This window comes from Apium graveolens, chromosome 3 (assembly GCF_009905375.1).
Source record: "Apium graveolens cultivar Ventura chromosome 3, ASM990537v1, whole genome shotgun sequence".
Taxonomy (NCBI): domain Eukaryota; kingdom Viridiplantae; phylum Streptophyta; class Magnoliopsida; order Apiales; family Apiaceae; genus Apium; species Apium graveolens.
Window position 1 is genome coordinate 271,658,935 of NC_133649.1, and position 72,089 is coordinate 271,731,023.

The 72,089-nt window shown below is 36.6% G+C and overlaps 3 protein-coding genes and 1 long non-coding RNA gene across 4 annotated transcripts; 2 read left to right on the forward strand and 2 right to left on the reverse strand.

The window, feature by feature from the left end:
* Nucleotides 1-110: 110 nt before the first annotated feature.
* Nucleotides 111-785, reverse strand: LOC141715015 (uncharacterized). Its single transcript, XM_074518503.1, has one exon. It carries the CDS (start codon nt 783-785, stop codon nt 111-113), a length of 675 nt encoding a protein of 224 aa, XP_074374604.1.
* Nucleotides 786-19,868: 19,083 nt separating this feature from the next.
* On the forward strand, nt 19,869-24,180 carry LOC141713321 (protein WHAT'S THIS FACTOR 1 homolog, chloroplastic). The gene is made up of 2 exons (XM_074516681.1): nt 19,869-21,814; nt 24,091-24,180. Exon 1 carries the CDS (start codon nt 20,055-20,057, stop codon nt 21,279-21,281), a length of 1,227 nt encoding a protein of 408 aa, XP_074372782.1. The 5' UTR covers nt 19,869-20,054; the 3' UTR covers nt 21,282-21,814; nt 24,091-24,180.
* Nucleotides 24,181-27,892: 3,712 nt separating this feature from the next.
* Nucleotides 27,893-28,908, forward strand: LOC141711062 (uncharacterized). The gene is made up of 3 exons (XR_012571206.1): nt 27,893-27,989; nt 28,093-28,367; nt 28,482-28,908. It is a non-coding gene; the product is annotated as an uncharacterized LOC141711062 (long non-coding RNA).
* Nucleotides 28,909-42,816: 13,908 nt separating this feature from the next.
* On the reverse strand, nt 42,817-44,299 carry LOC141713322 (putative BOI-related E3 ubiquitin-protein ligase 3). Its single transcript, XM_074516682.1, has 3 exons — nt 44,043-44,299; nt 43,616-43,955; nt 42,817-43,505 (listed from the first exon to the last, which is right to left on the reverse strand). Exons 1-3 carry the CDS (start codon nt 44,102-44,104, stop codon nt 42,912-42,914), a joined length of 996 nt encoding a protein of 331 aa, XP_074372783.1. The 5' UTR covers nt 44,105-44,299; the 3' UTR covers nt 42,817-42,911.
* Between the last annotated feature and the right edge of the window lie 27,790 nt (nt 44,300-72,089).

Genomic DNA, 72,089 nt, shown 5'->3' on the forward strand with positions numbered 1-72,089 from the left:
TTGCAGCAACCCTGAAGCGGATTTTTTGAACAGGACATCGTCAAGTACAACAAATCTCGATGCTTTATTTTGAATACTCTAGCCTCATTGTTGTCAACATGGATAATGCCTTATGTCAAATAATTTGTATATTTTTGCATCCAATCTTTTTTTGCAGATGTTGGGTCACTTTCTACTGCCAAGATTTCTTGTTCTGTCTCCCCTCTGTCTCTTATGGTCTTCAAGATGTGAATGATTGGAATGTTCGTCAGATTCTCATGTCGAAATACAGCTCCTAGGCATGCCAAGGCATCAGCTTGTGTGTTAAGTTCTTTTGGGATTTGTTGTATGTTGAACGTGGTGAACTTGTGTTGCAACTCTTTTACTATTCTATGGTAAGCAGTCATTTTCTCATCCTTTACTTCATAAATCCCCTTGACATGGTTGACAATGAGAAGGGATTCACAATTTATGCAAATATGGTTAATCTTCAAATCAATGGTTGTTGTCAATCCAACGATCAATGCCTCATATTCTGATTCATTGTTTGTGGCTTTAAATTCGCAGCATATGGAGTATGCCATGATGTCCCCTTGTGGTGACTTCAACACGAGTCCCAATCTAGTTCCATTAAAGTTTGAAGCACCATCTGTATACAGGGTCCATGGTTCCACGTCTGCCTTGGACACTAGCTGTTGTAATTCTTGGTCATCCCCACTCAATAGGCTAGGGATGAAGTCTGCCACAAAATCAGCCAATGCCTGTGACTTAATAGTTGTCCGTGTATCATACGTGATATCATACATGCTCAGACGAATGGACCACTTCGTAAGGCGTCATGTCAACTCCGGTTTACTCAAAACTGTTCTCAAAGGATAATTTGTTTTTACACAAATTTTGTGAGATTCGAAGTAGTGGCGTAATTTTGCAGAAGTCATAGCCAAAGCTAGAACAAGTTTCTCCAGGGAAGAGTATCTTATTTCTGCATTAAGTAGGCTCATGCTCACGTAGTATATTGGAGACTGTTGATTTGATTCTTCTCGTACCAACACACCACTAATTGCATGTTATGTGACTGACAGGTACACATAAAGCACTTCGCCGGGTACAGGTTTTGACAACAGACGTGCTATCGTTAGATATTCTTTGAGTTCGTGGAGAGCTGCTTAATGTTTTTCCGTCCAATCAAAATCTTTGTTCTTTCGCAGCACGTCATAGAACAGCTTGCATCTATCAGATGATCGAGAGATGAATCTGTTAAGTGCGGTTACCCGTCCCGTGAACTTTTGAACTTCTTTAGTGGAGGTTGGACTTGTCAGGTTGATCACAGAAGATATCTGGTCAGGACTTGCTTCTATGTCTCTTCTTGTCACCATATGGCCCAAGAATTTGCCTGAAGAGACCGCAAAGTTGCACTTAGAGGGATTAAGCTTCATATTGTAGGATCGTCGTATGTCGGAGACTTCTTTTAAGTCCTTCACGTGATTAGATGCATGTACCGATTTGACGACCATATCATCAATGTACACTTCCATGTTGTGTCCAATTTGCTCTTTGAACATTTTATTCACCGGTCGTTGGAAGGTTGCACTTGCGTTCCTTAAACCAAATGGCATGGCCAGATAACAATATATTCCTCTATCTGTTACAAATGCGATGTTCTCCACGTCGGAAGGGTCCATTTGTATCTGATTGAATCCACTTGAAGCATCTAAGAAGGTCAATAATTCACGTCCTGTCGTCGAATCCACCATTGCATCAATGTGAGGCAAGGGATAAGGATCTCTTGGGCATGCCTTGTTCAAGCCTGTATAATCGACACATACTCTCCACTTCCCGTTTTTCTTTTGAACTATGACAACATTGGCTAGCCATTCTGGGTATTCTACCTCACGAATCATTCCTAACTTTAGCAATTTTCCTACTTCTTTATTGATGATTTTATTTCTTTCTGGGGTGAACTTCCTCCTCTTCTGCTGAACTGGCACATAATTGGATCAATATTCAATTTGTGTGTGATGACATCAGGACTTATCACCGTGATATCTTCTTGTTCCCAGGAAAAAGTGTTCAATCTTGAAGTCAGGAACTCTACTAGATTTGCTTCAACCTGTGGTGATACATTTTCTCCTACAAGCACCTTCTTGTTGTCTGTTGCGAGGTCTACTTCCATTAGCTTATCCGCTACCGTCAATGCGACTGTGGGAGTTTCCATTTACGTGTGTTGGACAGTAGGTTTCATACACGTTTGGTAACATTCCCGTGCCATGGCTTGATCACCACGTATTTGCTGAACTCCCCAAGGTGTTGGGAACTTGATGACTTGGTGTAGGGTTGATGGGACAACACGCATGTCATGTATCCATGCTCTTCCCAAAATGATGTTGTAGGTTGAACCACCATCAATGATTAAGAAATTTTGTAACAAGTTGATGCCTCCTACATATGTGGGTAGGTAAATTTCTCCTATGGTCTTCTTTGTTTCCTCACTGAAACCTACAAGTGTGGTGTGTTTCTTTTCCATGTCCCCTTCTGTTAGTCCCATCTAACGCAAGGTGTCAAACATCATGATATTGACTGCACTCCCATTATCCACCAGGATTCTTTTTATAAGACAATTTCCCACAGGTATTGAGATCACCAGACTGTCGTATTATGGACGCTTCACATGTTCCATATCCGACTCATTGAATTGTAGCATGTGTGAACTAGTTGGAGACACATCTGTTCTTGACACTCGAGTTCCAGTCTCTCTTGTCATTCTCTTTGCTTGTGAATAGGTGGCTCCGCACACCTCAGATCCTCCAGCAATATAATTGATCACCTTGTGGTGGGGTGGAGGTGGCGGAAGCTTAGATGGCGTCACATTGTTTCTAACATTGTTGGTTGCGTGAGTGCACATGTATTCCGTTAAGTAGCCTTTTTTTATCAAGACATCTATCTCATTTCTTAATGCTACGCAATCCTTTGCCCTGTGTCCATAGTCACCATGGAACTCACACCATAGTTTGGAGTCCGGGTTCGTTCTGGGTTTGCTTGTTTTTAGTGGCCATCGGACTGCATTTCCCAATTTTTCGAACTCTTTGACCAACACGGTAGGTGTCACACTGAATCCGTAGCTATCAAACGTTGGAGGGAGATTTGGATCTTTTCTCCAATACGCAACACGTCCTTGGAGAGAGTTCACGAGGTGTTCATCTCTTACTTCTCGCGTGTAGGGCCTATAGTCTGGCTTGTGTTCCCTTTGTCTGCGTGTAGTGACTTTCCTACTTGGTCGATAGTATCTGTGTTCATCTTCTCTCATGTCTTCTTCCAACCGAATCTGGGCCATCGCCTTGGCTTGGACGTCATCCATGAATTTGCAAGGGTACTTTGTCAACTCGTCATATAAGGGAGATTCTCTCTCCAAGCCTCTTCTAAATGCCTCAATTGTCGTTGGGCTGTCACAATTGGTAATTGTGACCTTTACTCGATTGAATCTCGTTAGGTAATCTCTCAGAGGTTCACGAAACTTTTGGTATACCTTGTACAAATCACTTGTTATCTTCTCAAAGCGTCTGCTATCACGAATTGCATGTTGAAAGCATCCACCAGGTCAGCAAAAGTCCCAATACTCCCGTTGGGCAATCCTGTAACACCCCCAGATCTGGGGTCGGGGATCCGGGTCGTCACGGTCTTTCTTTCCACAATATCACTTCACTTAATTAATAATAAATAACCTTATGCTGTGACCCCACACTAACACACACCACAACCCGTTATAGTCTCAGAGATGAAATTTAAATAAGTACAAGTCTTTGAATCCACAATTTAAAAGTTATTACAACCCAAAATGATTACTTGATAAATTTACAGTTAATTTCCATTATCTGCCACAAGTTATAATTATACATAATTGGTTCTCAAAAGTAGATGGTCTGATCTACAATAGATCTACCTCTGCAGCTATAGCAGCTACAACATCAACGGGAAGACGCGGGATGCTTCCCACGCGCTTGCGCTGGGTCTGCTGGAGTTTGGCCATCTTTCCTAACTGTTGTTGTGTGATGAAGAAATAAAGCAAGAGTGAGCCTTACAGCTCGCAAGATAATATATAGTGATAACAATAATATAAATATCTAAATGGATACTTACTAGAATCTTTTATCGTGTGTAAGATAATTACTAGTATATACTTACTAGTATATGAGCCTTCTCATAGTACTCATGAAAGTCTTGGTCAAAAGAAATGAACCAAGTTTGATATCTTAATGCGATGAAGTCGCAAAATATTCAGTATATATACATATATACTTTTCAAAATATTGGAAGTCCTCTTCCATGCATAATATACACAAAATCCCAGTGTATAACTGTATATATAAAAAAAATATCGTTGCAAGGTGATCTCATATATCTAACCTTGTCTCAACGTTTTTCTGAAAATCTTTATCATTTATAAGACAATTATTAACTAGATATAAGTTTAAAAGATGAAGTTACAAGATACCCCAATATACTTATATCTTTCCCAAATACTACTTGAACTACCACCGTTCAAGTTATAATCAGTTTCAAAAGTTCATCACATAGATGAGACTACAAGACAAGATTTGAATAGATTCCATCTTTAAAATATCATTAAAGGAAATGAAGTTATGACATACTTTATTTAGTCCCGATATATATATATCCACATATATATATCTCTTAAACATTTCCTGGAACCTCTGTTATGTAAAGTATGAACAGAGTTTAAAACATCCAATGAATTTTGGAAAGGAAAAGAATTTTGGCATAAACCAGATATCTTGCTGATCAGGCAAGGATACCAATAAGTAACCTTTTCTACTGTAGATGGATGAATTCCTCACCGGTCATCACCCTGGCCGCATTAGGACCTCGCGCTAGACCGTTACTCGGCCCCTCACGCATTGATGGACTGCCACCCAGCCACTTACACATTCATAGACCGTACCCCGGCCTGTCGCTTATGCCGACTCAATTAGATGGGCTTACTTCCCGAACATTGGGCAAGTAATCAATTCATTTACCAAAACTGCAACCTCGTTGCGAATATAAAATACACCACAGAGCCGGATTCCCCAGGTTTTGAGCGAGTATTTAAATCCCCTTAAAAAGGAAGATCTTAAATATAAAAATGAGTTTTGGGATCCGCTCTGACTTTAAAAATCATTTTGAAGACTCGAAAACACTTTAAAGAGTGTTTGGAGTAAAGCTGATTTAATGAAGTAAATCAGTCCCCAGAATATTTAGAAAATGACTAAATATTATTATTTAATAATATTCCCATAAAGAATAATCTTTATAAAAATAATTGAAGTAGAAGTATTAAAACTTATACTTGAAACGAGTATTAAATAACCAAAGATATACTTATATGAAAGTATTATCTTTATTTGAATAGTCGAAAATAAGTTTGATTATTAACACCTTATTCTTTAATAAAATAAAGAATATACCTCAGCAAATAATCGGAGTCATAGATCCTCAAATGAATATTCAAATAATATTCATTAAATAATATAAACTGAGTCATAAGCCTTCAAATGAATATTCAAATAATATTCAATAAATAATATAAAAGAGTCATAAGCCCTCGAATGAATATTCAAATAATATTCAATAAATAATATAAAAGAGTCATAAGCCCTCGAATGAATATCCAAATAATATTCAATAAATAATATAAAAGAGTCATAAGCCCTCGAATGAATATTCAAATAATATTCAAATAAATAAATAAAAGGAGTCATACGCCATCGAATAATATTCGAAATAATATTCAATAATAAAATAAAGTTAAAGTTATCGAATAAACCTTATTCGATTAATAGTTTTGAAAACTATGACCATATATATATATAAATATATATATATATCCATATCCATATATACAAAATCTACTCGGGATCCTCGACTCCCGGTTTTAGAAAATATTTTCACCTTTGGGTCCCTATACTAAGGGTATATGCAAGTTACCGCTATCCTCTAGCATAGGTTTTATCAACTGAACCAACAGATATATATTTCAAGAATATGAAACAGGCATGCATATATACCATATCACATGCTACAATATATCGCAAGAATTTGCTAAATAACCAACATGCATTTATCGCAAGATCATGCATATACAAATGTATACATCACAACAACAGTATAACGGATAGAATACTTGCCTGAGCGACTGGGGGTTACGAATGGCTCGGGACGAGTCTGGTAACCTATAAGCAACAAGTAAGTTGGAATTAAACCAAAATCACTTGTAAATCTATACTTTAACTAACTTAGACTCTAACGCTTGTTTTGCGCTCACTGATTTGCTTAAGTCACTCGGGTACCCGCGGCTCCACCATTTTTAATAATTTAACCTTTACGAGTTTTAAAGCGATTCCTTCGCGAGTGTCTTACCAACTGCCTAACACACTTACCATAAATGTTTCATACATTAATTAATCCTTATTGGTCTTTAACCTATGTTTCAAAGTAAGGCGAGGGGAAAAGTTTCGTTCGCGAAACGCCGTTACCTGAAACGGTCGTTTCTCCTAAACCGTGCATCGGAATCGAACGAACTACATATCAAAACGAAGCTCGTAACATGAGCTATCTAAACATGGCAGTGGTCATAATCTAGCAGGGGGTTCTCGGGTCCTAATGTTATGCACAAAAACAGTCTACAGAAAATCGGACGTTACGACGGCTATGTTTACGCGATTTCCCAAATTTTAAACCATTCAATACCAACCACAAATCAACCCCAAATCAATCATACAACCAATATCCCTCCAAACCACATCATAACAGCCCCAACAAATCCACATTAACCATTTATACTTATTCCTCACATGAACTAAAGGCTTTACTTAGGTTCTTTAACTAATTACCAAGATTTACAACTCCAACAATGCAACAAAACCAACTAATCTCTACAAACTCAACCAAACTTCAACCAATCAAGCATCATGCTTCACATATGCTATATCAAACACATTCAATCCTAATTACTCAAAACTAAAGCTAGGGTTTGTAGTTTATACCTTCCTTGGAGAGTGGAGAATCAAGAGAATGGCTTGGAATCACCTTTAAAGCCCTTATCCAAGCTTAATCTAAACAAAACTTCAAGAACACAAATTTTAGTTCTTGAAAACACTATTCACCATCTTCTTTCATGATTTATAGAAAAAGATTGGCTTGGAATTAGAAGCTTAAACTTATAGGAAGTATGTAACTATCCATGGGGAAGCTTAGATAATTACCTTGCTAAATAGCAAGTGGAGGAGCTTGGACTTCCCATTTCTTAAGAAAGAAGCCGAGAGCTTCATGAAGAAATGGAGGATTTGGTGTTTTGTGATTTGTTTTGCTTGGTTGCTAGGTTTTTGTTTTGTTTGATTTAGTCAATTACCTTGTTGCCCTTGAATTTGTGTGGTTAAAAAGTCACCACATCTCCTTCCTTTCTTGTCATGCCTATGTCATCCTCATGATGTAATCCTCCCCTCCTTGTCCTCTTCTCATTGGTTGGGTGACATCATCCTCTCTAATCCCTTTTGATTAACTTCCTAATTGTTTGCCTAATGACCGCTGATCTGTTATACGGTTCGCTTAACTTTCGTTTTCGTTTATCGTTTGAGGGATCATACCCGGGATCTTATTACTTAGGTTCCCTTAACCTTTCTTAATATATTGTATTCCTTCTATGATCCTCTCTTATAATCCTTTAATTTAAATCCTTTTTATCCTGTTACCTTATACTCAATTCTCTCTGTATCTTGTGGATTTCCGGGAAAAATCAAAGTGTTCGGAATTGGATTTTGACGATCTTTACATACACTTATATACCACATAGAGTACTAATAATATCCCATAAGATCAATAACAGAACCCCTACATAGCGTGGCATGAAAAGTTTTCTCGTTCAGCAAAAACACTATTCATAAGGGTTTCAAAATTTCTCAAAAATTGGGGTTATTACAGTCTCCCCTCCTTAAAAGGATTCCGTCCCGGAATCAGATAGAAAACAAATGGGGATACTTTCTTAGCATTACACTTTCTAACTCTCGAGTCAATTTTCCCACATTGTGGTTCTACCACCAAACTCTGCCTAGTTTGATAATCCTTCTCCTAAGCACTTGTCCCTTTTCACTCTATAACCCTTCATGGTTGCTCCATATAGGTTACGTCGGGTTGCATATCTATGCGCTCATATGCCCCTATTTATCTGGCATCTGAATTACACTTCCTTAACATTGATACGTGAAACACGTTACGACCTGTTACATGTTCGGGGTTAGGGCTAGCTCATATGCTAACTTCCCAAACGTCTTAATATATCCAAGGGTCCAACAAATTGTAGACTTAGCTTTCCTTTCTTTCCGAACCTCATCAATCCTTTCCAAGGGATACCTATAACATTACTAGGTCCCCTATTTCATACTCTTTATCCTTTCGTGTCAAATCAACATACTTATCATGACCATCTTGGGCTACTACCATCCGTCCTCTGATTGGATCTATCATATCCTTGGTCCTTTGGACTACTGCGGGTCCGAGCATCTTGCGCTCTACAACTTCATCCTAACATAAGGGAGATCGACATTGTCTTCCCTCAATGATCTCATAAGGCGACATCTCGATAATGACATATGATCTATTGTCGTAAGATAACTCAATCCGAATTAAGTGATCATTCCAAATTCTTTCAAGTCTATTGCACAGACTCTCATTATTGCTTTTTAACATTAGAGCTTCTGCTTCTCAATACCCATTCTTTTCCAGTTCGTAATCGCTACTACCTTCCGTTCCTAATATTATACTGGTTATACTTTTGCTTGTTAGCGTTCTATAACCTTTTAATAACCACGTCAACCTTAGTATCACGAATGTGTTCCCATTCCGCATACTACCACCACTTTATTACTCCTTTTTCAGTTGTTTCTATTTTCCAAAATTTGATCAATCAAATAGAAGTAAAGGAATTTGTTGAGAGATCACTATGATCATGAACACTTGTTATATCGCATAGTTAGTACAGAAGGTGGCCAGCCTTTAGTACTTGACAAGCAATTAAACAATAGCTGGTATCCTACTCGGCTTCTATCACACAGATAGATAGTCATTCGGCAATACCTCCCCTTCTGGAAGGGTTGTTCTTCTCAGCTTACATGAAATGAAAAGAAGAGAAAAGAACGAATTGAAGAGAATTGTATATTCATAAAAAAAAATTTATTGCCATAAAATATCTGGCTTGGAATCTACCTCTGAACTATAGAGGTTTGTCATAGAAGAACAAAACATATATGTATTTATATCAACATCAAGTATTATAGTATCGCATTTCACGTGCCTAAATATTTTCGCTATCCCGTCCATCATTCTATGGACCCATGCTCTTCCTCGAGCTTATACACAATCACCTTTGAAACTCCCTCGACATCGAAAATCGAATCTGGGATCTCATTCTATACATCATCGTTACTAGAATTCTATGCTCGCACCGCAACCTTCCTCGTATAATAATACGACTCTCTATTGATAAGAAAGAATAATTATTCACTAGGTAGATACTCTACTTAATTAGTCTATCAATGATAACTTATACACTATCATGACCCGATTAGTGGTACTCAATCTCAACACCCATTCCAATACAACTCTCACGGTTGTAATCAGCTCATTACTCGCAGAATCATTGCTACCTTACTATGGTCCACCACTGACCTACTGTAGTCATTCATTTTCCATGAAGTCTTAATAGCTAACCATACGGAGTCCATACATCTCGTATCAAATCCTTCTAAGGAGGTAACATAATCACCATTCCTGATTCATGAAGAACACTCCTGATCCTGACATACATATATGACATGAAGCAGATAAAAGTGCAGAAGAGTTTCAATCAAAGCAACGATAGCAGGTTAATACCATTCTTAATCATACGCCCTAAATAGAAGAATTAACTCAAGGGTTCATCTAGTCCTTTTTAAAATATGGTTCTGGCTTATCTCAAGATAGGACCTTCTAAGATAGATAGCCCGTTCATGGCGATTACACGAATTAAACCTTTACCAACTACTATTACGGTTGGGTATTGCACAGTCATCAGAAGGAATGTCAATCTCCCAAACCATAATTCAACCTTCAAATTTTTAACCATCATCACTGTATTCTTTTGGCACACGCGCCTATAATTATCCTCTTACCTTTAAAGTGTCGGCCACCTCTTTGGCCTTTCCTGATAGTAAAATTTCCTTACAGTCAATGTCATTTTAACCACCTCCAAATAAATTTTCCACCTTATTTCAATCACAGCTTATGTGAAGATGTTTTCCTTAAAATCTGATGAGTAAAAAAAATCACCATTTTTCCATAAGTTATTGCCTCAGTCTTTAGAGGTTAATCACTGTCATGACTGACTCTCAATCATAATTAGAACATCTTTTATCTTAAGTCCTAATTGCCCTGAACAATTTCGACCATTATTGGTTCGATCCATACCTTCTCGTGGTTTAACACGTGCCTCCCTTGGCATCATTATAATCATGTCATATTTCCTTTATCAACATTTTTATTCTTGAGAATTTCGAATATTTCCTTTCTCCTTGTAAAACCGCTAAGGTTATCTTTCAATCGTTCTTCCTGTATTCCCTATATACAGGGCATATCAAAATACCATTTACTAATACTAGAACCATTGTCTATATACTTCTGAAAAATTTCTCCACTGATCCTTAAAGGTTATTATTACCTTAATCCTTTCCAATTCATACTGTCAAAACTCATACTATCCCTATTAAGGGTGAAATGCCAACCTTTATGCATTCCCCTAGGATTTGTTTTAAGTTACCGATGTTCTATTCTTAATTCCACCTTTAAAAAGGTACATGCATCCTTCCATGGATAAATCAAGTCATATATCCTTGATAGATTATCTTATTCATCATTCCCACCTCGATAGTCTATACCTAACTTCATAATAGCATCCTTATTCAAATTGAGGTCAATCCATATGGCCTCTAAAAGATAACAATGGTCATCCGCTTTTCTTTCCTGATTTGGTAATGATAACATGGATGTTCTGGAAGATATTGGTCATGTTCAACGTGAACCTCTTTTTAATAATTCCTTATTTACTTTTGTTGTTTATCTCAACAGTCATCTCAATGTTGGGATATCTCTCATACCTGGCGTCTCCCTTTCTGGGTATCGGGCCACCGGTCTTACATTTCACATTATTGAAGGTCACTTCCTTCATCCAATTTTTTCCTGATTTCTTACTTTCTTGTCTCCTCAGTCTATCCGTGTCTCGATATTTATCCTTCGAACTATCTCAAGGTTTCCTCGAATCCTCCCAACTTAAAGGGGGTACAATATATGTATCTCTTATGCCTTCAACCATCAATTTTAACTCATGGTGGATCATCATCATCCTGACGATTACATACTTTTCTATTTCTATTGCTATGAGTCTTTAGGGTTTCCTCATACCCAACTCCCTTATCATTCCTCAAACTCTATTGCCTTTATATTCCTTTCCACTTCAGTTTCTTTTTATTTTCCTTTCTCTTATCATTATTTCACAAACCAATCACAATATAAGCATTGATTTCAAATATCCCGTCATTCTGGATTCGTGTCCTCAGAACGAATCTTGACAACTTTTACAACTTAGATTCATAATTTATCATACTTGTCTGCCTTTGTTCTGGCTCTAAAGCTTTTACACTATCTCCTTATCTTTGGGAATTACTTTCCCGAAAACAATTGACTGGACTTAAATCAGTTTATTCTAACCTCTGGCTCCGTGCCTTTCTTGGTCTTTCACCAACGGGTGGTCTCTCTCTTGGGAGGGTAAGTGACAAAACAGTCTTTTGTGGTTCGTCAATCATTTAGAATCTCAAATGATTCATCTATTTCCTTTAGCCAGGCTCTTGCCTCGACTGGGTCAGCTTGTTCCTTGGAACTCTGAGAGCTCAGCGACTTAAAGGTCATGAAAGAATTTCCCATCGCACTGTCTCCTCAGGGTGGTGGTTGGGGATAATAGTCTAAGTTCTTTTTAGACAGGTCCATGAATTGCCGTATAGGAGTACCGTCTCGGGTCTCCTTTCCTTACTCGACTTTCTGTTTCCTTGGTATGAAATGTTTCAACCTTCTCCCATAATCGGGGTTATCTTATACATTAAAAACCTTGTTTTCCACTCTATTATGTTATGGGTTCTTTCTTTCTTGATGGCAACCTCCCTGACTATCACATTCAGGGTTTGCCCTAAATCTTATTCCTCAAACTATGGCTCTCATCTAAGTTCTCATCCTTAAGCTCTTGAACTTTTGGAACCCAATTTCTGTAGGAATACCTCATTATTCCCTTATCATCTTCCTCTGGCACCGTATGCTCTTTTCCAATAATTCGGTCTCTATTGCAATCTCAAACAGCTTTTCGGTACCGGCTCCGGTTACCTTCACTACTATTTCCAAAATCTCTTATAAACTCTCCCAAAGACATTATCATCTTGAGTCTCTCCTTTTTACTAAGGGCATCAGCCACCACATTGGCTTTCCCCGAATGATAAAGAATCTCCCAATCATAATTGTTGATTAGCTCTAACCGCCTCCTCTGGCGTATGTTGAGCTCTTTCTACGTAAGAATGTACTAGAGCACTTATGGCTTAGGTAATTCTCGCACTTCTCTCCATACAAGTAGTGCCTCCAATCTTTAGGGTAAAACTATTGCCACGAGCCTAAGCTCATGGGCGGGGATATCGAATTTCATATTACCTTAATTGTCTTGATGCAGACGCGATTATCTTGCTGTGCTAAGAAGCACCCTAATTCCTTATGCGAAGCGTCACTTACAAATCACAAAATCTCCTTTTTCCATCCGGCAACGCCAGCATAGGGGCCATCACCAACCTCTGCTTCAGTTCTTGAAAGCTGTTCTCGCATTTCTCTGTCCATTCGAACTTCTCAGTCTTACGAGTAAGCCGCGTTAAAGGGGCTACTATCTTTACAACTTGAACGAACCTCCGGTAGTGACCGGCCAATCCTACCTCTGGTAGTCGACCGAACCATGATCATCAATTCATCAGTGGTCCTTTATCCAATCCTGTCAGGATCCTCCATGGGATCCTCCTCAACAACTATCCCTTCTAGGACAACATCCTCAACCGCTAAATCCTCAATATCAACATCATCCGGTCCTGCATTAGGACACTCTATCGGATCCACAATCTGATCTCCAATTAGTAATAAAATATCATCGCGATGTTGCTCCTCAACCTCAAGGTTCGGAGTCCCGCTACCATATACGATAACGAACTACGCTCCTATCACGATATTTATAAGGGTTCCCATAAGGGTTTTAACTGCCAGTGCTACGTTAGGTAGCCCGACTATGAACTTGGCAAGAGTTCTTATTATCTTAGTTAACTTATTATCTTAACGTCCCATCATCTCTGAGGTTTATAACGCTTAGCTCTGATACCATTTCTGTAACACCCCCAGATCCGGGGTCGGGGATCCGGGTCGTCACGGTCTTTCTTTCCACAATATCACTTCACTTAATTAATAATAAATAACCTTATGCTGTGACCCCACACTAACACACACCACAACCCGTTATAGTCTCAGAGATGAAATTTAAATAAGTACAAGTCTTTGAATCCACAATTTAAAAGTTATTACAACCCAAAATGATTACTTGATAAATTTACAGTTAATTGCCATTATCTGCCACAAGTTATAATTATACATAATTGGTTCTCAAAAGTAGATGGTCTGATCTACAATAGATCTACCTCTGCAGCTATAGCAGCTACAACATCAACGGGAAGACGTGGGACGCTTCCCACGTGCTTGCGCTGGGTCTGCTGGAGTCTGGCCATCTTTCCTAACTGTTGTTGTGTGATGAAGAAATAAAGCAAGAGTGAGCCTTACAGCTCGCAAGATAATATATAGTGATAACAATAATATAAGTATCTAAATGGATACTTACTAGAATCTTTTATCGTGTGTAAGATAATTACTAGTATATACTTACTAGTATATGAGCCTTCTCATAGTACTCATGAAAGTCTTGGTCAAAAGAAATGAACCAAGTTTGATATCTTAATGCGATGAAGTCGCAAAATATTCAGTATATATACATATATACTTTTCAAAATATTGGAAGTCCTCTTCCATGCATAATATACACAAAATCCCAGTGTATAACTGTATATATAAAAAAAATATCGTTGCAAGGTGATCTCATATATCTAACCTTGTCTCAACGTTTTTCTAAAAATCTTTGTCATTTATAAGACAATTATTAACTAGATATAAGTTTAAAAGATGAAGTTACAAGATACCCCAATATACTTATATCTTTCCCAAATACTACTTGAACTACCACCGTTCAAGTTATAATCAGTTTCAAAAGTTCATCACATAAATGAGACTACAAGACAAGATTTGAATAGATTCCATCTTTAAAATATCATTAAAGGAAATGAAGTTATGACATACTTTATTTAGTCCCGATATATATATATCCACATATATATATCTCTTAAACATTTCCTGGAACCTCTGTTATGTAAAGTATGAACAGAGTTTGAAACATCCAATGAATTTTGGAAAGGAAAAGAATTTTGGCATAAACCAGATATCTTGCTGATCAGGCAAAGATACCAATAAGTAACTTTTTCTACTGTAGATGGATGAATTCCTCACCGGTCATCACCCTGGCCGCATTAGGACCTCGCGCTAGACCGTTACCCGGCCCCTCACGCGTTGATGGACTGCCACCCAGCCACTTACACATTCATAGACCGTACCCCGGCCTGTCGCTTATGCCGACTCAACTAGATGGGCTTACTTCCCGAACATTGGGCAAGTAATCAATTCATTTACCAAAACTGCAACCTCGTTGCGAATATAAAATACACCACAGAGCCGGATTCCCCAGGTTTTGAGCGAGTATTTAAATCCCCTTAAAAAGGAAGATCTTAAATATAAAAATGAGTTTTGGGATCTGCTCTGACTTTAAAAATCATTTTGAAGACTCGAAAACACTTTAAAGAGTGTTTGGAGTAAAGCTGATTTAATGAAGTAAATCAGTCCCCAGAATATTTAGAAAATGACTAAATATTATTATTTAATAATATTCCCATAAAGAATAATCTTTATAAAAATAATTGAAGTAGAAGTATTAAAACTTATACTTGAAACGAGTATTAAATAACCAAAGATATACTTATATGAAAGTATTATCTTTATTTGAATAGTCGAAAATAAGTTTGATTATTAACACCTTATTCTTTAATAAAATAAAGAATATACCTCAGCAAATAATCGGAGTCATAGATCCTCAAATGAATATTCAAATAATATTCATTAAATAATATAAACTGAGTCATAAGCCTTCAAATGAATATTCAAATAATATTCAATAAATAATATAAAAGAGTCATAAGCCCTCGAATGAATATTCAAATAATATTCAATAAATAATATAAAAGAGTCATAAGCCCTCGAATGAATATCCAAATAATATTCAATAAATAATATAAAAGAGTCATAAGCCCTCGAATGAATATTCAAATAATATTCAAATAAATAAATAAAAGGAGTCATACGCCATCGAATAATATTCGAAATAATATTCAATAATAAAATAAAGTTAAAGTTATCGAATAAACCTTATTCGATTAATAGTTTTGAAAACTATGACCATATATATATATAAATATATATATATATATCCATATCCATATATACAAAATCTACTCGGGATCCTCGACTCCCGGTTTTAGAAAATATTTTCACCTTTGGGTCCCTATACTAAGGGTATATGCAAGTTACCGCTATCCTCTAGCATAGGTATTATCAACTGAACCAACAGATATATATTTCAAGAATATGAAACAGGCATGCATATATACCATATCACATGCTACAATATATCGCAAGAATTTGCTAAATAACCAACATGCATTTATCGCAAGATCATGCATATACAAATGTATACATCACAACAACAGTATAACGGATAGAATACTTGCCTGAGCGACTGGGGGTTACGAATGGCTCGGGACGAGTCTGGTAACCTATAAGCAACAAGTAAGTTGGAATTAAACCAAAATCACTTGTAAATCTATACTTTAACTAACTTAGACTCTAACGCTTGTTTTGCGCTCACTGATTTGCTTAAGTCACTCGGGTACCCGCGGCTCCACCATTTTTAATAATTTAACCTTTACGAGTTTTAAAGCGATTCCTTCGCGAGTGTCTTACCAACTGCCTAACACACTTACCATAAATGTTTCATACATTAATTAACCCTTATTGGTCTTTAACCTATGTTTCAAAGTAAGGCGAGGGGAAAAGTTTCGTTCGCGAAACGCCGTTACCTGAAACGGTCGTTTCTCCTAAACCGTGCATCGGAATCGAACGAACTACATATCAAAACGAAGCTCGTAACACGAGCTATCTAAAAATGGCAGTGGTCATAATCTAGCATGGGGTTCTCGGGTCCTAATGTTATGCACAAAAACAGTCTACAGAAAATCGGACGTTACGACGGCTATGTTTACGCGATTTCCCAAATTTTAAACCATTCAATACCAACCACAAATCAACCCCAAATCAATCATACAACCAATATCCCTCCAAACCACATCATAACAGCCCCAACAAATCCACATTAACCATTTATACTTATTCCTCACATGAACTAAAGGCTTTACTTAGGTTCTTTAACTAATTACCAAGATTTACAACTCCAACAATGCAACAAAACCAACTAATCTCTACAAACTCAACCAAACTTCAACCAATCAAGCATCATGCTTCACATATGCTATATCAAACACATTCAATCCTAATTACTCAAAACTAAAGCTAGGGTTTGTAGTTTATACCTTCCTTGGAGAGTGGAGAATCAAGAGAATGGCTTGGAATCACCTTTAAAGCCCTTATCCAAGCTTAATCTAAACAAAACTTCAAGAACACAAATTTTAGTTCTTGAAAACACTATTCACCATCTTCTTTCATGATTTATAGAAAAAGATTGGCTTGGAATTAGAAGCTTAAACTTATAGGAAGTATGTAACTATCCATGGGGAAGCTTAGATAATTACCTTGCTAAATAGCAAGTGGAGGAGCTTGGACTTCCCATTTCTTAAGAAAGAAGCCGAGAGCTTCATGAAGAAATGGAGGATTTGGTGTTTTGTGATTTGTTTTGCTTGGTTGCTAGGTTTTTGTTTTGTTTGATTTAGTCAATTACCTTGTTGCCCTTGAATTTGTGTGGTTAAAAAGTCACCACATCTCCTTCCTTTCTTGTCATGCCTATGTCATCCTCATGATGTAATCCTCCCCTCCTTGTCCTCTTCTCATTGGTTGGGTGACATCATCCTCTCTAATCCCTTTTGATTAACTTCCTTATTGTTTGCCTAATGACCGCTGATCTGTTATACGGTTCGCTTAACTTTCGTTTTCGTTTATCGTTTGAGGGATCATACCCGGGATCTTATTACTTAGGTTCCCTTAACCTTTCTCAATATATTGTATTCCTTCTATGATCCTCTCTTATAATCCTTTAATTTAAATCCTTTTTATCCTGTTACCTTATACTCAATTCTCTCTGTATCTTGTGGATTTCCGGGAAAAATCAAAGTGTTCGGAATTGGATTCTGACGATCTTTACATACACTTATATACCACATAGAGTACTAATAATATCCCATAAGATCAATAACAGAACCCCTACATAGCGTGGCATGAAAAGTTTTCTCGTTCAGCAAAAACACTATTCATAAGGGTTTCAAAATTTCTTAAAAATTGGGGTTATTACAAATCCTACGAACCACTATAAGGCTGGCCCAGCTAAGGTTGATCCAAACCCTTTACACATGCAGGGTTCTTTGAGCTTCATAGTGATTGGTACCGTAAACATCCTTTATTTGTATTGTGTGATGTGTTCTTCTGGATCTGTCGAGCTGTCGTACGGCTTCATGTTTGGTATTGTGAATCGTTTTGGGATTTCTACTTGTGCTATCTCACTCGTAAAGGGAGAATCTGCATAGCTGGTGGGTGTGGCCTTCTTCATTGGCTTGGGGACCCCGGGAATGCGCTGGATCATGTCCTTCACTTCTTGGAGCTCTTTTATTACTGCTTCGGGAACACCTTTGCTAGACCTCGAGTTCCTGTGCTTGGATTTCCCTTTGTCATGCATTCCATTCGCCTTCTTTCCAGAGTCTTCTACATCCTTATGTCCTTCAACATTGTCTTCGGCCACGCTGTCACTCTCGTAGTCCACTAGGGTCACGTCGTCGCCATTTTCATCTAGTGCTTCATCCATGTTTAGTTCTCTAGCTACACTCTTTGCCGTTCTTCGACTCTTGCTTTTGCTTTTCAATTTGATCGTTGTTAAGTCCTTCTTCAAAGTTTCATTCTCGGACCGTATAATTTCCATTTTGGATTGTAGTTTTTTCATAGCTGCCAATAACTCTGCATTCATGTTTTCTCCTTGTTGGGATGCTTGTGCATCGTCTGCCATCTTTGTAGATTGCTTTAATCCTTAGAAAAATTTCCACAGACGGCGCCAAACTGTTTTGGTCTTTTTTACCGGGTTTAATTCTAAGTTTAATTTATGTGTTAATGATTAAATATCGAAGAAAATAAATGAGACGTAGAGATTTTGTTGACGCGGAAAACCTCCTGAAGAAGTAAAAACCACGGGTGAAATGTGTTCCACCAAGAAAATTCACTAAAAAAGATTACAATATTTTTGAAGTAAGAATACAAGATTAAAATGTTGATTTTTTGCTCGATGTGTTAGCCTGCCTTTCAACTCATTTTTCCCATGTTTTTATAGTGTGATTAGTTCATTCAAAAATCACCCCTATCCTCCCATGATCCTTGTTTTTCTCCCTTATCTACTTGCATGTTTGTTAGCTGCTGAATTAGTCTTGCAGCCGTTACACTATTAATATGGCCTTGCTTTGAATTCTTCTTTGGGCCTCCTTTACTCATTTGCTGAACAACTTCCCATATCCGTTCTAGTTTAGAAAACTATTTACCCTTATTTCTAAAACAGAAACGCAAGTTAAACTATTGTTAAAGTTGAAACGCATAATAATATTGCGTTAAATGTTAAACGTATCTTTAAATTTTATTGATAAACTGTGATACTGATTGTTACAGTTGTGATTCTGAAAATATTATATTAAATGTAATTGAAGTCAGGAATATTTATTTTAATTAATGTAATATTTTCAGTCATGTTTTAGTTTTGTTATATATAAAGAACTAAATGTTTGGAAAATACATACACAACTCTTAGACTTGTAAAAACCCTAGCTGCAACTTCTCTCATTCTCTCCTCGATATTTTCATATTTTACAGATCTTTGCATAGGTTTCCTAGGCGAACTAAGCTACAGGCCGTTGTTGAGTGATACGTATCTGTGACGAATTGTTTTATCTTGAAAGCGATATTACTGAAACCTAATACAGCGTAAGTGGGGTAATATCTCTTCAAGAACAGTATAGACTTCTCGAAAGTTAGCCGACTCAGTTGTTGTTGATTTTTTCAGAATTTAAAAAACTTATGTTAGAGCTAAATGATTCTATTATCTATTTGTCACTACAGTCTCTGATTATATTTTGTTGTTTTACCTTCGTATTTTGTTTCGTTAATTGGTTGCTTACATGCTCTTTTTAATTTATAATTATATAATTATCTAATTGTTACGCGTATGGTAATTATATTGGTACAATTAGAAAAGCCAATACGTGTACTATCGATAATTTCCAAAAACAAAAGTAAGTTTGCAACAGGCCCATTTGGTTATTATTCCCCGGAACAAACTATAAAGGTTGTTGGGGGTAGTAATAGCATAGGTAGATTGGGCCGACGTTTTTAATCTGGTTAAAGAGATATTTCACAAAGTGGGCCTTAAAAATTGGTCCTGGGAACAGCAGCAGCAACTGGAAAAAGAAAAAGAAAAAGAAAGAGTGTCTACACTCTCCAGCTTTCAACTTAATGTAGTTGCACTCCAACTGTTCGACATTTGGTCCCAAAGAAACTCCATTCTCCAAATGCACGAAGGATTGATTTTCCGGCGATCAAACCAAATTAAATCTATCCACGCTCATCTATTATATGGAAAAGAATGTTTTCATGAGACCCCATTTGGGAAATTAAGTTATATGTGGGTTCAAATAATGCACAAAACTAGTGGAGGATCAAGACCTAAACAGAAAGTCTATCACAGAGTTCATGAATTGGACAAAATGATGGACCTTCAGAAGAAACCTGCTGTGATTCTACGGCTAAAATCAATTATAGAGTCTCAGAAAAACAAGTCCCTTCTTCTTAGGGACCTTGAAAAAGAAGTTGGTTTTGTTCAGAAATGGAATTACATGGCTGTTATCGAAAAGTATCCTTCGATATTTTGTGTTAGTGGTGGTGATGGAACACCGCCTGCTGTTATGCTCACGCGAAAAGCGCAAAAGATTGCTGATGAAGAGGTTAATGCTATAGAGCAAATGGAACCTATTTTAGTTAAAAACTTGAGGAAGTTGTTAATGTTGTCGACTGATTGTCGGGTTCCGTTAGAGAATGTTGAGCTTATTCGGTCTGAATTGGGGTTGCCTTTTGATTTTAAGGAATCGTTAATTCCTAAGTACCCTGAATTTTTTTGTATAAGAGATGTTTATGGGAGAGCTTATCTTCAGCTTGAGAATTGGGATTCTTATCTTGCAGTTACTGCTCGGGAGGAACGATTTTCTCGTGAAGGAATTTTAAGTTCTGCTAGGAATTTAAGGAAAACTAAGATTTCGAAAGATGGCAACTTTTTAGGTCCTTTTGCTTTTCAGTTGAAGTTTCCTGCTGGTTTTAGACCAAACATTAGTTACCTTGAACAAGTTTATAGGTGGCAAAAATTGGAATTTCCTTCTCCATACTTGAATGCGAGGAAATTTGACATTGCTGATTCTAAAGCTCGTAAACGTGTGGTTGGAGTACTTCATGAGCTTCTTAGTTTGACAATGGAGAAAAGGTTAACTTCTGCTCAGTTGGATGCATTTCATTTTGAGTATCTGTTACCAGCTAGACTATTGCTTTGCTTGATTAAGCATCATGGTATCTTTTATATTACTAATAAAGGTGCAAAGAGCACCGTAGTCCTTAAAGAAGCGTATGATGGTACAAATTTAATTGATAGATGCCCACTTTTGGCATTTAGAAGTAAGTTTGTAGAACTTACGGGCAGGAGGGACATAAATATGTGCCCTGGAAAACCCATATCCCAGCATTCTCTATGAAAATCTGGTTTGAGGATACCATATTGTGATGTTATGATGAGTATGGATAATCGCCCGTATTTGGCTGTCAAAAAACGAATAGTGGGTGAAGTGGGTGAATATGTAGGCTTCAGGTGTTCATCTTATCGATTGGAATATCCATTACTTGGATGAGAAGGCTCTGGCCTATATTGTCCAAAACTTGCCAAAGCACATTTGACTGAGTGCTCAAGATCCCTGCTCCCTATTCTGATAACTTAGCACACATCAAGCCAGCAAGTTTTGCACGGAATCACTGTTCAACCTGCACTTGAAAAAACTCTGAAATAAAATTATGCAGTGATTGGCTTTAAGCAGCTATATGCTCTCTCGTGTCAGTAGCAAAAGCATAAAATAGCCATGATCATGAGCAACAGTACGAACAATTTGAACCTAAGATCCAATTTTTTCTCTTACAAATTTCGCTTTGTTGTAAAGCTTAAACTCTCTTTCAGACTAAATGCATGAACGGAGTCCTTCATGTTGATTCAGCTGATGTTGATTCTTAATTCCAGGTTACATATTGCATTAAATATTATTTAATCTTTGTGTTAATCATTTTTCATGAACAATGTGTATCTTTGTACTTAGTTATGAACATTTATGTGCACATAAATACATGGTTTTTTTTATAGTTTGTAACTTTATTAATATCTGAATATACAAGAAAATCCACAAACTGCCAAAATCCATACATTGTGGGTAGTTCTTACTGGAGTAGGTTGCTTGTTACATGAGCAGTTGATATTAGAACTTTATAAATAAATTTATTATATTCTAAAGAGCCGACAGTGTAGTGTGTACATTAGCAATTATAAATGACGAGAAACGCCTTGTTGGTAAAAGTCAGATTTGTAATATAGTTTCATTTCTGATTACATTTGCTCATTTTTGTGAACATAAGAGACAACAACTGTATACTAGATTATTTGTTACTTCCCAGAACATGAAGGGTATTAATCCACGACACCGTTTTTGTCTATCGATTTACCTTTCCTTCCGAAATTTTACCAGCTTGGTTGAAGTGAATGACTTTTGCAGCTGTTTCTATGTTTTCATGAAAGGAACTTTAACCCTGTCTCTAAGGTTTTAGTTTATTTCTTCTTATTGTTTCTTGTACCTTTGTTCCCGAGGTGGCTTAAATATACAACTTTATGTAACTGCTCTTTTTTTTCTTTTTTTTGCTAAATTGAGTAGTTATTTCTTGTGAGAAACTGAAATAATATATTTCCCATTAGCTTTTATCAGGTAATTTCCAGCCAGAGATTTGTTGAACTTAAGTAACGTTATATGATTTCCATGCCAAAATAATTCAAAAATCAGGTCACTGGTCTTACAACATGTTAGGAAGATCTTGTGAAATATTTTGGGTATTAATGACACTCGTCTAGTTAGATATACATAATGGATGTAAAAAAACAAATTTGTAGGCTTCAAGCATTCTGATAGGTGCCTGAGTTCTGGATCGAGTTACGGGACATTTTACAGTGAAGTTTTGGTCGATTCTTTCCCATAAGGGGGTGTTATTCTTATTCTTCCTACATCTCCCTATGTTTGCTTAATTGCAAAGAATAGGAAAATACTGAGAGCTCAGTTAGAGAGAGCTCACTGATCTCATTTGATACCATGTTGATGTTGAGTTAGAGAGAGCTCACTGATCTCATTTGGTACCATGTTGAGTAACCAGCTCATTTAAAACCTTAAGGTGTTAGAGGAAGGCCCCAATAGGATCATATATTTAACACTCCCCTCACTCGAAAGCCCATTTAGGGTCGAAGAGTGGAACACCGACGCCCATTTTTGGGGTATAATTGCCTTTAGTGTCCACAATAAATTGTGAGAATATTAGGGGTGGCTGGGAATCGAACCTTAGTTTTCCCGCCAGTCCTAAGCTCTGATACCAATTTGATAGGCGCATGAGTTCTGGATCGAGTTACGGGACCTTTTACAGTGAAGTCTTGGTCGATTCTTTCCCTTAAGGGGTGTTATTCTTACTGTTCCTACCTCTCCCTATGTTTGCTTAATTGCAAAGAATAGGAAAATACTGAGAGCTCAGTTAGAGAGAGCTCACTGATCTCATTTGATATTTGATAAGAAATATTTTTTTCCTTTTTTTCTTATTTCTCAATGAACCTTTAAATACTTACAAGAAAAAAGCTAATAATCAGCAGGTACAGCAGCTATTAGCAATAATTCTGCTTCTAACAAATAGCCTGAAAATCTGTATCAATTAGCAATAAATCTGCTACTTTTATGAAGTTAGAAATCTGTAATTAGCCCAACTAAAAATATGCAATTAAACATAATCTTCTCTCATAATTCTAACTTGTTTGTTTTGACCGCGTCTCTTGTAATAATGACGAAAAGGAACTATCGGACACTTTGTTGTTGACCAGGTGTATTACTTGTAACACATTCCAATTGGCGGAGAGTGTTTTGTTTTTTTATTGTCCAAAACCGTCCTGGAAGAACATTTAACTTTTCAGATGTAGGAATGCTCAAGATTGTGTAAAGGCTTGTTACTACCAATTTAGCATACAGCAAGTCCACTAGTGATGCATCAAATATCTGTTCAACTCACTATCAAAATATTAGGCCATGAATGGTCTAAGCACTCTCTTGTGAGTTGCAAAAGCATAACATATCCGTGTTCCCCCAGAAAATAGAGATTTATAAGAACACTCATAGAGATTTTTGTGAATTTAGCTAAAATAAATATTCCTCGGGTTCCTGTTATTTGAACCGAATTTCCTAATTTATTCTCTAACATTTGTGGTTTTTTATTCGCTAGACATTTTTAGATTAGACTGCACCATCAAGTGATGCCGTGGGTACGGGAGTCCTTTAAATTGATTCAGCTGATGACGATTCCTGATTCCAGTCACATTCCATATCAAATATTGTTCCATTTTGTTATGATCACATATATCTGATTTCAATTACATAGCATAACAATCCTGTTTCGAGTTTCTTATGATCATTTTTTTCTGGAGCGATCTGTATCTTTGTACTTAATAGTAAACATTTATATAGCTCATGATACTTTTGTTTTCATTCCTGGACTAAATGGAAAATTCAAAAAGATCCAAAATGCAATTAATCTTAAGAACAACATTAGTATTAAGCTCGGGTAGCATACTCCTGAAATGTTTTTACTGATACACATATACATAAAATCATACCTACACACACATATATATATATATATATCATACTTTTGTTTTATTAGTAATAATTAGGGAAAAATATCAAATTGATCACTCATTTCATCTAAATATATCAAATAGGTCATTATTTTACAATTTGACTCAATTTGGTTATTAATTTGAAAATTTGTATCAACTTAGTTATTATAAAGTTATAATTTTGTATCAATTTAATCATTGGAAGATGATTTATTTGAATCAAATTTTGAAATTAATGATCAAATAGAATCAAAAGTAATGACATTAATGACATAGTTGATATATTTGGATGAAATAAGTGATCACTTAATATTTTTCACTTAATAATTGTTAGAAAATATGAACATTACACTAATATGCATAATTGTAATATAATCTTGAAGTCTACTAATATGTGCAAGTATATTCCATTGAAATTTGGATGAAGCCACTTAATTGCACTAAGAATATACCCTTTACTGGGGGACCACAATAAGTTGAAGAAGAAGGGAGGCGCTTCCAACAAGGTCAATACTTTTGGTGTATCAGACCTCTCTATCTGTTATAGGGCCAGAATATATCTTTAGTGCATCTTTTGCTTGAGGATCATAAATATTGCCTTTCTTTTGAAAACTGGACTGTCTTATACTTTATCATATATATAATCAACTAAATCTTTGTATGATGTATGAGTCTTATCTCATGGTCCCGTTTAATTTGGTACACTAATCAGGACTTCTCATGCATTTGGTTGGAGGTTATACATCTGAAAATCATTTATTGTTTTTTTTTTCACTTAATGATACAGCTTGTCTGCCTTTGGCATATTAAACATTTTATGCTACATAGATGCTGATGTTTTGCTTTATTTTTAACCGAATTTTTTTAGCTTAAATCTTTAATAGTACTTTTCTACGCATCAAAAGTCTGAAAATTGTTTAAGCGACACACCTAGCATAGACAGAACTTGCAATCACGGCCTAGTTTTGAATTATGACCATTAGTCGATTAAGATATATAATAATAAATTCATTAGTTTTGAATGAAGAGTGCTCCATACTAGCAAGCACCGACTAAACAAGCAAGATAAAGCCCGCACTATCTCATAATTAAGACTTAAGACTCTCTAACCAGGGATAATTGTCTTACGCCCTTTCGGAACTAGGCTAGACTATAGAATTTGATTACAACCTCCCTTGTATTCAAAACTATATTAAGTATCGAATTATAGATGTGTAGATAGAAGATAATAAAAGTAGAGGCTATAATTTTTAATGATATTTTAAATAATTTGATATTAATATTATTTTAGGACCACTCGGTTAAAGACTACACCACACGTGTTTGTTTCTGGTATATAATTATCATGGCTAGATGATTATGGATTATAATTGCAATAAAAAAACTAAAAATATAATAATGATAATTTTAATTATCAAATATATGTAATTTAGGTCATTGCTTCATTCAAGAAATAACATTATAAAATCTTACAATGATTTCAATTAAGTTCTAAGTTTAGACTTAATAAAAATAGAATCCAACATGAAATTAACAAAAAGTTAAAACTAATCATAGCTTGATTAAGTGTGAATTCCTTATTTGTTTTATATACATAAATAATTTGATCAATGTTTTATCACATTTGTATAACTCTTTTAAAGATAAGAAAGCTAGCAACATTCGTAAGCAAAGGCGGATCCCATCCTCTAGGGTAGGGGTCATCCGACCCCCTTAAATTTTTAGTTTAGTTAAATATGTATATTCAAATTATATAAAAATTAAGAATGATCCCCTTAATTTTTGCAAAAAAAAAAAAATTGCCCCTTACTCAAAATTTTTATGTTAAAAGTCATTTCGTTGGGGCAACATTTATTTGGGGCAACATTTATAAGTGAAAGTTATACATTTTTTTGTTTTAAAAAATTATGAGTTACAAATAAATGTTGAAGTTAGGAATTGATGACAGAAAAGAATAGTAATAGATATTGAACGAGTATTTCTAGTTAAACCACCTTAACGCCATTAATTTTGATTTTGATAGAATTATAATGAAGTTAATATGAAGTTGATTTCTTACCTATCATGCCTTAATCCATATAATTCTTTATCAGCTTTTGATTATAATTCTATCATTCAGAATTTGATCAAATACGTTTTCTAATCACTTGAAAATCATCTTTTTAGCTATATAGTTGACAAAAGAACCAAAGTTAATTTTCAAAATTTGAATGGTATTCTTGACCTCGTTCAAAAAATGGTTGAAAAACAAAAAGATAGGGGTGTAATTCGGTCCGGTCGAGCCGGGTTTCAAGCCGGTTGTAATTCGAGTTGGGTTTAATTGAGTCGAACCGGCTTGTTTAGTTAAACGAGTCTAAATCTCTGCCCGAACCCGACTCGTTGATTTTCATGAGTCGAGTCGAGACATCTCGTTTAGCTAAACGAGTTGGTTTTAACGAGCCGGGCAAGGCGGCTCATTTAGTTTTACACTAAATTGAGCCTAAAACGCTACCCGAATTCGGCTTGTTTAATTTCACGAGTCGAGTTGAGCCGACTCGTTTAATTAAACGAGCTGAAACCTCTACTCGGACTTGAACTCGTTTACGAAACGAGCCTAACTGAGCCCAATAAAACGAATTCGAGTCGGGCAACTTGCGAGCTGCCCGGATCTTATTACATCCTTACATAAAGATATTGAATATCCTTGGGTTTATATGTTGGTAAAATTGTCACTGATTCTAACGATTGCAAGTGCATCAATTTAGAGATAATTTTCAGCCGAAAATATTCCCAATAATCTAATATATAAGATCATATTTTTTTTTCGAGCCGGTATTGAGCTTATTTTGAGCCGAACATGTCAAATTCTCGGCTCCAGCTTGTTAAAAAATATTCCATTATTTTGAGCCAAATGCCGAATCATAAGGGAATTCTACTCGAGATGAATTTATGATTTGAATTTTTAGTTTTAACGTTACATTATAACGCTAGAAAACAACTCTTCATATTCGAATAATTTGATTAAAAGTTAATAAGATGCACTACCAGTATTAAATAAAGTATCAAAACCAGACATAAAAAACAAATATAAAAGCAATAGGTCCAATTTAATTATAAGCAAATACTTCATTATATCATAAGGGTTGGTTATTAAAGGTTAATTAGTCAGTTCTTGATCTATTCCTTCCATGAAAGCAAGGGCATGTGTTTAGGTGTGTCTTTTAGGTTTTAATTGCAAAACATTTCGGCTAATTGTCTGCTTCATGCATCATGCATCATTTTCTCTTAATGTCCCAAAAAAGGCAGTGTACCAAATTATTTTATGCATTTGTGTCATACTGATGTGCTTGAGCATTCATTATATCTGTATTCTGCTATTTGAATATGGTTGTGAAGTCATGTTACTTACAGTTACAGGACACTACATGCAAAGGTCACATGCATGGCTAGCCATGGCAATCACTATCACTAATAAGGCCCCGAAAATATAAGATTTGGTTAAGCACATTAAATGGTTCTTTAGCAGGTAAAAACAAATATCACGGTTCATGATTGATCCACTGTCTGGCCCATTTGGCATTGAATTATTCATTTTTTCTGGTATCATATGGCCCCTTTTGTCCTGACAGGTCCATGCTGGGTTCGAAATTTGGAAGTTTTATGATAAAATAGCACAATCAACAATGTAATTCATAGAAAGGGGAGCTTATAAGAAATAAGTGATATGTATGGTTGTATTATTTTTATCTCCCAACAGGGCAAAATTTGTCAGATAATAATTGTTTAGGGACTTCAGCCACTTTGCTTTGCTTTGTCAGATATGTATGTAGTTTCGTAATTGTCCTGCAGTGGAGGACGCATGGTGCCGGCAATATCTTGGTGGTAACTAATGACATTTTGATGAGTAAGAATTATTATGTTTACACCTTATTTTTACTTGTCATTTTAATATTGATATAACTAAAGATGTGATTGAAGTTTATTGAAAAGGACTAAATTAAAATACCTTTTTTTGCAGATATTGAATTTATACCAATGCATGTGGAGATGGACCATTCATGTTGTGTTTACTTTTTCTTGTAATGTTAAGCCTTTATTCCTAAGTGCTGAAGAAAATAATGGCATAATGCCAATTACACTAGGGCATCTCTACACATGGATTGATCCGTGTTAGAATTGATTATCTTGATTTTTGATTACTGTAAACATGTAAGTGTTGCTTCTAGATTTAAATAGTTAACTATCCTGCAAAAGTCCAAGGCCTGAGACCTGTTAAACATGGTAATTTTGTATGGGAACCAGCCTAGCAGGATTGAGATGGGTAAAGATGTAAGTTTCAGTTCTACCTCATATGAAAGGGTACAGGGAAGGGACCATATCATGATCATGATCATGAAACTCCGGGATCTATGGTCCATAAATGGTGGACCCTTTATTTTCTTCATTAAGGGGCTGAGCTGTTGACAACACAAAATAATGCATATTTTTGCCTACTGATTATCATACCAAATGTGTCCTCTTGTTTACTTGATATGTATTGATGGCTGATTCTTTGTTATGTCAGTCTCAATTGAAGTCCTTGTCTGTTGCACTGTTTAAATATGCTTCTTCCAAAAAGGAGGATAGGAAAAAGTAAAGGAAATCTGGTAACATAGTACATCCATGTATTCTAGTCTTTGATATGTGATTATTTTACATTAGAATAGTTTTAACTTTCAAGGCCTGTGAAATCTGTGCACATCATCTCATCTGTCCACTTCAGAACAAGGATGAAAATAAAAATAAACCCCCCATTCTTGTAAGACATCATTTCATGTGTGCCCACTATTAGGGGTGTACAAACTAACCGCTCAATCACATCCAATCGCTCAACCGCTCGCAACTGAACTGCATATTGCGGATAATCGCGAAACGGGGGTTGGTTGCAGATTTAAATTTTAAAAACCACTCATTCGCGGTTTGGATGCGGTTTTAAATTCTTGAAAATCGCAAAATCGCAACCGCAACCGCAACTCGCAACATATATTTATAATAAAATTTATTTCCAAAAATGTAGTTGATATCATATAAATTAATAAGTATACACATTTATTAATTAATCTTAAGTTAATGTTAAGACTCCGTTCATAAGATTCACAATCATTATAAGATATATAACCAAACAAATGAAAAATGTAATCAACATTTAATTTTTTTTATCGTTTTTTTTCTTTTCTCTCGCCTCCCTGTTTTTTGTATGTTTTTAATATCTTTGCTCCACACGGAGCATTAGTTTGTATTTTATTTTTGAATGTAAATTTATTACATAACTTAAACTTGAATTTATTAATATTCTGAATTTATTTTTTTGTAAATTATTAATTATTTTAAAATAAGTGGTTGAACCGTAAACCGATCCGCAATAACCGCAAATTTGCAACCGCAATTGACGCGGTTAACCGCAACCGCAAATGCAGCTACGGATGACAACTTTCTAAAATCGCTCTTCGCAGTTTGGTTCGACTTTTACCCCAAAACCGATCTGACCCGAACTGCGTACACCCCTACCCACTACACCTTTGTCTTGATGTTATGCAATTGTTCCTTGGTGTCTACATTAGGCACCACCACTAAAGTAGTAAAGCTAACCTCTAGAATCATTTGTGTCTTTTTGTTTAGTGGGGGGCACATATACATTACAATCACAAAGAGAGTAAAAACATAATGATGCTATCAAAGATAGGGAGAGTTGATTTTGCAGCCACAATCTCCTTCAAAGTCTTTCAATAATGGTAATAACCTAATGGGGGATGGGAGAACAAAGTCTTGATAATCTTATCACGTGGATATTTTTTATGTTAGTGGAGAAAGCTGATAATTTTACACTTAAGCACCAGTCTGTCTCTCAACCTCACAATAGAATTCTTGCAACAGTTTTACAACTTTTCTTTTCTTTACTGATTCTTCATCCATAGTGGGGTGGGGTGGGCTTTTGATTCAAAATGCAATAAGAAGCTGTGTTCTCTCCTTTTGTTGATCTTTAGGCTTACTCCACCACCCATCATAACAAATTCCCTCTATCTAAAGTAGACTACTCAGTGCAACTTCATTGAAATTCTGTGATAAAGGAACCTCAGATATGATTTCTAGTTAGGTTTAGAATATTGATTTTATTCTCACTTTTTTTCTTCTTGGCAAGTGTAGGATTACATTGTAGACCTTATTACTATGTCTACTTTTGTTAAAGCACTGAGTAGACCATAGTCAGGGACGAGGCAGCATGGGTGCGGTCATTGGTATAGCAAACCTTGATTTTCGGGATCAAACCTATCATCCCTAACCCATAATTTGACTGGTTATAGGAAAGCTATTTAATCTTGCGAATTTTGTGGTCCATGACTTGAGTGATTATTGAACCTTGCAAATTTCGTGTAACTATGACTTGATTGATAAAAATGTGTGTGGGGGTATTGCACTGGGTTCTGCTGAGAAATTGAGTACTTACTGCAAGAAGGAAATACGGTACAAGGTGAAATTGTTATTGTTCAAAGCTGATGGACTAGTTGAGTTACTTTTACATCAGAACCTTTCTTTTACTTGGTAATAATGTACAAGAGGCCCCTTGCCTTTACCTTTATATCAGAATCTATGCTTCAATTTGGATCCTCTTCCCTTATTCAACTCCACCAACAAAATATTGAATGTATCACCCAAATCAGCTAGGAATATTATAATGAATAAATTTAGAAGTCTCAAATTGGTATACAAAATAGATCTCAAATGATAAGTGTCGTGCTTTGATTGGTTACAAAATAATTATTAATAGAGAACTCTCTGCATTTATATAAATTTCAGTGATAAAAAAATTTCAAATTATAAAATCATTAATATCAAGAAAAATGATATCTCTAGCATTATTCTATCATAGTTACCCAGAATTCCATGTATATATAAACACGCAACTAATGAAACAAATTTCTAGCGAGTAATTAACAAATATTTTAAAATATGACCTAAATATGTTCAATTTTTTATCATAAAATAGACAAGGCACTCGTAATTAAAATAAGTTGGTATTCCGTGAATTCTGAATTGTCAACGTCTCGACTCTCAACCGTCCAACGGAAGAAATTAAAAAAAAAATCTTATCGATATTATTGACTGTTTGTTTGGTGGACGATAAATTCGAGTCCCCCATCAAATTCAATTGTGTTTTTTTAAGCGGAGATGGGACCATGTAATTTAAAAAATTTACCTTATTAAAAAACAACTTTAATTAGTGGCTTTCATATCAATTTATGTACAAATGGAGTTATCAATTTATGTACAAATATACTCCATTCTTATATATTGCTCCGTTCCTATTAGGGTTGTACAAATAAACCGCTCAACCGCATCCAACCGCTCAACCGCTCGCAACCGAACCGCATTTGCGGATAATCGCGAAACGCGAGTTGGTTGTGGATTTAAATTTTAAAAACCGCTCATTCGCGGTTTGGATGCGGTTTTAAATTTTTAAAAATCGCAAAATCGCAACCGTAACTCGCAACATATATTTATAATAAAATATATTTCCAAAAATGTAGTTGATATCATATAAATTAATAAGTATACACATTTATCAACTAATCTTAGGTTAATGTTAAGACTTCATTCATCAAATTCACAATCATTATAAGATATATAACCAAACAAATGAAAAATATAATTAACATGTAATTTTTTTATCATTTTCTTTTTTTTTTCTCTCGCCACCACATTTTTGTATGTTTTTAATATCCTTACTCCACACGGAGCATTAGTTTATATTTTATTTTTGAATGTAATTTATCACGTAACTTAAACTTCAATTTATTAATATTCCAAATTTATTTTTTTGTAAATTATTAATTATTTTAAAATAAGTGGTTGAACCGCAAACCGATCCGCAATAACCGCAAATGACGCGGTTAACCGCAACCGCAAATGCGGTTGCGGATGACAAATTTTTGAAAACCGCTCTTCGCGGTTTGGTTCGACTTTTACCCTAAAACCGATCCGATCCGATCCGAACCGCGTACAATGCGGTTGCGGATGACAAATTTTTGAAAACCGCTCTTCGCGGTTTGGTTCGACTTTTACCCTAAAACCGATCCGATCCGATCCGAACCGCGTACACCCCTAGTTCGTATGTTTCGTGGGTCCACTTATAAGATACTCTAGCTAAAGTTTTTGGAAAGATCCTAGAGTTTTTAAGGTTGGTCCGGATTTGGACCCACACCCACTATTGGACACCTGCTATTGTAAAATCAAAGCTACTAATCATAAACTGACAGCTGCGAATAAGTGAATGAAGGGAAAGCTTTCGCCCAAATATATTATTAAGAATTAATTAAAATTTACTTAGTATTAAAAATGTACTCTTATTTCTGAAGTATAATTTTAAAAAAATACTAGGTTATCCAAATTTTTTTTAAAATATTTATTCTGCATCACAAAGTTGATAATAATTTTTCTAAACATATTTCGGGACCCGCGTGTATACGCTCACAAATTAAAATATGTCATGTACTAGTCATAGGAGAAAAGTTTGGGAAAACTATCAATATTCATAATTTTATGAGTATTGCTAGATTTTACAAATTACTTGATATGACACAAATTTTTTATTTGGCGCGCATATTTACACACACGTGTTCTCCTATTATTATTAAATAAATTTATTATTTATAAATTAACACATCATTATTTACGAAAAAATTGAGATACTTAACATTTCTCTAAATTTGTATATCGGAGAATAAATTAATAAATTTAAACAAGTACTTGGACATTTTATTTTTAATTCGGGAGCATGTCAAAAAATTAAATTTACTTTACACTTTTTAAACCCAGGGACATTTGTTCAATTAAGAGCAAAGCGTAAAGAAGATGCATTTAGCTAATCTTACGAGAAAAAAATGTTAAAAATAACAATTTTTTCGTATAAATGGCTGAAATTATTCATTTGAGTGGTGGATGAATGAAAATATCATTTATGCTAATCCTACGAGTAAAATGTTAAAAATAACAATTTTTTCGTATAAATGGCAGAAATTATTCATTTCAGTGGTGGATGAATGAAAATATCATTTATGATATGTATTTTTTAATTGGGTAAACAATTTTGTATTAAATTCGCATTTGCCAAGTAGGTATTTAAAAAAAATATGATACACATTTGGTAATTGCATATCTCAAATATCATACTAAAATTGTGAATGCGTATTATTTATAATTTTCTAAAAATCTAATTTAAAATTACGTATCATCGTTATCTAATTAAGAAATACGTAATTGAATGAGTATTTTTTTCATGAACTTTCAAAATGGATAATTTGATGAATTATATACAAAAAAATGGATATTTTCCATCTTCGCCCATTTTATGATGAACCCGAAATTACACTATGAGTTTTAAACCCACAATGTATATAAACTCGTGCGCACGATAAAGATGCACAAAAGCCCATCGGGCCGGATTTTATCCGGGCTTTAAAAATTCCGTTTTTTTTAAAACGGACGGGCCGAGCTTTTTTAAAAATCGGGTCGGGTCGGGCTTCCTAAGATATATAAAGCTCTTTTAGGCCCGCGGGCCAGATCGGAACGGGCCGAACGGGGCTTTATCCGGGATTTTTTTATTTATATATTAAAAAAATATTTTAATATTTTGTAACTCGAATTATGAGTAGTTTAAATATCGGAGAAAATAATATCCTGATATATCAAATAGAATAGTTTAGACACCAAAATAAATAAATATTTTTTCATATAATATAAAAATGTTGTGCAAGACATGCAAGTACAATAACAAGAATAAGTCAAATTGACAACCCTAAGTAAATTGTATTGTAATCTTATTGTGCATTTTGTATTGTAACATTAAAGTCAGAGATATCGATAAGTCAAAGTGAAGACATGAAGCTGAGAGACCTCGACAAGCTAAATTCTCTTATAAAGAACTCAGATACCTCTACAAGTCAAAACAACTATAGAGTAATGAGAGATCTCGATAAGCCAATATACTTATCGAGATGTCAAGTTCTCTATATATCAAACTAGAGATCTCGCGGTAAAATTCAAAGTATAAAGTGCAGACCAGTTTAATATCGAAGATTAACAATCAGCAAACAATCCACTCAGTTGGATTGACAAGTCTACAAAAGGTAATTTGAGGCGTGCAAGATCAAGGGTGAAGATTAACTGACAAAGGAAGATCAAAGTTAAAATATTATGCAAAGATATGTTAAGTCATAAATGGAAGATATACTTTTCTTAAAATGGAATGATTAGTGATAGTTTACTAAAATGAATAGCATCTCTTATTACACACTGTGTAAACCAGTAGTTACCTATCATATAAAGTTAACATTGGTCCTTTGTTAGATTAAACAGTTAAGATCAGAAAAATCTTTTATTCTCTCAAGGAAGAAGCTAAGCTCTTTAACAACAAAGAGCGTAGAAAATTTGTAGCAAAACATTCTTAATTTTAATATAAATTAATTGAGTTTTGAAAGATTTGTGTTCACTGTTATTGTTTGTTTAATTTCAGAATTAACACATCTCACTGCAAAATTTAGTTTACTTTGTTCACAACCATAAAAACTTCAAGAAATACCTGAAAAATCATTTTGACCCCGAATCTTCTTTGAAAAATTATTTTGATCGAATATATTGCGTGTTATGTGCTACGTGCTATCTGATTGATGTGTTATATGTCTGTGTGGTTATTGTTTGACTGTTTTAGTTATTGATGTGTTATACTTCTAGATTAACTGACATCAAGGATAATAAGCAAGAAGAGAAGAAGGACGAGGATAAGAAGAAAGGGAGTGGGAGGAAAAGCAAGAAGAGACAAGATGGCTCAGAACCACAACAACAAACCCTAAAAATCCAAACAACTCAAGCTCAACCTTCAAAGCCAACAATCTCAAACACCAAACCACCTCAAACCTCTAAGCCCAAATTCCTATACAAGCAAACTGCAAACACCTTTCTAAAATTACCAATCACCTCAAGCCAAACATCTCTCAAGAAAATCACAAATCTACCTTCTGTTAAACCATCACTCAAAATCAACTACAAGTCTGTTGGGAGGAAACCTAAGAAAGCCAAGCCTACAAAAAAAGTAGAAGTCACTAGGGATGAGCAAAACCGAACCGAAACCGAAAAACCAAACCGAACCATGCTAATTCGGTTCGGTTCGGTCCTAATTTTTTTAGAAATTCGGTCTATTCGGTCCGGACCGAATAGACCAAAATAAAATTCGGTTCGGTTCGGTTCTTTTAACAAATATTTCGGTCCGGACCGAATAGACCGAATAGACCAAATAATAAAGGCTATATTTTCATATTATATACATTTTACATATATCTTAAAAATTATAATCATAATTTTTAATTTTTAATTATATTCATGGTACTTTAATTATATTTTAAATTTTATAATTTATGATTTAATTTTTAATGCAATTTACTTTTTGAAAAAAAATTCGGTCTATTCGGTCCAAAACCGGACCGAACCGAATTATTTCGGTTCGGTCTGGTCCATAATATAACTTCGATCCGGTTCGGTCCAAGAAAAAATGACTATTCGGTTTTTCGGTCTATTCGGTTCGGTCCGGTTTTGGACCGAACCGACCAAATGCTCAGCCCTAGAAGTCACTGAAAGGGCCATCTAGAATTGTTTCAAGCAAAATGATTTTCTACCTTTGTTGTGAATATGTTGTGTACTTGATGATCACTTAAACAAAATATCTAAGTAGATTTTACTTAGTGAAATAATGTAGCACTCGACGGATAAGAATTATAGTCCCGACGGATAACTCATTATAGTCCCGACGGATGATTAACTTATTATCCATCGAGTGAGTAGCTTATGTAATAATAAGTTTGTAGCACAGTGATGTATGCACCTTTGTATAGAATCTGTAGTAGCATATAAGTCATGTTGACTTTAACTAGATATGCAGAATATGTTGATTAATTGTACATAAGTAATGTCTTGTAATTCGGTATTAGTGAAATGAAGTCAAGTGCCAAAATAGCTACCGACAGATGATTAACAAAGCCTTCGACGGATGATCAAATGACTATCAACGAATGTTTAACATAGCAGTCGACGGATGATCAATCAAGTCATCGACGAATGATCTGAAAGTCGACGGATGATCATATCAAGAATTCAAACATCAGTTGAACAGTGAAAGCTGACACACAGCCGTCGAGTTGGATACAAACATATTGTGGAAGCCCATTAACTGGGTAATAGAGGACAAAAAGCAGCAAAGATTAAGACTGTTAGATTTTATATTTGTTCAGTCTTTTTGACTTTGTAATCTTGGTATGATATAAACCAAGAGAGTAGCAAATAGAAAAATAACTGAGATAGTTGAGAAACACAAAAACAGAGAAATCTTTGTAAGCATAATCTTTAGCATTTCATGTTTTCTCATCAGTTCAATTTGTAAGCAGCTGTGGGCATTTCTGCACACAGAGTCCTCTCGATATATTATATATATCTCTGGTGGAATTGTTTAAATCCACCAGAAAGTTTTTAAAGACTCTTATTTTTAATTACTTGTATTTTGATTCATTCAAGTTTATATTCCACATTGTGCTAATCAAAACAAATATATCAATAATCGAGTTGAACATTTTTATTTCAAGAAAAAGGTTCAAGAATTTCATTCAACCCCCCTTCTGTAATTCTTGCTTCATTGTTAAGGGACTAACAATTGGTATCAGAGCAAGCTCTTAATCTACAAAGAGTTTAAAGATCAAAACAATTCAGCAAGATGAACAAGAAAGATGTTGGAGTCAAGATTCCTTTTATTGATAAAGATAATTACCATCATTGGAAGGTAAAGATGCATCTTCACATGCTCTCTCAAGATGAGTCCTATGTGGACTGCATAGAAAGAGGCCATCATGTTCCAATGAGAGCTGCAACAGGAAATGAGCCATCTGTTCCAAAGCCAAGGCATGAATGATCTGATCCTGACATTGAACAAGTCAGGAAAGATAAAAAGGTCATGAACATTCTGTTCAATGGTGTTGATGCAGACATCATCAACTGCAAGACTGCCAAGGAAGTTTGGGACACAATACAGATAATTTGTGATGGTACTGAGCAAGTAAGAGAAAATAAGGAAGTATGATGAGAAGATTGACATGTACATGAAAAGATCAGAAGAACTCAAGGCAAAAGAAATGAGCAGAATCTCTAAGGATGGAAAGTTTCTAAACATTAAAGCTGACCAATTCATAAGATTTAGGATTGATTTACTATATAATTATCCAAATCCAGACAGACTTATACTTGTGAAAGCTCTAAGTGGGACACCTATCATAGAAGAACTTAAAATTCTTGTTTACCTAAAGGATCTCATTAGAGAAGAAGTAGAAGCAAAAACAGTCTTTACCTGATGCTTGTAACTATTTAAACTCTGTAAATCTCCTAATGTATAAAAGTTGTAATTGTGTCAATTTTTTATGTATTAATCTTATTTTCCACTGTGACTTGGGGTTAGTCTTGTTAACATGCATGAATTTGTGTTAAGCAATCTTCTCACAAATTGAGGGAGATTGTTGTGCAAGACATACCTGTACAATAACAAGACTAAGTCAAATTGACAACCCTAAGTAAGTTGTATTTAGAGCTGTAAACGAACCGAGCTGTTCGTTAAGCTCGTCCGGTTCGTTCGAGTTTGAGCTCGATAAGCTCGTCTGATAAGCTTATCGAACTCGAGTTCGAACAACATTTCTTGTCCGACAATCTTAACGAACCGAACTGAACTTTTAAGGTGTTCGACTCGAGTTCGGTTCGTGTTCGGTTCGTTCGTTAAGCTCGAGTTCGGTTCGAAAAAAATAGTATATTTATAATATTATATGTATAAATAATATATATTATTAATAACATATATTAAATATATTTTATAATTATTTCAAATAAATATTTTATTTATAAAAAATATATAATTAATAGTTTGACATAATTTTTTACTTAAAATAATATTTAAAATTATTTTTAAAAAAATACAAATGATGTTCGCGAATAGTTCGTGTTCATTCGTGTTCGGTTTGGTTTGATATGTTCGCGAACAGTTCGTATTCGGTTCGAATATTACCGAACTCGAGTTCGGACAAGAAATCTTGTCCGATAAGCTTATCGAACAGTGTTCGGTTCGTTAAGATTTTGTTCGAGTTCGTTAAAAGTTCGTCCGAGTTCGGTTCATTTACAGCTCTAGTTGTATTGTAATCTTAGTGTGCATTTTGTATTGTAACATTAAAGTCTGTAAAAATGTCAAAGAGCAGACTGAAGTCCTTTTCCTTAAACAGTATCAAACCTAAGAAATCTATCTGAGAAGATCAAAAAGATCATGCCTCAAAAGAATTATGAAGAAGTTTGGAGTTGAATAAATCTTTTTTGAGAAAAATATTCTAAGTCAAGATCTCTACAAGTCACATATTTAGTGTTATAGAGAACTCATTCGAGAACTTCAGAATGAGTTATAGAGAAGTCAGGAAAGCTACTAGAGAACTCCGAGATATCGATAAGCCAAATTGAAGACATGAAGATTGGAGATATCGACAAGTCATTTCCTCACTAGAGAATTCTAGAGATATCGATAAGTCAAAATATCACTAGAGATCTCTGAGATATCGATAAGTCTATTTGCCAGTTAAGAAGTCAGAAATATCGATAAGTCAAAGTGAAGACATGAAGCTGAGAGACCTCGACAAGCTAAATTCTCTTATAGAGAACTCAGAGACCTCTACAAGTCAAAACAATTATAGAGTAATGAGAGATCTCGAAAAGCCAATATACTTATCGAGATGTCAAGTTCTCTATATATCAAACTGGAGATCTCGGGGTAAAACTCAAAATACAAAGTGCAGACGAGTTCAATATGCAAGATTAACAATCAAAAAACAATCCACTCAGTTGGATTGACAAGTCTACGAAAGGTAACTTGAGGCGTGCAAGATCAAGGGTGAAGATTAACTGACAAAGGAAGATCAAAGTTAACACAGTATGCAAAGATATGCTAAGCCAGAAATGAAAGATATATTTTTCCTAAAATAGAATGATTAGTGACAGTTTACTAAAGTGAATAGCATCTCTTATTACACAGTATGTAAACCAGTAGTTAACTATCATATAAAGTTAACACTAGTACTTTGTTAGATGAAACAATTAAGATCAGAAAAATCTTTTATATTCTCAAGGAAGAACCTAGGCTCTTTAACAACAAAGAGCCTATAAATTTTGTAGCAAAACATTCTTAATTTTAATATAAAATTAAGTGAGTTTTGAAAGATTTGTGTTCACTGTTATTGCTTGTTTAATTTCAGAATTAACTATTCTCACTGCAAGATTTAGTTTACTTTATTCACAACCATAAAAACTTCAAGGAAAAACATAAAAACACAAAAACACATTCACCTCCTGTGTGTAATTCATTACCTAACAATACATAATCATATATAACTTAATAGATTATAATATTTTAAAAATCATAAAAGGTGTTGTATATTTTCAAATTTTATATAAAAAATCAATTTTTTAATCGGGTTTTCAAAAAAGCCCGAGTTTTTATCCGGGTTTTTTTAGATACAGGCTTTTATTTGGGCTTTTCGGGGTTCGGACCGGGCCAGATTTTCTAGAAAAAAGGAGGTCCTTTTAAGATCCGTGGGCCGGGCCGAATCGGACCGGGTTTTTTCTAGATCGGGCTTTTCAGGTTTTTTTCCGGATTGGATTTCGGATTTCGGATTTTTTGAACATCTGTACATACTCCGTTACACTACTTAAGCATGAATCTTTTAATAATATCAGCGAGGCTCTGTTTAAAATTATTATTAAAATATGTTGTTATATTAAAAAAAGTGCCGGTGAAAAAGTGTTGTTATAAAAATAAGAGGACTGTTTAGTGGTAATATTTTTTACATTATATGTTTTGATGAAAAAAATTAAAAATAATAATATTTTTGATGAAATTTGATGGTGAAACCAACATTTGATTCCGGTAAAAATTGAAAACATTTTTTTTAAATAGGGGGACTTGTTTTTTTTAACTGCAGTACTTTGACTTGAAGCACTTTTAAAAAAATATTTTTTAAATTATATCAAATAAGTTTTTAACTAATTTTCAGCGAAAGGAAAAAAAAGGTAGTGTTGCTATAACAAGCACACCTCAATTATTTTAATTTTTACCCCCTGGTCCGGGAGTCACCTGGGCTCCGCCATAGTACATGCACTAGTAATCTGTTTGTAACTGTGTAGAACCTCGAAGCAATGAAGCAATTAGAAAAGTCTAAATTAGGTAAAACACAAAGCTATAAAACAAAAAAAGGGTGCGAGGCCAGTGAATGTGGTGTGAATCCCATACTTTAAAATCTTTTGCAGTTTTTGAGAAGGCAGAACAATAGCATTACTGCACGACTTGTATTTCATTTCATCAATTGTCGTTACAGGGACACTTTCACTTTCCTTGTTGAATCACTTTGGCTCTACGGCTTTATTCACGTGAAACCCAATGGCACTCCTCAAGTAATCCCCTCTACCATACACCAATCACTACTCTCTTTTGTTAATATGCTTTTAACCTCATTTACTCCCCTGCATATTCTTCTTAAAAATCAACTATGTAATTTTATGCACGATACGTAGCTCATGGTATATTTTTTGTTATCCTAAATTGTCGATGGAATACATTCTCGTTCATCCTATTATTTCATTTTGAATAAAAATCCGAGTCTAATCCCGAATCATAGCTAATGGAATAAAATTCGAGTAAAAATTTTGGTTACAAATTTTTAAAATCAGAAATATATGAATTATATATTGATTTGTGATTTATGAGACTATTTTTAACGAGTTGCTTAAATATTTATAACCAAATGATAATCGATTTATATGTGATTGTGATTTCTGAGAAATCAACAAATTTCTATAACCGAGCTAAACACCAACATACATAGATATCCTTCCTTGACTAGCTCATTAATCACTTTGAACTACATAATCAATAAAATCAGCCTATCTATTTTTACACACACATTGTGTGCAGGCAGTGCCAATTATTACTCCCTCCGTTCCAACCAATTTTTTACGTTTGGTTTGGACACAAAGGTCAAAAAATATGTATAAAGTAGTGAAAAAGAGAAAGAAAAATGGGTGAAGTGGTGAATCCCATTAATTTTTAATGTATAAAAAAAGATAGTGGAGTAAAAGTAGTGTGAAAAGGAAGAAAAAGTGATAAAGTGGTGGAACCCATTGACTATTTGTAGTAAATTTTGAAATGTAAAGAATTGGATGAGACATCACAAAAGAAAGTGTAAAGAAATGATTGGGAGAGACTAATACAATACTGCAGTGCAGTGCAGCCCCCAATCCTCTATGTGTCGATTTGTTCAAAGCAAAATATAGTGCAGACCTGCACAGTCCTTGGCTATAGTATTAAAAACCTCTCACACCACCTTTCATTGTCCTACAAACACTGTCCAATTTTGACAGATACCACCCACTCTCTGCTTCAATCCTTCCTTGGTAGTACCCGTACTATCTTTTGTCCTTTACCTATTTAAAATAAAAATAATCTACTTACTTTTATTGGGTCACTGCCAAACACGCCTATCTTTCTTTATCTTCTCTATACGTTTCAATCTTTTCTTGTTTTATTTTTCACTGTTTTGGAATTTCCATTTTCACACGGTAAACCCATCAAATACAAACTTCGATACAAATCTATTCTCCTTTTTCATCATTACTTTCTTTTGATATCTCCAAAACCGGTTTGGCGTGACTCCACAACCACTATATTTACGCTCACTCGTGTATGGTCCCAAAAACTATTTAAAGCCGTACGCTCCGGTTCACACACAGTGCACGAGGTTGGCATTTTGTGGGACCATCCCACCTCCTGTAACTATACAACGACATTTGCGCGCGTCCTACGTGTCAGACTTTTCTCCAACACCTGTCACTTTCAATCATCTTTCGTTGACCCTATATTGCGTATCGTTTCTAAGTAAAGAAAACGAAACGGATACTTTTCCTGGCCCCACTTCACAACTACACCACCATCCTCGATTGCGCCATTTACAACTCAATTTCTATACCATCATTCCACACCTTTGATTTTTACCCTCAGTCAAATGTCTAGCTGAAAAGAAGGCTTATATCAAAAACTTCAACTAAAAGGTCATTCGAGATTCAATTATCGCTCACCCGATTATTTTATCGGGTACAAAACTTATAAGGCCGGTAACATTAAGAGATTGAAAATGGAAAAAAGAAGAAGAAAACTTAAGAACAAAATAATCCAGAAAAGTGAACAAAATAATCCAGAAAAGTGAGGATAGAATTTAAAATGACATTGCCTAAGAATGTTAGTGGTATTTTACTGATCAACAACTCGAGAACAATCTAAAACGAAGAAAGATGAATGTCAATAACTAGACATGTTAACATGAACACTAGCGTTTTTGGTGGATTTACAAATGGGACAAGTATGAAGAGACGATCCACAAACAGTACACAAACACAAATGCCTGCAAGGCAACAGCAACACACACGATTCCTGTTTTCCACAGTTCCTGCACAACCGATTCCTGTTATCGCCCTGATTATTATTCACTCCGCTGGTTTCACAATCATCAACCTGATTCTTCACAATTTTCATCTCATTAGACCTGTTTACCTCTTCGTAATTACTTCCGCAACACGACTCAGCGTCGTCGGCGATTAAACAATCGTTACGACGCTGGAACTGATCGTTCTGGACATGAGAGAGGACTTGTTCGAGATTGCTCCGGAGTGCATTAGCTGTGGCCTCGTTTGATTGCGCCAGGTCTCTCCATATTTGATTCTCTAGGCAGAGAGATTTCACTTTATCTTCTAACATGTAATTCAATTTTGTAATCTTTTGAATCTCTTCTTCTTTTGCTCTCAGTCTCTGCACTATTCCTTCCTCAACTGCTGATATGATTCTCTTCGAGTTGCGTTTCCTCCGTTGTTCCAACTCTAATCTCATCTTATCAGTCTGTAAATTAAACACATAAATAATTCATTAATGTAAGATTTATGATTTATTCAACGAAACAACAAAATCTACATATATATATAGAGAGAGAGAGAGATCAGGATTATTACGTGTTGAGCGATGAAATGATCGATCTGTAACTGCTGGTGCTGGATCTGAAGCGAGATATCATCGCCGAGAAATGTGTTGAAACTCTGATTGTTTTGAAAACAAAGCAACGGTTGATTCATCTCATCTCTTGTTCGCTTTCGAGACACCGGCAAATTACAGGTAAGGCCACTATCTGCCTTCATTGCACAATGAGATTTCACCGGAAACGAATCAGTGATGCCGGAACCGTACACCGGAACAAAACTCTCCGTCGTCGTGCCGGACATCAACGGCACTCCTCCGTACCCTACCGGAGCGCCGTACACGTTTGCATTCCCATCCATTCCGTTCATAACTATCCTGTACATTAACAAAAAATCAATATCTAAATAAAAAAATAAAAAACGGAGAAAAGAAGAGGCGAGAAATGAATGGAGATATACATACTTGTTGCCGATTAGTTGCGGTGAAAACAGACTCATGTGACGACCTTGAGCTTCAACCGCCATTATAGATATGTAAATCTCTTTAAAAGATGTACGTTTCTTTTCTTGATTATCGTCTTGTATGTAGATCAAATGTTGTTGTGTGTGTATAAATTGCAGGAGCGTTACAGTTAAAGGAAAATGAATGAAGGAGACTGAAAATAATAGAGGTGGTAAACAAATGGGGTGTGTTTCTTTTATAATCACGAGAGAGAGAGAGAGAGAGATTGCTTGTTTTGTGAAATGTCTATTTTCTAGATACGGTTTATTATCTTAACTTTACAGTTTACACAAAAGTAATATAAGTAAATTGATTTGGTAATTATGGCGAAAAAGAAGGGGCTGTTTGGGAATGAAAATTAGCTGTTTAAAGTATGGTAACGGACGATTACGAGAGTATCTGCCACGTTACTTGTGCCGACTGTCCCCCTGCCATTGTACACCCACGTAAGCACCAAAACTGAAACAGAGTAGGTGGGACCCTGCATGTTTATTCAAGATAAGGCCTGGGAAAAAGGCAGTCTGGTTGTTTCAAGGCATTGTTTGGGCAGAGTCTACATTTGTTGACAAATTAAATACAGGGCGCATGACTTTACGGGAATCGAGGTCTGACCTCTTTCTGCCACGTGCCTTGTACTACTATCTTTTTAGATTTGTTTTTATGCAAGATTTTCGGTCCATTCTTTTTAAACAAAAATATAATTACTTTATTCTTAATAATTTAGTATGTCATCCTTTCTCGTCATACTTCTTATATTCACTGGTTAATCAATTTTTATTATTTTCTAAGCGTGTACATAATTACACAGAGAACAAAAGTGTATTTATGGATATAAATATAAGAGAAAATTGCATTTTGCACCTTCTTATTTTGTTTCAAAAACAAATGTGTTGTAAACTCAGTTTGCACCCCTCAACTTCAACCGGCAATTCAGAAAGCACCCATTCGGCGGTTATTATTAAAAAAATAAGGGGTAGAATGAGAATTTCTGTAAAATATTAACTAAACTATTTTTTTTATTTTTCAGATTATATTAAAAATTGAATTTATTATTATAACTATAAAATAATATCTTTAAATTTTTTGAATAATATTATATAGTTAAGTTTTGAATTTTAGTAATATTATTAATGCCAAAAATTATATAATTCTACCAAAATTAAATTCAAAATAATTTTTTTTATATATATTTTATATATATTTAATTTAATGTAATTATTTCATTTTAAAGTCTTTGACGTCGTTATGATTTTAAAGTGCATTTAATGAAAATATTCTGATCAATATCAATATTTAATATACAAGAAATCATTTTATAAATATTTTAACTTATTTTTGAAATTCTAACTAAAATTTATTTACATTTTAAAATAAAGTTCCCTTTTTATCCCTTATTATTTTAAGTTATTATCTGCAAAAGGGTGCATACTGAATTAGTAAGTTGAAGTTGAGGGGTGTAAGTTGTATTTCCAAAAGTTCTGGTACAAAATTATTTTTTCAACTTTGTTTGAGGGTGCAAAGTGTAATTTTCTCTAAATATAATAGTAAAATTTGTCTCCTCAAATTGAAGAGGGGGATGATTTTTAGTTTAAAAAAATTGGAATCAATATTTTGTTTTCCTTACTCGATTTGTGAAGAGGTATTTTAATCAAAATATTTACTTTTTTTTACAAAATCTAAAATACATGACAGGTGGGAAAAATTTCAAAATACCCACTAAAATATCTGTCAAACACATATTAGTAATGTATTAGTAGGCAGTGACGTGTTTTATACATATTTCCATGTTTGTTGACATGCACATGTTCAGTATATTTCTTTGTAATTCTTTTATTAAGTGTTGGTTATAGGCCCACCAAGGCCCATCGAACGTAAGACCTACATACCCTGCGAGACGAAGGTCCACGGAAGCCCAGGCCAAGACCCACTACTCACAGACCGTTTGAAAGAATAAGGGACATAACGCCCCTTTTCACTCCCTCCTTAATGATTAGGTAACGGCTGAACATTCATGGCAGAATTGGGTATAAAAACCCTTGTGAAGTAAGACAAAACACACACACGCATACACTCTACTTTTCTTGTATTATTACCACACCCTTATAACCAGATTCTTATTCTCACACCAGGGGTGAATCGGGGGTACAAACCCTCGCATTCTCTTCAGTTTCAAGTATCTACCGAAGCCACCTTCAAGGCAGCCGAAGACTGTTCAAGCTTCCGAAGTAATCTTGGCGTAACATTTGGCGCCGTCTGTGGGAAATACGAGAGGTACAAGCTGAGAACGAGAACATGATAGAAACATTTCACGAGCATTCACCGCCGCCTGGTTTTACCGACAAAGGATAACCATCCTCCCTAGTGGACGAGGACGTGGTTATTACACTAACTCCTGAAGAAGAGGCCTTACTCTTAAAGATCCGGGCAGAGAAGGCCGCAGAGAAGGGCAAGGCCAAAATTGATCAAGTTGACAAGGAAGCGGAAGCGCGAGCGAAGAAAAGAGAAGCCGATGCACTCCGACTAAAGGTCCTGCAGCTCCAAAGGGAGGAGATTGAACTGCAAGAACAAGCCTTGCGCGAAGAAATGCGGGCCGAAAAGTATGGCAGAACGAATAAGGATAGAAGAGAACGTCGGGCGCATGACGAAGAAGATGAGTCAGACTCTGATTCGCATCCCCGAAGGAAAAGGACCAAGCAACCCTTTTCTTCTGATTCGGATGAGGAGCCCGATGGATCCAGCCTCAGGCTCAATCGCCTAGAGAAGGCCCTGTTCGGTGATAGAAGGCCCGATCGAGAACCGGTCGTGACACAAGAAATCGAGCAGTACCGACCCCCCCGGGCGAAGAGAGACAATTCCCTAAGATGAGCGAGTTCAATGGAAAAGGAGACCCCGAGGACCACTGTGAAAAATTTGAACTCCTGATGGTTGGGATGGGCCACAATGATATTATGTTGTGCAAAATGTTCAAGACTTATCTCAAAGGGTCTGCGTCAATGTGGTACAAGTCCCTCAAGCCCCGGTCCATTAGGTCCCACGAGCAGTTGAATATGAAGTTTTTGAAGTACTACTCGCACCTATGCCGAAAGGCGAAGGATACTGAAGCCCTGGTCCACTGCAGACAAAGGGCGAATGAAGAGTTGGGGATTATCTCGCTCGGTTCAAGGAAGAAGCTGGGATGGTCACTAACCTGGACAAAATCAAAACAATGGGCTTCCTAACGGCGGGGCTAGACCCCTATAAAGGTAAAAAGTTTCGCTCATCTCTTTACGATTTTCCCCCGAAATCCCTGAATGATATATATGTAAGAGGCGAGAACATTCGCCGAAAGATAGAAAGTATTGGGGGTATAAAGATTCAAGAAGAGACGACCGATCAAAGCGAGCCGACAGATATGAGGGCTCAAGATCAGGCTCTGACCGAAGGGATAGCAGGAAAGAAGGATGGAAAGAAATAGATCGTGGGGCCGAACGGTGACGAGATAGAGATTCGGCCGTATTCACCCATTTGAATGCGCCGATCTCCAAGATTCTCCATGAGATCAAGGGCAAACCAGGATTTGTCCGCCCCGCCAAAATGAAGGTCCCGAACCAGAAGAAGAACCCTGATAAATACTGCGACTTTTACAGGGACAAGGGGCATAACACCGATGAGTGCTATCACCTCAAAAAGCTCATTGAGCACATGATCAAAGACGGCGAGCTTAATCAGTTCGTCCGAGATTTGAGAGATAGGTTAGGGCCGAAGGAGAACCAAGAGGAGGAGGTAGAGGCCGATGAGCCAGAGCGAAGGGACAGGATAAGGGACGAAGTAAAAACTATATCTGGGGGAAGCATCCTGGATAAGGATAGTAAGACAACAAAGAAAAAGTATGCCCGATAATTGTACAATCTGTATCAGTTCGGACAGGCAAAGCCCCATATTCCCATGACCTTCAGCAATGAAGACTACGAGGATGTCATTCGCCCGCACGAGGACCCTCTAATCATCAATCCCATCATCGGGCAAAACAAGATATGGAAAGTGATGGTGGATACAGGCAGTTCAGCCAACATACTGTTTCACAAAACCTACTGCAAAATGAACTTGGTTGGAGAGCAACTAGAGCCCTGCAACGAGGCTCCCCTTTATGCCATTGGAGGGTATCCCATTCAGTTCGAAGGAACAATTACTCTACCGGTCCTCCTAGGCAATTTGTCGTATACCGTCGAAAAGCCGGTGAAGTTCTACGTAGTTCGGATCGAAAGCCCGTACAATGAAATATTTGGCAGACCCTTCTTATCAACCTTTGAAGCAGTGACGTCTATACCCCATTTTAAACTCAAGTTCCCCACCGAGAAAGGGGTAGGAGAAATGAGGGGCGATCAAAAAACCGCCCGAATCATAATGCTGGAGGATCTTGAGAATGATCAGGAATATGAAGGACCGGATGGAACCGGAAAGAGGAAGCGGGCTGAGTCCGAGCGCAGCAAAAGCCGAGAAATATTGAACATTGAGTTGGAGAAATTTGGGGCCGATCTCTCGAGCCCGATTGCCGAACCTGCAGCGGAAACCGAAGAAGTGGAATTGTATGCGGGCCATTCGGGAAAGATGGTTCAGATTGGAAAAAATATGGGGGCGGATCTAAAGACAAAGGTAATAGCTGTCATTCGGCAATACCATGACGTGTTCGCCTGGGGGCCTGGAAGACATGCCCGGATTGGATCCCAAGACGGAAAAGCACTGCTTGAATGTGCAGCCCGAGGCCAAACCGGTAAAGCAGAAGAAGAGGACATTTACAATCGAACGACAAAAGGTCATAGAGGCCGAAGTGGAAAAATTGTTATAAGCCAAATTCATCGAGGAAATTGAGTATCCCGACTAGCTAGCCAATGTGGTGGTCGTCAAGAAGTTAAACGGGAAATGGAGGATGTGCGTGGATTACACGGACCTCAATAAAGCATGTCCGAAGGATCACTACCCCTTGCCTAGCATCGATCAACTGATAGACGCCACAGCAGGATATGAGGTACTTAGTTTTTTGGATGCTTTTTCTGGTTATCATCAAATTGCTATGAATGATAAGGATGTGCCCAAGACAGCGTTCATAACTCCAAAGGGGACTTATGCTTATATTAAAATGCCCTTCGGACTGAAGAACGCTGGAGCCATATTCCAGCGAATGGTGAACAAGGTCTTTAAAGAGCAGATCGAAAGGAACATGGAAGCATATGTGGATGATATGATTGTAAAATCACTGTTCCAAGATCATGCCGAAGACTTAAAAGAATGCTTCGAAACGCTCCGAAAGAACAACATGAGAATCAATCCGAACAAATGTACCTTCAGAGTCTCTGGTGGAAAGTTTTTTGGTTACATGGTCAGTGCCCGGGAAATAGAGGCGAACCCGGAGAAGATCGAGGAAGTTATTAATATGGAACCTCCCAAATGCATCAGAGACATCCAGAAATCGACATGCCGGCTTGCCGCCCTTCGGCGTTTCATTTCCCGGTCAGCCGAAAAGGCACTCCCCTTCTTCGTCGTGCTCAAAGGATCAATTGCATGTATGCAATTTTAAGTGCTAGTTCATATTTCTACTATTACAAGCTCACAATATTTATCATGTGATAATCATATTATAACACCTTTCTAGTTGTTTGTATTTTATTATTTACATTGACGAGGCAGCAAGTACAGTTAATAGGAAGCAGTAAGATTGTATTGAACCTATTACCTATTCGAGAGAACAGCACGTAGTGCTGTAGTGAGTAATGAGTTACTATTGGTATGTTAGTAGTAGTAATTGTTTGTGGGCAATCCTGCAGGTGGGCTGACAGTACTTTGGTAATGTCACCCCCATTAATTTATATACACAACTTGGTTGGGTCTGGCCTCAATTATATTCTCCCGCTATTCATGGTCCAATTTTACATATTGAACCATGTATATGCTTCCTTTGTCTTCTATGTTTTCTTTTTTTACTTCTGTCAATGCCAAAAAAAGTCAATTTATTATTTTATTTTTTTAATTATTAGTATTATTCCGCTTTAACCCCATGCCCGTAACTTAATCCAAATACAATGTTTATCAAGAAATATTGGTGTGATTATTGTTCGACTGTACTTCTCTACAGAACTACCAATAAAGTGAAAAAAAAAGTGCATGCTCCGGAAAAAGCTTGCATTGAACCTTGTACAATTACTCCTTTAAAGATGTGTACACTTCGTTCCGGGTACGATTTTTATGTGAAAGCTTAACACAACGTCCAAAATTACACATCGGGGGGATTCACATTTGTTTAAAGGTGTTTGTACAATGCCGATGCCTCCTAGTCTGCTACTACTAGTCCACTTTATAAATTTACAAAATTTATTGGTTCAATAAATTAAATTTAATACACCTGTTTATGACCGTAGAGACTACGCCTAAAAGGAGGTCATAAAGTATTAGTACTCCATAATTCTCTCCTCCATCCCCACCTCATTCGAAAAATACCCGAAAATAAATATTCAAATATCATTCATCAGATTTTGAATCGCTTTCAGATATACTTAAAATTTGAATTGCTTTGTATTGAATATTGAAATCCGAATTCAAAATTCATAATATAAAATTTTTATAATTATTAATATTACAAATACTTGATATCAAACACGCTACCTGTAGGTGAAATATTTTAACGTGTCATCTTCAAAAAATTTATTACAACATTGACTATGTTCTTGTATGTATAACTAATGTTTTAAAAATCAACCTAATACATACCCAATTAATTAGATTTATTAGTGAAATATGTTTTGTTTACCTTATCACCCATTTTAAATTATGCAAATAATTATATTTTATTTAATTTATTATTAATTACTTTTTGACATAAATTTAAAAATATATGTTCTAAAAATAATGCAATTATATTCATCTATACTATTGTATTAAAGACGAGATATTAAAAATTTAGTTTTTGGTCCTTGATCACTCAATTTAGAGCCGTCAGATTAAATTGATGAGAACCGTTAGATATAATTTTAAAATTTATTATTCAATTCAAATGATATAAGATCGAATCATACAAGTCACATATTATTAAATTATTATATATAATATATAATGATAAAAATGACCATGAATCGCACGAGGTATATACTACTTTCTTTGTCCCTCTCATTTGTTTACATTTTTTTTGGATGTCCCTTCCAATTCTTTACATTTCAAAAACTTCCAAAAATAGTAAAAATTTTATATAATCTAAAAAATAACCACATCTATTACTTTTCTCCACTATGTACGAAGGTAGTAATATTTTATTATATATAAAATAATATATTGTTAGAAATTGCCTCATATCGTCTATTAAAGAGGCAGATTGCTAATAAATAAGCACTCAGATAACTCCATTAGTAATAGGCCTTTTGGGAGTTAACCAAAAATAAACTCGCGTGGACTCGGCCCAAAACAAACAATATCATGTTAATGTGAAGTAAGACCTACTTAACATGTCCAACAATTGACATCAAAGCTTCATGTTGTAAAGATGCAAAACAATCTAAGTCGGGATTCCATATGGGTCTAGGAAAAGGCAGACATGCTAACCTAGTATAGGTTCAAGGAAAATGCAGGCGGAACTTCCAGTATGGTCCTAGGGGGAGGCAAATAGCCAGATGGATTTTCAGTATGGGTCAAGGGGGAGCCAAATCATACAATCTGACAGGTGTCGAGCCCGATGTGTGAAAGGGAGGTTGTTAGGAGTTGTCACACATCGTTTTGTAGGAGAGATAAATTGTTAATATATAAGCAGTCAGATAACCCCATTGGTAAGAGGCCTTTTGGGAGTTAGCCAAAAACAAACCCGTGCGAGCTCAGTTCAAAACGAACAATATTATACTAATGTGGAGTTAGACCTGCTTAATACGCCCAAAACATACACACACACACATATATATATATAATATAATAATATATATATATAATATTTATATTCAAGATTTTTTGTGTTTCGGGTTCCAATCAGGTTTGTATCGTGTTTCATATTTTAGATGGGGTTTTAGATAGCTATACCTAAAATCGAAATACAAAAAATTTCGGGTAATAAAAATTAAATCCATACTCAAATTCAAATCCAAAATTTCGGGTTTCAGATAGGGTATATGTCGGATCGAATTATTTTACCATCTTTAAAACTCGGTTTTATAAAAAAAATGAGTAATGATCTTAAAAAAAGACTCCTAAGTGTGTACTATTTCTAATAAAGAAATACAAGTTTTAAATATTTTTAATTTTAAAATAATTATAAAAGGCTAGACAAAATAAAAATAATAATTATGTTGCATATCATTTATAAATTATTACTACAAGTTAAGTATACTATATACTAAATTAAAAGTTACCGTTCAGATAAAATTTTTGAATTTTATATCGAGTACTCTTTCAAGATCGTCAGAAATATAATTAATTATCTTGATTATCATTTATAATATACTTTAAATTAAATAATATTAAAATTACAAATTAAAATTTTTAATTGTACGTAACCTTCTCATTGTTGAACATTTTGAATTTATAATACGTTAAAAATTATTGGAATATTTTAATTTTCTACAAATATTTAAAAATGTATATAGTGCATACTTTCATAAATTACTTTTCATAAATTAAAATTTAATTTTGGATATAAATTTGCAAAAGGAGTTTTATAAAATATTTAACAAAAACTTGTGTCCAACACGTTCGTAGGACATAATAAACAAAAAGAGATGTATAAAATATTTTACAAAATTTTGTGTCCACACATTTATAGAGGACATATAAAAAAATATCTGAAAATTCAAAGTGAAATATTTTTCGATAAACATACAAAGCAAAGTCTTGATAAACCAAAAATAAAAACACCAAATTAAATTTAATTTCACATGTAAATACCTGTGATGGCATCAGATTTATGGTCTCGCTACAGTCATGATCGTAGGAACCTTAATGGCCACGTAGCTCTCCAACCTCCCCCTTCCCCCGGTTCCATGAAACACATTACATAATAAAAGGCCTACGTCCACCGTATGCATGGTGTGCCTTCAGAATCCGTAAGTCCCAGTATCTACAAGCTACCAACAACAAGTTATAACCGGAAGCCCAGCCTCCGTAGGCGTCTGACCCTACATCTCAATCTTATCCTCTAAACATCACACGTGTCATTCACTAGGATACCCTGTCATGCCCTTCCCTCCTCCCTACCTTGCTCGTGTCAAATAGCCTATAACTATCACCCCCTACTAACCTAGGGGACAACTGGCTAATCATAGGAGAATAAAAAGAGAAACAGAAGAGGAAAGAGACAGACACAACAAGACAAAAAAAAAGAGACATTCCCTACGGACAACATACAAAAACAGTAAGCAAGCTATCAAATTGGCGCCGTCGCCGGGCATCCGACAAAGAATATTGATCACCATACCACAACGACACCCCCTTCTTTCCCATCTTAAACCTCTAAAAAAATGAGCAACGGATCAGATAATGAATCCCGCACTTATGGTAGTTCTTCTGAGACTCCTAACAACTCTCCTACGCATAGTATATTTTCTAACCTAAGGGCCCATCAGAACTATATGCAACAGCAGATGGATTATTTGACAGCACAGATGACTGCGAATCAACAAGAAGCTCATCACCCCCAGTATTTCCCCGAAATCGTTTCTGGTTCTCATATGAGAAAATACTCTTGATCTCCCTTCCCTTTATACTCCCAACCAGACTCACAAGATGAATATTCGCAAGGCTCTTATCCTAGCTACAGCACCCTGCGATGTGGAGAACGCCCCCTCGTAGGGTCCGAAGGACCCTATCTTCTGAATCATCAGGCAACGGGACTTCACATGATGAAGAAGGAAGGTCTCGATATAGACTGCTTACGCCAGCCCGAAGAGTTAGAAGGTCCCCCTATCCACCAAGGAGGGTCCACCGAACTGCAACCCTTGTGGGGAGACAAGAAGATATGTTGACCCGTCTAACCAGACTAGAAGGCTTGTATCCTGGAGCTGCCGTTGATGTGACCACACGAGGATCACCTTTTACTGAAGCTTTGGAAGCTACCCCTATTAATCTTGGGGTAAAAATCACCGTCTTGGAATCATTCAACGGTACTTCTGATTTGAATGATCATTTGAGTTATTATGAAAATTTAATGATATGTCACAGGTACAATGATATTACCAAATGCCGATTGTTCATTTCAACCTTTAAAGCCTATGCTAGAACATGCTTCTCAAGTTTAGCTCCTAGATCAATTAGCTCTTGGGAAGAGTTTAAAGTGTTGTTCCTATCAAAATTCTGTGTTAATACTCCTCAAACAGTTCACATGATATCTCTAGAGAATTTAAAGCAGGAGCAGGATGAGACCCTACGGGACTACATTAAGAAGTTCAAGACAGCGGCTTCTAGAGGTAAAGAATTAAAGCAAACAAGTGTTGTAGATTACTTTATTCATAACATGAACTATCAAGAATGCATAGATTGTTGTAAGGAACTGTGCAACAGAGAGCCTACGGATCTTTTCGAAGCTTATACCATAGCTTCAGCCTATATAGCTATAGACGAAAGAATTTGTGCTTACTATCCTTCGGCTCGAGGAGAATCTTCCTCGTCAGGCCGAAGAGCCATGCAAGTAGATGGGATGGAGATTTTCGAGGAAGAGGCCATAGAAACTTTCCTACGAATCAAAGGGTCGTCCCAAGACAGATCCGAGAGGAACCAAATTTTACCCCGTTAACACAAACCCCATCTTATGTACTTCAACAAATAAGAACCAAAGAATTTTTTCAACCACCCAACCCCATGAGAACACCCACGGAGGAGAGAGACCGAACCCGCTTTTGTGATTACCATGATGGAATCGGGCATAACACAAATGAATGTACCTCTCTCAAATATTTCTTGGAGATACTGGTAAAGAGAGGACTTTTGAATGAGTATCTTCCCACTCGAGATTGGAAGAACCCTCAACATCTGGAAGGTTCCGCAAGAGCTGTACCACCCCGGCATGTGGTTGATATGATTGTGGGAGGAAATATGATGCCTTATAAAGTCATGCAAATAGATCCACCCCTTCAGGCCTTTCGCCTCACCGACACCTCCATTTCTTTATCAGATGCCGATTATCCCAAGGGAAGTGTTGCCGGAATGATCCACTCACAGTTACCATCGATATGGCCAACCAGGATGTCAAGAAGGTTTTGATAGATAATGGTTCCTCCGTAAATATCATTTTCAAACACGCACTCAGAAGAATGATTTTATATACTCCTCTGGAAGAAATAAAGCTCGAAGACATACAAGGGCTTGTTTACGGATTTGGGAATCATGTCGTGCCAGTTCAAGAGGCTATTGACATTTCCACCACCTTCGGCACCTCTCCGCAGGAGGTAACAACTATGGTTAAATATTATATCATTGACATGGCCTCTCTCTATAATGCTATCATATGGTCTCCCCCATACGAAAGTGAAGTTCCCTACCCCCATGGGACCTGGTGAACTGATTACTGATCCCGTAGCCTCTCAATATTGTTGCTCCACTTCCTTGATCTTGGCCCAAACTCAACCTAAGAAGAGGAAACCCTACGGAGATACTAAAGAAGAAAGCTCCCCTAAAATACTTAAAACTTCGCAAGCTGAAGCTTCACAGGTCTTTTTAATAGAAAGTTCGTTCTCTTATTCAGAAACTTTTCTAACAAAAGCTGAACTACATCATACACCTAAATTTGAGTCGGGAGAGCCCGTGGAAAATATTGAGCTAATATAAGGAGATTCCACTAGGTGTATTTTTATCGGATCACGTCTTCAGCCCTCTTTAAAGCAAGAACTCATTCAACTCCTACGGGAGTTTCCAAACATCTTTGCTTGGAAACCTGAAGACATGCCTGGCCTTGACGAATCTGTCGTTGTTCATAGACTCCATGTCGACCCCAATAAAACGATGGTCAAACAGAAAAGGAGGAATTTTGCACCTGAAAGATAGCAAGCCATAGATGAAGAAATCAATAAACTGTAAAAAGCCAAGTTTATCTACGAGATATAATTTCCCGAATGGATATCGAATGTTGTGCTGGTCAAGAAGACCAGTGGCAAATGGCGGGTCTGTATTGACTACACGGACTTAAACAAAGCTACTCCAAAAGATTATTATCCCTTCCCCACCATCGACCAGCTGGTGGATGCCACTGCAGGAAACGTTCTCTTCAGCTTTCTAGATGCATTCTCAGGATATAACCAAATCAAGTTGGTTCTAGAAGACCAGGCAAAGACCATATTTATTACCCATCGGGCGGTATATGCTTATCGCGTTCCGAATATGAAGCCCTCCTAGTCGGATTACGATTAGCCAAAACACTCCAGGTGCAACACTTAAAGGCTTACAATAACTCCCAGCTTATAGTTAACCAAGTTCTTGGTGGGTTTATCGCCAAATCCCCTCTAATGATAAAATAAAATACCTTGAAGAGACTAGAGCCAAACTCCTAGAATTTCGCATTGCCTCCCTTGAAGGGATTATGCGAGAATAAAATTAAAAGGTCGATGTCCTAGCAAAGTTAGCCACAGATGAAGACCATTCCCCTTCTACTGGTCTTTACAAAATCTTGTTGACTTCCCCTTCGGTAATTCCTCTAACCGAACCTACCTCAGAGATATTAATGCTCTCCTACGACCCAAATTGGATGACTCCAATCTACCTTTATCTGTAAAAAGGGATCCTCCCTCAAAACAAAAGGGCTGCTCAATTGTTACACTCCAAAGTCGCTCATTACACCATTATGGATGATACTCTTTATCGAAGATATTTTTTGGCACCACTCCTTAAGTGCGTTGATTGTGCAAAAGCCGACTATTGCATGCCCGAAGTTCATGAGGGAATTTGTGGAAGCCACTCATCTGGAGAGGCCTTGGCTCATAAAATCATCAGACAGGGATACTACTGGCCTAGTTTAAGGAAAGATTACTTGAACTTTGTCAAGACCTGTGCCAAGTGCCAGTTTCATGCTTCAGTTCCCAGGTTACCTCTGGTTTTTCCTACGACCATCTTATCCCCCATCCCCTTTGACACTTGGGGAGTAGATATTATGGGACCTTTTCCCTCGGTCAAATGAAATATTCGATTCTTACTAGTGGTCGTTGATTATATGACTAAATGGTTTGAAGCCAAAGTCGTGGCTCATATGACTTCCACTGTATGTCGAAATTTATTCATGAACACATCGTCACTCGATTTTGGATTCCCCGTGTTTTGATCACAGATAACGAAAGGCAGTTCATTGAATCTGAATTTGAAGAATATCTGACGGCCTACTGAATATAACACTGAATATCATCTGTGTTCTACCCCAATCTAATGGCCAAGTCGAAGTCACTAATCGAACCCTCCTACAAAGTTTAAGGAAGACTGTTCAGGATTCGAAGACGCTTTGGGTAGAATAGTTGCCAAACATATTGTGGGTCTATCACACTGATACCCGTAAGTATACCAGAGAGAGCCCCTTTCAGCTCACATATGGCACTGAAGCTCTCATACCGGTAGAAATAGGAGAATCCTCATCTCGAGTCCAAAACTACAACTCCTAGTTGAATCAACAAGGCTTGCGAACGAATCTAGATTTTCTTAAAGAAAAAAAAGAGAATTCTCTTGCACGTATGGCAACTACAAATAGAAAACTGCTCTTCACTTTGGAAAAGTTCTTTCTCGACAGTTTTAGGTTGGAGATCAAGTACTCAGGGCCGCTTCAGTTTCTACTCCCTCCAAAACCCAGAAACTAGACCCTACTTGGGAAGGCCCATATATCATAGCTCAAGCTACACGCCCAGGGATTTATCACCTCACACAATTATCTGGAGAACCCCTTCCCAATACCGGGCACTCCACCCATCTCAGGAATTTTTATCAGTAAGTCTTTTAACTCGTTCGACGTGTTATGAATGTTGTAAATAGAAGCCTACGTTTATAAATAGTTTGCTATGAATATTAGACTGGTAGTTTCTTTTACATTTATTGAAAAGCTATCATTGGCACGGGCTTAACCCTCTACAAAAGCTTACCTATTAAAAAGCCAATATATGCAGCCTACCGCATGCGGCATATGTAATGCCATCTCAAAACTATTTGTTACAACGCCAATATAAGCAGCTCACTACCTGCGGCCCGAATAGTTCTCCTAGATAACTATTTGTTACAACACCATTATATGCAGCTCACTGCATGCAGCACAAATAAGTTCTCCTAAATAACTATTTGTTACGAAACCAACACAAGCACCTTATTACCTGCGGTACAAATAGTTCGTTTGTATAAATATTCGTTAACCATCAAATTATACAAACATCCTTGCGGCGTTTTCACCCTTAAAACATTTTCGGTATACATTGTAGATTATTAAAACGCTTACGACACAAACCTGCTTGTTTACAATAAATGGTTCGCCCTTTGTCCCTAAATACGAACTATTACTTGCTTACAATTCGCACATAACTTGAATAATTTTTTACCAAAGCGCTCATATATGTAAATAGTAAAACACGACTTATTATTTCATAATCCGAAACAAGTTTAAACATTAATCCCCTACGGGATATACATCATCAAATGAAAATCTTTCAAAAACCAACAAAACATTAAAATCATATTTAAACCACCTTATTATAAGAACACGAATTAAAAAGCATCCCCCGCCAAAATGCTTAAACGATAGTTTACCTCCTTTACCGAAGCCAGAATCTCCTCTAATTCTTCAACCTTCAACTCCAACTTAAGAATTTTACCATCCCGACGACAGATCCTCTCTTGCATTCTAGAAATGATTGTTGACTGCTCTTCTTCCTTCTTAATGGCCTTCTTTCCCATATTACTGGAACAACTACCTAGTGATTCCATGAAAAAATTGAGTTTTGCCTTCGGAAAAAAGAGAAGAATAAAGGACTCGTTTATGAATAAACTGGTGAGAGTTTAACCTAGAGAACCTACTCTTTAAAAATTCACCATGCCAACCTTTATTAGACGAGGGACCCTGTACCAATATTCCCCCCAAGGACGTAGCTCCCCTCCAATGGATCTCCTGCAAAGGGTGTTAATCCCGTGACCCCTGCATTTTATGTAAAGACCAGAAAAGGCCTAAGGTGGGTTCCAAACCCCATTCTGTACATCTAACTATGAAATCCGTTATCTTCCTCACGGAATTAAGACCTAATTGCCCAATGCCTATCCTCATCTCGCACAAAAGCGTATGTATAAACCGATGCATGGGCAACCGCAGCCCAACCCAGAATGCTTCCAATGGGATTCCAACCCATCCTTCCCCTCCTCTTTGCCACAGCCTCTCCCACTCATTAGGAAACCTTATCTCAAATTCCTCAGGTTTCTGTAATGCATACCTTACCTCAGCAAGATAGTTATCAACAAAGTTGGGAGGTTTGTTAATATATTCCAAATCTCCTAAAAACTTCCAAAGCACCTCATCCGGAATATTCCCATACTTTTTTGCCTAATAATAACTAATCTCACCTAAAGACTTGAAGTAATTACCTCTCTGAACATCCGTAGGAGTTTTCACAAACTTCTGTTCACAATCTATCCATCCATGATCTCCAACCAAACTCCCCATCGTTATACGTACTCTACCCCTCCCCTTCTCACTTGCTTGCCTCTATGTTCTAGCCAACTCAGAAATTTCTTTCCTCTTCCCTTGACCAATTCCAGGAAAATTTGATTCCCCTATTTTTTCTTTCCCCCGACCATGGGAGATAGAAACGATCTTCGTACGACTATGCGACCCCCGGAAGACGGACCTGGGCCTGTTCTATTAGACACCACCTTCCGAAGGGGACATTCGTCTTCATCAAAAGATCCCCCTTTCTCCGAAGAACCACTCCTAGAAGTTTCATCCCTTTCGGTATCTTCATCCCGAATTAGCGACGCGGACAAGGCTTCATTTTCAGAATCTGTCAAACCCTCGCTCTCACTATCTCTCTCCATAAACCTCCCACGCTTCCCCATCTCTAGATTCTCTACAAACAAAAGAAAAGGGCCTTATTAATGAACTGGCCATGAAAAATAAACAAAACCAATAATGGAAAATACATACTGAAATAATTACAAGAATACCTTTTCCTCGCCCATAACAAAAGCATACTTCTATGGGCTCAACCCCTATCCTCAGACCTAATTGATAATCACATATTTTTGCATAATTTCATAACTATTTATTCCTTGCTTTCATATTTTAAATAAATTAATTTATTGCATTCTCATCATTTTATAGATATTTGGAAAAATGAGAAATATGAAGAAAAAAAAGGAGAAAATGGCAAAAGTGGAAGAAATATAATGTCACCAAGCAACTTGAAGAAAAAGCCAAAAGAAAGAGTTGGTGGAAATCAAGGGTCAAGATCAACAAAACACACCTCTCCTTGGATGGCCAAGATTCACCCAACTCTACCCTAAACCCTACTTTTTAGCTATAAATACCCTCTTCCCCCTTATATTCATCACCCTAGTTTTACCTTAGTTTAGCCTAATTTTAGTAGTAGCCTCTCTTTTCAATTTTCTAGATCTAGTTTTCATTTTCATTGTAGTAGCTCTCAAGGTTTTTGTAAACATCCTTTTTAATTAATATTATTCAAGTCTTTTTATTGCATCTCATTCTCTACTTTAATGTTCTTAGTTCTTGTCACTTTCATTTGGGTTATGATATCTTTTAGAATCTCACAAGTTTTATACTTGGAGAAATGAAAGGAGCCCTCTTAATTTAGCTTAGAAGTAGTTCAAATTTATTGATCTATTTTTAGGTCTTGTTTATGTCATTTTAATTTTTCGGTCACTTCTTTACTTTCTCAACGAAAACAATACACGGCACAACTTGAGTTTGTGTTGGGGTTTGTTTTTCCTCTCTCACTCCTTCATATATTTATCCAGTCTTAATTTTGTTTTCTTGCATCCGGTACTTCATTTTATAGTTCTTCTCCGGTACTCACTTTACTTTCTCTTATTTTATTATGGTCCTCTCCGGTTAGCTAGTTTGCTCTTGCACTAATTTATTATATTTTATATTCTTATTTTTAGTAACAAAATCTATTAATTTATTTCATTAGCTAGCCATTTATTCTCATATGAGTTTAACTTTCATTTACATCTAGTTTTTATACTCGGCCCAATGTGTTGTTGTCGGTCCATTTTCATTTTTTTAGCCCAACTTCTTTCCTTCCCTAAGTGTAGTTACTAGCTTATTATTTACTAATACTTTTATGGCCTATAACATTTGTCATGAACATGGTATTAGTAAGAGTATTAATTAGTGTAGATTAAAATGACATTAATATAAATATTGAATTAGTAGTATCAATTAATGTTTATTAAATGTTTGTTTGCCAAGTAGTATTAGTTACGTGTGCAAAGTAGGCTTGTAAATCTCTTTTGCTTGTTTGCGTGTGGGCCGATGTTCCTAGCCCATTTAGTTAGGAATTCATGTCAAACTTCCGGCCCAACTTACTTCCTTGCTTAGCTTCATTTTATTTTATATTTGGACCATTACCATTTATTTTTATTTTGTCATATTTTAGTCTTGTTAAGTGTGCATGTTTTTATCTTACTGTATCTTTGTCCTGTCCAATTTGCATTACTTATTAGTTACCAATTTTATAGAATCTTGCTAATATATGTCTTTTGATATTAAATTAGTTAAATTAAAACGTATATTCTCATAATTTTCTCATACCTTAATAATTAATTTAGCTAAGTATCCATCCTCTAAAAAAAACTTTTTCTGGTTCGCCTAAATTAAAAATTACGGACTTGTGAAAAGTTTATAGTCCTTGTCGAAAGAATCTTAAAATATTAAAAGGAAAATTGTGCGCTTGCAATTTAAAACATATATTTTTGTCACCCAATCAAACATTAATCTCCAAATAGTCAAACCCCTAACTCTCCTCCACCATGCATTCCCCGAGGAACCCCTTTCAAGATGGCCCAATTTCTCTTCTTTCTTTTCTTTCTAAGCATTGTTGACTTAAACACTCTTTATTCTTTAATCCTAAATTACATCTCAACCCCTTGTAAACACACCAGTTTGCACACGAATTGAAAAGAAAACATTACAACATTATAAATAGAGTAGGAGCAAGTACCTGTTTTGAAGCGAAGCAACTATGCAAACAGAATTGGACGACTTTGTTTTTCTTCCTTCGTGCGCCTCTCTCAGTTTTGTTTTGGTCAATAGTGAACAGAAAAGAAAGTGAGAATGAGAGAAGGTATATATTTAAAAGATAATAAACTTCCCCCGCTTTCCATTGCAATGAACCGTCGAAAATGTACAAACTAATGATTATGGGACCCATAAAAGGGAAAAAGACAGGCGTGTGAAGCCCACTCCTCCTCAAAACCCGTGCCTTTTAGTGAAAGATATTACATGACACGTCACCTCTCCCTCACCCCCTTTAATGAAGCTGCATAACTGCTCCTATTAATCTCTTAAAAAGAAGAGAAGTTATTATTATTATTAAATAATTAAACTCCATTCAGGACATTATACTCAGTTCCTCTTCAAAACCGATAGCTTCCTAAAGAGAGCTACACCAATGGAGGGGGCATCTGATGGCATCAAATTTATAGTCTCCCTACAGTGATGATCGTAGGAACCTTAATGGCCACGTAGCTCTCCAACCTCCCCCTTCCCCCTGGTTTCATGAAACATATTACATAATAAAAGGCCTACGTCCACCGTATGCATAGTATGCCTTCAGAATCCGTAAGTCCCAGTATCTACAGACTCCCAATAACAAGTTATAACCGGAAGCCCAGCCTCCGTAGGCGTCTGGCCCCACATTTCAATTTTATCCTCTAAACTTCACACGTATCATTCACCAGGATACCCTGTCATGCCCTTCCCCCTCCCTACCTTCCCATGTTAAATAGCCTATCACAGTCACCCCCTACTAACCTAGGGGACGGCTGGCTAATCATAGGAGAATAAAAAGAGAAACAAAAGAGGAAAAAGATAGACACAACAAGACAACTAAAAAAAGAGACATTTCCTACGGACAACATATAAAACCAGTAAGCAAGCTATCAACATCATTAAAAATATTTAAATACATTACTGAATTCTGCTCTTCTTCTCTTTCTTCAACGTATTGCACAAAACGTAAGGCAAGAATATAAATATAAATTTTAATTACTATACTGGTCAATTCTTTACTGTATTTAACAAGTATGTTTGCCAAACTTTCTTGGTATTTCCTTCCGTTGGACTACGAAGATAGTCTTTCTAAATAACTTAGTTTATAAATTGCAATAAAATTTTATACAAATATTCTCACACAAGCAACTAAATCTACGAAGATAGTTTGCTTAGCTTAGGAATGAATAGTCATTGTACATGTTACTTGTTAGTATAAAAAAACCCCTTAGTCTATGGAAAGTATCGAAAGAATCACTTGCTTTTTCTTTTCCTTTTTTTATTGCGGAAGAATCTTAATGGCTTCACTCACTCTCCTGTTTTAAACCCCAACTACGCCCCATCATTACCATGAAAATCTAAAACCAAGGGAAGAAAACTACTAGTCAAAATAAAAGTGAAAAATGAGTCATAATTAGGGTACCTGTCACGGAACTCCCTGAGGGCATGCTTTTTGCCAAAAGACATGCCCAAATGGCATGCCATTTATCAATTAAATATAATAAAATTTAAAACATAATTTTCATACTAATATACAGTAAACTTGAATATAAAATTAAAGTTAGTTGATAGTAATAACTGTATACCATCATAATACTCATTTATATTAGTAACTTTTTAGATATTCAAAAATATGTAAATATTTTAGAATTATATTTATTATTTCTGGATATTTTTAATATTAAAATAATTATTAAAAATATAAAAAAAAATTAGTAAAAAGGCATGCCAAATCATGAAAAGGCATGTATGGCTAATTGACGTAATGGCTTGCCCATCTTGGCATGTCCGGGCCGCTGTGACATGCACCGTAGTCATAATCCCCTGAAAAAGACATTGTCTTTTACATTGTACTACTATCAACTAGCTTAAAACCCGTACGATGCATGGATCACACAGTTTTTCTTAATATTATATGATTTTTTTAAAAGTTTTAAAGTCAATTTTTAATTTTTTTCATTTAAAACTTTAAATGATATGATTTTATAATAATTATATTAGGAGACATATATGTGCATAACTTTTTAAAATATTTAAACTTATTTAAAGTGATAGCATTGGTTAGGAGGGAAATGTTATTGTAATGAAATTATTATTTTATTGAGGGTAAAAATATAATGTCTCCATTAGGTTGGTGTTATGGATTAAAAACTAAGATATATAATTGCTGTATTTATTACTAAGGAACGTGAACTTCGAGGCTCGGTTTGACTGCTCTTGTGTTTCGTGACTCAATCTGCCTTAACAAGATGCCTACGTACCTTGCTGATTGCCAAGGATCAAGTCAAAAAATATAGTTTTGATCTGTGGGGTGAGGCCCCTTATATAGATGTTGGGAGTCCTTGAATTGGACTTGGTATAGGAGACTTGGTGGTCAAGTCTCTGAATTAGAATGGACTTTGGAGTTCTAGGAAGTAGGAAGCTGATTCCTTATCCCATGAGGTTCCTTAGAGGCCAATCTACAAGGATTTATACTCCCACCAGGACTTATCTTAATAGCTATTTTTCTCCCTTATTAATTAATTACGAAATTAATTAATAATCAGGGTTTTGGGCCTTCTTTGTTCCATCAGGCCTGATCTGGTCCATCAGGCCTGATCAACGTGTTAACCTTTTTGGTCTGAAAATCATACATCTTCTTATTGGGTCTTGCAGCCCAAATAATGTGTAATTAATACAACATTAACTACGTAATCATGATTTATTAATTTCCCTATCATTTGCCCCCCAACTTTTGGGAAACAGTGACTAGGTTTCGCAGAAGTTAAGTTCATTCGTTTCCTTACAGGGCATCGTTTTTACGTAAAGTGTGGAGCAACCTACACATTTACAACGATTTTCTTTTATTCCTTTTATTCAGGAATTATCTTAATTTTCAGGAATTTTTCCCTTAATTCTGGGATTTTTCCTTAATTTCCAAGAATTTTTTCCTTAATTCTGGGATTTTACTTAATTTCCAGGAATTTTTCCCTTAATTCTGGGATTTTTCCTTAATTTTCATGAATTTTCCCTTAATTCTGGGATTTTCCCTTAATTTTCTGGATTTATTCCTTATTTTCTGAAATATTAACATATTTAAGAAAATATTTTAAGGAATTTCCTTAATTATCACCCCTTTCAGAATTTTTCTTCCTTTTTTTTAATACCTGGTTCGACCAGGAATCCAGTTCGACCAGGATCCTGGTCGAATAAGGCCTCTCATTGCCCTGGTCGAAGGAATTTCGAGGAGGAGGGTTTCGACTAGGAATCCTGGTCGAATTTCGGCCATGATTTTTTCCTCTTTATTTATGTTTTTTTCGAGTAGAAAATTTTTTTCGACTAGGATTTTTCTCCCCTTTTCGGTTAGGATTCCCGTTTTTGACCGAATTAGCCATCTTTATAAGCCCTGATCGACAGAAATTTGGGCTCAAGGATTTCGATCAGGAATTCTTCATATTTCTTGGTCGAATTGATCTTGATTCTGGTCGAATTAAGTATGTTATTCAGCCCTATTCGACAGGATTTCGACCTTAGGAATTTCGATCAGGATTTCCTTATATTTCCTGGTCGAATGGGTCTTGAATATGTTACTTTTTTGCATATATTTTTGTAATTTCCATATATTTGAATTTGGGCCCTTAAACCTGGGCTGGATTTTTTTTTCAACTCAAATTTGGGCCTAAGATTTGGGCCTTTACCTTTAATTCAAATATTTGGGCCCTGTTCTGGGCTTTTCTTTATTGGGCTCATTCCTGGACCCATTTATTCAACTGGGTTTTTGTTTTTGAGCCCATTGTTTTAACTGGGCTCCTTAAACAGGGCTTTTGTACTTGGGCCTTGGTTCTAGGCCTTTTTAGCCCTAAACACCTGGGTTTTTGAAGATTTTTCTAGAATTGGGCCTTATCTCTGAGCCCAAATTCCAGGTTCTTCTAAGGTTTTTCTAGATTCTTCCAGAATCTTCAAAAATTTAAGTTTTTCTCTTGAATTTTTCTAGGAATTTCTTGGATAATTCCAGAACCTTATCATTTTTGGGCCCTAATAGGCTTTTCAAGGCCCAAATCACCTCCTTCTTGGCTATATAAAGGTGGGATGAGAGTGTGATTTCCTCACACTTCTCATTTCTCTTCTTCAATCAATCTACAATTCTCTCCCTCTCAACACTTTTCTTCCTTTAGTTTTCCGGCCACCCTTCCTTCCAAGGTTTCGAGGTTTTTCCAGGCTTCATTAATGGCTGATAAGAATTCCGAGAGAGCGGCCAAGATAGCCTCAACTTCAAAAAGAGGTAAGGATATCGAAATCCGCTCTTCTTATATGTTCCTGATCGATATGTTTAATACTAGGGGGGATGAATATCCCTCCACTGCACATCTTGATTCTTTTAATCATTGTTTGGCACAACATAGATTATGATAAGTTAAATGCACGTTATAACGTTCTTCTTCCTCTTAGATTAGTTCCAGTTTCTGGTGGTGACCGTACTTGCATCTGGAAACCCGATACTCTTTTTATTTATACAGATGCCCTCGATGCTGGGCTTAGGTTCCCTTTTCACCCCTTCATTCCTCATCTTCTACCTGATTTACAAATCAACCCATGGCAGCTTCCTCCAAACGCTTGGAGGAACATTTTATGTTTTATGGTTTGCTGCCTTAGGGAAGGTTTTCCCCTATCCGTAGCTGTTTTTAGGAAAGTTTTTCAATGTTACAACAGTTCTTCTGGTAATTGTGGTTGGGTCTATGTCAAACAAAAGTGTAAGCATATCTTTAACAGCGCCTCCATTCCCGATAATAACCAAAATTGGAGGAATAGTTTTGTTGGGTTACGGTGGGAGAATGGCGACTGGGGCACACTCTTCAGATCTTCCTTCGGGAAGGTTAGTGATGGTAGCCTCAAATCCATTCACTTAACCCCCGAGGAAACTATTATTTATAATGAGCTTACTCGGGATGACGACATTACCACCAGCTGGACTCTTTTAGAGGAGTTCTGCCTCATCCATGTGGGGCTATCCTATGTTTCTCAACAGGGTATTTTTCTTCCCTTCTCCATTTTATTTCATTTCATGCCTTATTGACACCACTTATTTTATTTTTTATCTTGTCTTGCAGCTGCCAAGGAGATCAACGAGGATAACGTGCCCCTCGTTGAGGAAACTGCTAGAATGAAGAAAGCTCGTCTTGCGGGCTTGGACACTCGAGGAAAGGCCACGGAGCCTATCTTCTTAAGGAAACACAAGGAGCCCATGGGGGAGGCTTCACAGTGCTCCTATTACTGCTGCTGCTCCTGCTTCTACTGCTACAGGCGCCTTCCAGCCTCTCTGGGGATTCCGCCGAGGGGATACCGTGGTTGGATCCACGAAGCATGTTTGGGATTGGTCCTATCATGGCGTGACTCCCAAAGACTTCACGGACATGGTGGCTACCCCTGATCTTGAGAGGATCAAGCTCATGGGAGCTCAGTCCTTAGCCTCGGTATGATTATTTCTTGGAATTTATCCTTCCTACTTGTAGCATTTACTTGCCTTACATCTTTGTTTATTGTTTCATTTCAGTCTAACGCCTATTTTCAAGGCGCTGTAGGCAAGCCGAGTCATGGAAGAGGGCTTCTGACAAGGCCGGCAATGCCCTCAGGAGGCAGCAGAAGAAGTATGCTGCTCTAGAGAAGAACTTCAAGTGTAAGGAGGAAGAGCTCGGAGAGTCTAATACCGAGCTGGTGGTGCTTCGGGCCAAGAAAGATAAGGCGATTGATAACTATCTAGACTCGGAGGAGTTTACCCAGTCCATGAGGATAAGGGATGACTCAGTCTTTCCAGGGTTTTTCAGGACTGGTTGGGACGCGGCCCTTGGGACCGTGAACGAGGCTTGTCCTGATATTAACCCGGCGGACTATGTCTGCACTGATGATGAGTCTTTGCTGTAGAGGTTTCGTACCCGAGTAGTTGTCTCGGATCACGTCCCTCAAGACCCGCTTCTTCCTCCTCCCGAGTCTTCTTCCAGGCCTGCTGAGGATGACAGCTCTTCCTCCCCCTCCGAGACGACAGAGACTTCTAGCGAGAGTGGAGGGGATGATGACATGGACGCCAAGGGTACCTCAGCTCCTTAGAGATTTTCCAGCCCTGCGTGGCTTATTTTCTTTATCTTATTTTCGAGACTTTGTTTATCAAACTTTTGTAATATTTATTTGATCTATTTTATTTATCAGATTTTATGCTTGCTTTTCATGCACTTAGTTTACTTGCCTTGCCATAGAGATTTCAAATATATTTCGAAAACTTTCTGAATTTCATAAGTCATTGGGATTCATCCGTTACACAAGTCTTAATAAACTTCAAAATAAAGCTAAAACATGTAAATCCTAAGCAAGCAAAGCTTCAAGGTGCTTTTCAACCTACTTGTCACCTTGACAAGTGAGAATCATGTTCAATCACTTCACACATAATAAACCTTCAGGTTTTGTGCATGCCAAGTTCTCGGGACTTCAAAACCATCCATAGTCTCCAGCTTGTAGGTTTTTCTACCTTGAACACTCTTGACCTTGTATGGCCCTTCCCAATTTGTGGCGAGCTTTCCTTTCTGCCCTACACCCGAAGCTTCCACCTTCCTCAAGACCAAGTCACCCTGTTTGAAGAACCTTTCTTTAACCCTTAGGTACTAGTAAAATGAAGCCTTTTTCTGATATTCCACTATCTTCGCATGTGCCTTATCTCGCACTTCGTCAATTAGATCCAGGGCTAATCTTTGCCCTTCCTGATTCTCCTCAGCATTGAAAGCTTAAATTCTGGGAGAGGAATGTGATATCTCCACGGGAACAACTCCTTCTGCCCCATATGCTAACATGAAGGGAGTTGCTCCAGTCGTGACTCTACAGGTAGTCCTATAGGCCCATAATATTGGGAGTATCTCATCCACCCAATTATTCCTTGATTTCTCGATCCTCTTCTTTAGTCCATCCAGGATTATTCGATTCGCTACTTCTTCTTGCCCATTGGCTTGCGGGTGTGCCACAGAGGTGAACCGTAACTTAATTTCATTTTCTTCACAGTACTTCTTGAATTCCTCGTTATTGAATTGTGTTCCATTGTCGGTGACTAGGATGCAGGGAATTCCATACCGGCACATGATATTTTCCCACAGAAATTGTGCAACCTGCTTAGTTGTGATTTTGGCCAAGGGCTTGGCTTCAATCCACTTGGTAAAATAATCAATGGCTACAATTAAAAACTTCCTTTGTGTCGTGGCCATGGGGAAAGGCCCCAGAATATCCATTCCCCACATAGCAAAGGGGATGGGCGAGTTGATAGAGGTCAGCATCTCGGGGGGTTGTCTAACGACCGGAGCATGCTTCTGACAGTGGTCACACTTCTATACATATTCTTTGGCATCGACCATCATTTCTGGCCAATAGAAGCCTAAACGGGTTATCTTATGAGCTAAGGCCCTGCCCCCCAAGTGTTGTCCGCAAATTCCTTCATGTACTTCTTCAAGAGCCAAGCGTGTCTCATCGGGCCTGAGACACCTTAAGTAAGGAACCATGAAAGATCTTTTATACAGAATCCCATATATCAAAGAGTACCTTAGTGCTCGAACAACTAACTTCCGTGATTTAGTAGCATCATTTGGAAACCAACTGGTTTGAATGTGGGCTTTAATGAGATCTATCCATGACGTCCCCAGGCCTATAGGAGCTACAAGCTTAACATCGATGCTTCGTGTCTTCAAAACGCGGAAGTATACACTTCTTGAACTTTCTTCTATCTCAGATGAAGGAAACTTTGATAATGCATCTGCCTTAGCATTTTCCTTCCTTGGAATGTGCTCAACATGGCATTCATCGAATTGGGTCATCACAGCCCTTACTAGGTGGACATACTTAGCCATCGTAGCTTCCCTTGCCTCAAACTCTCCCTTTACCTGGGATACGACCAGCTTCGAATCTCCACGGACTTTTAAGTTCCTGACTCTAAGTGTCCCTGCAAGGCCAAGGCCAGCTATCAGAGCTTCATATTCTGCCTCATTGTTCGTGGTCGGGAAGTCTAACTTCATGGCATACTCAATTAAGAACCCATCGGGGCTTTGTAAAACCAAACCTGCTCCACTTGAGTTTGTTTTTGATGCTCCATCAAAATAGAGAACCCAATATTCTTTCTCCTTATCATCCTTTTCTTTGTCTCCCTTATCAACTTCCTTGTCTTGAGGTATGGTATCTTCCTTGCCCCCCGACTTCTTAGTTGGGTATGGTACATTCCACCACGAAGTCAGCTAATGCCTGGGCTTTTATTTTCGTTAACGACTTATACTTGATGTCGAATTCTCCCAGCTCTATTGCCCACTTGATCAACCTCCCACTAGCCTTAGGACTATGAATGATATTTCTCAGGGGCTGATTTGTTAGCACCTCAATTTGATGAGCCTGAAAGTAAGGACGTAACTTTCTTGAGGCCATTACCAAGGCTAGAGCAAATTTCTCAATAGTTGAATAATTTAACTCAACACCATGCAGAATTTTGCTACATTGTATACGGGTTTCTGGATTTTCAGTTCCTCCTTAACCAATACATCGCTCAAGGCACTCTCTGAAACGGCTAAGTACAAGTATAAAACTTCATTAAAAACTGGCTTGGCCAACAACGGGGCCTGGGCCATATATTTCTTTAATTCCTCGAATGCCTTCTGGTTTTTCTCACTCCATACAAAGTCCTTAATATTCTTTAGTGACTTGAAGAACGACAAGCACTTGTCTCCTGACTTGGAGATGAATCGTCCCAGCACTGCAACCCTTCCTGTGAGCTTCTAAACATCCTTGACAGTTTTTGGTGGTTCCATGTCCAGGATTGCTTTTATTTTATCGGGGTTGGCCTCGATTCCTCTCTTGGAGACCATCAATCCCAAAAATTTTCCAAATCCTACTCCAAAAGCACACTTTGTAGCATTTAACATCATCTTGTGGTACCTCAGGACCTCAAAAGCTTCCATCAAATGGGTTATATGATCAGTCTTTACTAGACTCTTGACTAACATGTCATCAACATAGACTTCCATAGTCTTGCCAATAAGATCCTTAAAAATTTTATTTACCAACCTTTGATAGGTGGCTCCTGCATTCTTAAGACCAAATGCCATAACAAGATAACAATAAACATCAAAGTCAGTGATGAATGATACCTTTGGAATGTCATCCTTGTGCATCTTAATCTGATTGTATCCACTAAATCGTCCATGAAGCTCAGCATCTCATGCCCAACAGTGGCATCTATCAAAGTATCGATCCTTGGCAACGGAAAACAGTCCTTAGGGCATGCATCATTCGGATCAGTGAAGTCCATACACATCCTCCATTTTCCATTGGCCTTCTTCACCATTACAGGGTTTGCTAACCATTCAGGAAACTGTATCTCCTCAATGAAACCAGCCTCTAAGAGCTTCTCAACCTCCCGTTTTATAGCTTCTTATCTTTTCGGGGCAAAGTTTCTTTTCTTTTGCTTCACTGTCTTCCGATTTGGGTCCACATTCAACTTGTGAGTAATAAGTTCTGGATTTATGCCTGGCATATCAGCTGCTGACTATGCAAACACATCACTATTTTCTTGCAAAAATCTCACCAACTTCCCTCTAAGGGGCTCATCGAGTGTGGCTCCAATGAAAGTCATCCTCTCAGGATTCTCGAGGGCTAAAGGAATCGAAACCAAGTCTTCTGCTGGCTTTCCTCTTTTCTCATCATTCTCTCGGATATCCATATCTTCAATAGGAAGAACCTGCCCCCCAACTTCATCTGCCCTCAAAGAGGCTACATAACAGCTTCTAGCCATTTTTTGATCTCCTCTCTCTTCTCCAATCCCATTCCGGGTGGGAAAC

Bases quoted from the DNA above. Each gene is read 5' to 3' on its own strand.
- LOC141715015 (XM_074518503.1), bottom strand. From the start codon at position 785: ATGTATGATATCACGTATGATACACGGACAACTATTAAGTCACAGGCA.
- LOC141713321 (XM_074516681.1), top strand. From the start codon at position 20,055: ATGCACGAAGGATTGATTTTCCGGCGATCAAACCAAATTAAATCTATC.
- LOC141713322 (XM_074516682.1), bottom strand. From the start codon at position 44,104: ATGGCGGTTGAAGCTCAAGGTCGTCACATGAGTCTGTTTTCACCGCAA. The intron at 43,956-44,042 runs GTATGTATATCT...GTTAATGTACAG, and splicing joins CCGCAACTAATCGGCAACAA to GATAGTTATGAACGGAATGG. The intron at 43,506-43,615 runs GTAATAATCCTG...TTTAATTTACAG, and splicing joins ATCATTTCATCGCTCAACAC to ACTGATAAGATGAGATTAGA.